The following is a 72,089-nucleotide window of genomic DNA, read 5'->3' on the forward strand; positions in this document are numbered from 1 at the left end:
CAGTAAAAAAGAAGCTGAAACGCATTGATGTTCACATCCAAGGTGAAGATTTTAAGCTTCGTGGACTAGTTCCATTCCATGCATCCGTCATCAAGCCAAAGCCTTCTGTGGGCAAAATTTCATACATCAGGGTCCCTGCAGCACACCAGTCCAAGGAGGTGGAGAGTCACGTGGTCTTCCCAAAGCCAGCGTCTCCCTACATTGCAGCCCGGAAGAGAGCTCAACGTAGATGGGTAACTGCGAGGAGGATACGGAAACGCAGGCGACGGCGAAAACGCAAGGTTTGAATACAATACCATAGTTTTTGTTTAAGTGTTCAGTACTCTTCCATAAATTATCTCCAAAAAAAAATCCTTTAAAGTACAGTCAATAATATCTGAGATGAGCATGGGTAGGTTTTAATGTGAGTTGGAAGAAATTTAAAAATCATTGCAGTGACAAAGTATGCTTGTGATTGTTGTTGATAATCAGTTTTACATTAAATATGCAAGTCAAACCAAATTAGCACTTTATGTTGCCGATTAAATATTTTCCAAAAAAAGCAGAAGAACCAATTTGAAATCTGTGCTAATTATCTTAATAAAGCCATGACAGTTATGTGTATGATTCTGTTATATTGCAATACAGTTTGTTTTGTGAAAAGAACTGTCGTTACCTTGTGGCAATAACAAACATATACCATGCTATGAGTTTTTTCACACACAGCTTGGGTGTCAGATATTTCAGACCACATACATGTGTGCATCTCGACTGGGCTTCTGTCAACTGCCAGCTGATCAAACATGTAGTACTGCGGAGTCTTCCAATATGGTATATGTAAACGAAAAATTGCAGGGGTAAAAAAAAATAATGGGGGAAAAGCCAAACGGAGCAGACCATGCAAGAAAGAACAATGTGGTCCTTGCCAAATTTGTGGGAAAATAAGCACAAGATGGACTCACTTGTCAACATTAAAAAATGACACACTTAAGCAGTTTGTACTTCAAGTATTGCCACATCTGTCATTACATGATTGTAATGCTTGTCATTAAGTTTATGGTGCTGCAGTATTTGATGTTTGTCAATCTACATGAACTTGCCAATACATTTGCTCATTTTGATATTTTAAGATGTGCCATTGGGGAAAGTGTCTTTCTAAGGTGCCTTTTATTCTGATACATTCAAGTATTTTGTAACGCAATGCACTTTCTTGCAATTAAACTTTTCCAAAAATATACAACTGAACTTCTATCGATGGTGCCTTACACGATGCAAGTATTATTTTTTACTTTTATTATGCCAAAACATCATATTATATATGTGTGAATCTTTATATGTGTAAATCTTTATATTTTTATGGTAAATGTCAAGTTTAATTTAAACTACCTCAATGTTGATGTGTTTTAGGCAGTTTTTCAGCTTGCATAACATAAACAGAGTAAATAAAACATGTTTAAGTTTCATGTATTCAGCGTCTGTTTGGAATGTTGCAATTACTTTTTTGTTACTAGGGAAAGTATCTGAAAATAATTTCAATCACAAACTACCCTACATTGCACAATTCTAGCCACCCAGTAAATCAAGTAATGGTGTATCATTTTCAATTAAATTCAATTCAAGAAAATTTATTTCCATTTATCGCAAAATAAAAAATTAAAAAACATTCTGTAAAAAGTATCGCTTTCCATTTAATTCAATTCAAGAACATTTATTTCCGTTTATAGCCAAAAAAAAATATTAAAAAGATCATTCTGTGAAAATGAATTGAAAAGCTCCATGTCATAACTAATATTGTAACATTTTATTTGGATTGAAACCAACAAGAATATTGGAACGAAATTTATTGTACCATATAGCATAAAGCACACCAAAATCTGTGTCCGAAATCTGGGCCACGCCAGCTTGTTTACAAGTACATCCGGGTATCATGTATTGCATATGCAATACTCGCCATCCACCAATCACAAGCCTAGAAATCCATGTGCAAAGATGGCGGTTGTACCGTTTCAGTCTGCCGGTAGTTTGTGGCGAAAACCTTGCGCCCTGACCCAGCTACATGTAGACAAAATTGCGAGTATAAAGGTACATTTTCATGTAGAATATGAAGTAACCTGTTTGTCTAGTGAAAATTTGGGCTGTGGGCACACACAAAAAAGAGAGATTTTAACGTATTTTCTATTGCGATTATTTCCTTTTTTTAACCAAAATTCGTCCCATGAAAAGCTGGTGCCGGTTTTTACAATTCACTGAAGTTGTTGCCCGACAGTGTCTTCAGAGTGAATAAAATTATTTCATCTTTTTAACTAGACTTTACAGGGATTAATTAACCAAACTAAAAACTCAGAATCTTTGAAACGAAAAGGCGCGAGGAAATTGAAATAATATAGGCACAGACGCAATTCTTGATTTCAAAAAAAAAAAAACACACTTTATTTTATATAAAAATGTCAAGACTTAAGGAAACTTGCTGAAGTTATTAAAGCAAACAAAAAACCAAGATCTGACCATATTCAGAAACTTAAAACCCAATACTAAAACCAAAATAATTTGAAACTAAAAACCAATACTAAATCCAGATACAAAGTGAACGCCTAAAACCAACACAGTGTGAATTAATGGACCTTAAAAGTACACCTCAACGAAATATGATATTGTAAACAAAAATTTAACAAAGAGAAATATAATGAGAAACATGATATAACATTTCCACTGAAACGATCCCCCCGCCACCCCCCGCACCCCCAACACCCCCCAAAAAAGGAACGGGGAAAAAATTAACATACATTTCTTTAACTTATATGCAGATTAGCTACTGCAATTATGTAACATAATATATTATATAAATATTGAATGCTTCGAGTGGTGTAATAAAACTAGCCGCCCGAGGTGATCCATGGACATTCTATTTTCCCGAGGCGAAGCCGAGGGAAAATAGAATGCTCCATGGATCACCGAGGGAGGCTAGTTTTACTTCACCATGAGATAAAGCATTCAATATTTGTTTTATAACACTTCACCAAAGATTCTGCTTGATATTAATGTTTTTAATTATTTAAATCTGAACACAGTTGAAATAAACTTCAATTTCAGTACAAACTTGGTGGAAAATGTATTTCTCTCTTCCAAATACCCCTTCGCGAAATGTTTGAACCCAACTCTGTGGAACGCTCTCTTTGGAACAAAACGCGCTACGTGCAACGCGCACAGCAGCATGCATTTACACACAAATACTGTGCCGTGGAAATAGTACTTTGGTTGCTAATGGTATAGTACTTTGGTTGCTACGGGTATAGTACTTTTGGCCGTGCACAGAAAGATAGCAAAAATAGAAAGTATCATGTGACTTGCTCTCCGCCAATCAAGACACAGAATCTGTGGGTGAGGTGTTTTAAAAGGTTTTATATAATATCTCTGCATGATTTCGTCCAAACTTATCAATTGAGGGGTCTACACCAACTAATTTTTCGATTTAATAACGTGACTTTTTTTCTTCTAAAGGTGACAAAACTGTTTCTCGGATGATGATGCCTCCCAATCAGGGAAGGAATTCGTCCACTGCCTACCGCAAGACGTTTGATGCTCCAATCATGCCAGCTGTCAACAAGAAGAATGTCGGGAACGATGACGATCATTTTTACACGGCAAGGGCGAACTACGTGTGGGAATTCGCGTCTATGGCAGGAGCAGAGGTGCTGGCCATGGACAATAAGGACAAGATAAAGGTCGGTCGTACAACGCTTGCTGTGGACCGAAGGACGAGGAATAAGCGGCTTTTCCCCGAAGTACTTGCTGACGCCCTGCAGGTACTTGCGTCTCAGAACAACAGCGAGCCCAACTACGACAACAGACGAGCACGGCAGGGAACACTACGCGTAAGTCTAAGTCTTTAAAACGTCGGTGAAGGGCAAAACCTTATTTGAGTCTGAATACCAGTTTACCAGTTTGCGGAAATATCACATGCATGGCAGGCCCCTATTTACGGATCAGAAGTTTTTACGCAGACATGCTAATAAAATGCTGAAATAATTAAAAGTGGTTTGAAGTCTCTGAAAAAAATCCATGAAAATTTATCCCTGCAAAATATATTCCATACTATACTACAGTGTAATATATTTCAATAAAACTGTTGCTTTTAAGTAGCCCTTTAGTAAATATCAATAAAGAATAAAACACCGTTATTTTCTCTCCAGGCATCCAGTGATCGGGCCGGCTTTCCTGATCAACAGAAGTCCACACGACGAGGTGACCATCGAAACCCACATCGGGGACGTGCTCGAGATGGTACATGGCATGGTAGCTGTTGGTAAGACCATCCTCGTTCTCATCGTCGATGGAGGATGCGACTACATTGTACAACATCAATCATCCCGTCAAAGAGATCTTGTATGGTCGACTCTTCAGAGACGCCAATCTTGATGGGCTCGTAGTCACGCCTTACTGTCCTGGACACTCATCCCTGAATCCCATCAAGCGGCTCTGGGGACAGGTTACCAAAGCACTGTCATCTGTGTACCTTTTTGATACACTACCAGGTAAGGCCCCATCCTCGCGTGCATCAGTTTTCCTGCCCCCCCCCCCCCCCCCCCCCCCCCCGGTTTGGTTTGTAGCACTTGCAACCCGTATGATAATATACACATTACACACAAACTATTATTGCATTATTTCGCAGTTTCGAAAAAATAGGCATATTGCGTTTTTTACGCAACCGTCCGTTGCACGGTGAAATCATTTGTGCCATTGTATTGTAGATGGGCCCAAACCACACCGTTATTTTTTTCGCTTTTTGCCTTGGGGCCCATTTTATGCACATGCATCTGCACAAGTGTACATGTATAGTGACCTGGTCAGGCCTGGATAGCGCTTTGACCTCGCCCTCGCGCACGCACGGCGGCGATTTTGATGCTCCCAACAAAAAAAAAACCGCACGGAGCACAGCATTACAAAATTTTCGGAAGCGATTTGTATCACCATTTATTGTGCTCACAGTGTTATTTTACTCACGTTCATATTTTGTTCATATATTTTATTTCATTTGATGACTTTGTACTTCTACTTGGCCAAAGGGAGCTTTAAAATGGCGTCCTGTGGCTTCATCCCCCACGGCCCGAAGCGTTATCCAGTTAGTATGTCTATGCCGTCTCGAAAAAAGATACGCGAACAAAAGTAAAATAAACATGTACACTTTGGGCAGACAATTGTCGTAACTTTTGTGTGTGTTTTTTGTTAACATAAACCGTCTTTTTCCTTTTTGATTATTTATTTTGCTACCAAAGCCAACTACCAGACGACCAGAAGCGTCAAAAGGAGCACCGTGTGTTCAACTTGGCCATGACTCGCCTTGAACGCTACCTGTCCGGTGTTAAATACTGTCAACAGCCGTTGGCAGTATCCCACGTCGAAAGTGGCACTGGGCGGGGCATTTATGGCGATTACCATGAGGTGAAAGACGTCATCAATGCCTCTTCAAAGAAGCTCCGGGAGAACCCAAGACTCCACCGGGAGAACATATTTCTTCACGAACACATGGACAAACGGAAGGGACAACTCATTCTTTCCAAATGCAAGAATCTGAGTTGCGCACACTGCTCATCGCGCCCATGCACCGCCAAGGATGAGGTGATGCAGCTTCTAAGTTCTATGGGATTTCCCAACACCGGAGCCGTCACCTTCTCTACCTGGCCACTTCGTGACCTTCCGTGAAGCCCTTGGAAGACCCTGTGGGCTTCCTGATGACCACATGCCCTCCGTCCGTGACAGCCCTTTTGGCCGCTGCGAGCAACCTGGCTGCCGGTTTATCTTCACGTCAGAGAAGGGACGGAGTGATCATCGCCTAAAAATCCACCCCTAGTAAAAAACGCAATAACCCCAAGTTATACATGTCCATTACTCCAACTTCAACTCCGTCCGCGCATCAAATAACAGTAACTTTGATATTTTTTTTGTATTTTCGTCATTGCATTTATTATTTAAACATGATATAGACCTCGTCAGTTAGATCTTTGCAGCAACATCATATAATATTCCTTGCCCGCTATCTGTTGCCATTCTTGTGATTGTAGAAAGCTATTGCAGACCCATTATATTAATGATATATTTGTTTAATACCAGATTAAAAGCCCGGAACACGTCTGCTGTCTTTGTTAAAAAGAGGACAACCAGGAACATTACTTTTTTTTGCCAACTTTATGCATACATGTATATTATATCGATTACTTGCCGAGGAAATAAATATACAAAAGAAATGTGTATCTTTGAAGGAGAATACAACCTTTGAGATTTAAATGGTCTTGCCAGTCCAGTATGTTGTCAGTCCCATATTTCTCCGACTGCAACTTGATCCAGTCATTAATATTCAAACGTCAGCTACTATTTTTATAAAATTTACTAATGTTTGGGCTTTAGAGATATTAACTTTTTTTGTGATTCCTAGTTGTTTTGGGATGGGCGCTAAAAGAAGGATACAGAATGGGTTTAATTTAGGCTCACATACAATGTACAAAAATGTACATGAACAGGTACTAGTCCGTCCATAGTTCCCTGTTGAAGACTTCCAAAGTACGAACGCAACGCCTTTGATATCTAGCCATTAATGTTTTCTTTACAAATCAACTATTTTCTGTCAAACATTTATGAATTATACACCACAATAAATATAATGGTATCAGCCTACCCTTCTGCAAACATCCAAAATGATGTTGATGAAATAGAATTACTTTATTTCAGTCCATGGGATTTTCGCAAGTTCCAGAAGAACCTATGATACATGCGCAAAGCGTCAAACAGTAACATCGACATTTTGACTCAGCTGCCTGCGCTATCGCATTTGCAATTTGATGTTGGTAATCTACGCTTAAACCAATAACGGGTACCAGCCAAAAAAAAAGAACAGCGGTAAATCTCGATCTGTACGTACGGTCCGGCTACATCATGCAATAACGTTTCACGTACATAATGTGTAGGCAGCAAATGCAGTCATGTATGCTAGTACGTACGTACGTGTGTTTCGAATAATATATATTTGTATGATGACTGGAACATACACCGCTGTATGTCATGTATACCAGCGTGGCACAGAGTGCGGGTACTGTACAGGCACGCAGCCGGCCACGGTCTGCACTGCCGGCTGGCTGGCCACGCAAGCTTGCAAAATGGCGATATCATGTCAGCTTTCGTCATGTCACTTTTGTCTTTCCTGTATTGCCTGTGTCTCGTTTTATTTTTGTTTCTCTGTTGTTATTGTGGTTAGTAAGGGCTGTTTCTCACAAGCCTCAGCTTACTCTAAAGGCCTTTTCACACTGTCCAAAATCTCCGGGTTGGAACCGGTTCCAACCCCGAGATTTTTTTCAACCCTTTTCCCACTTCTAAAATTTCAACCCGGTTCCGACCCGGGTAGCGTGCTCTAGCCGGATCGAAATCAACCCTGGGAGGGACCAGGGTTGAAAATCTCAACCCGGATCGAAATTGCATTTTTCGGCGTGAACCGTGTCGAAAATGATAGTGTGAACCGCTCCGGGTTGACTCACTCACGGCCGATCCGTGTTGAGTTGAGGCCGACATTTTACCGAAAATCTGACACGCCGTGCATAATATTTCCCTCCACCACTATCACCGTCACAAACACCGATCCCGAAACAATCGCTCCCTAATTATCATCCAATAATGGTGTATGGAGCATCCCTTACCGAGTCTGGGCTTGTGTTAGGTCCGTATTAAAGCCTCGTGTGCGCAGCAGCCGCGTGCGTCGCAATGCATTATGGGATTGAGAAAATCATCGCAGCGCCCTGTGCCGAATGCGATCCGTGTCGAGAATTTGTAGTGTGAATTCACAGGGGCCGTAGCCGGATTGAACGTTACACGGTTCACATAGCGGCCGTTCCCGTAAAGGACAGTGTGAACGTCGCGTCTGTCCGATCCGTGTCGAAAAATACTCGGGCTGAACCGGGTTGGATCCGGGTAGGTTTCAACACGGTTCGAAACGGAGATAGTGTGAAAAGGCCTTAACAGCCCCATACTTGTATTTTCTCCTATACATAATCCAAACTTATATATTAATCACCGACTCTGCTTCCAATGCATGCTTTGCTAAATAAAGGCCTCCAAGGCCAAGTCCACCATACCAGGCCTGCAGGACCAAGTCCCCCAAAATCCACCGAAATGGGGGATGGATTTTGATGGATGATTGATGGGGCCGTTTGGTGTAGGATACTGTGATTCAATCCGGAAAGAATGTTGCAACCTGACGTTGCTTTTTCCTTCATATATCATCTCATATATCGGACTGAGAAACATTTCCAATTTTGTTAGGAAATACTTTTAAAAAATTCTTGACTCTCCATAGACTTTATACACAACCGCCCAAGTAGCATCAGGTTGCAACATTCTTTCCTTCAATCCCTCAGGAAATCAAATTGAAAGATGGCAAAGCTCTTCATTTACCTTAAGTATAAAAGAATTGACCTATCGCAGTAGAATCGCATTATATTCGCGTCAACGCAGCTTGTGAAATATTGTCGAATTACATGATATACAAATGGACGCGGAACGCGCAACGTAACATCTGAGACAAACAAAAATTAGTGTACAAAAATTCCATAGGGTTGTCTAAGGGGCGTGGCTAACTCATCAAAACATCAAAAGTCAAGTAGCTATTGCCTTAATGCAAAAACTGAGCATGGACGAACACTTGCAAAGACAAGATAAAGCTAGATAGTTCTAGATATTGGAATCCTGGCTGTGAAGCTGCTGTCTGTTTTGATCAGGACTTGTCTTTCCAAGTAGATAAAAATTGGGTTTGATGTCCTGTTGCCATGGTGCTAAACTCGGTGTGAGGTATATACAATGTATATGATGAAGACAAAAGCAGTGGAAGCAGTGATTGCGTCAGAATGGCCATTGAAAGAAGGCTGATCCATAAAAAAAAAATAGAACTAGACTTACCAGCTTTGAAGGAAGGAAATTTAGCAGGGGATTGGGCTGAGTTACATGCACCAAACCTGATCTGAGTCATGGGCTGGGAAGGCTGCTACATCAGAACAGGACTTGACTAGCATACATGCACATGTAGCGAGGGACTTGTATTCAGCAACATATGAAGGCCTGTGCTTCAAACTCAGTCTGATCTGAAATCAGAAATATATTAAACTAAACCAATTAAAATAAAGATAAACAACACACAAAGATACAGTTGCACATAAATAACAGTGTGTACATGAGGTACACACCATTACAAGTTCAAGCCTGAGAGTCATGGATTTTCATTACAGCGTAACATTTTGTCTTTGCCTATTTAAGAAGTCTTGTCTGTGTTGCACCACAACTATGCCATGTACGGTCCCAATTTCATCCTGCCCGACGTCATGATGTAATAGCTGCCACTCAATATGGTTCATAATATCTCTGCATGGTTAGACATCTAGCAACACGTCAACACACCTGTAGTTTAAGGGTGCAATACACACTTCAAACAAATTGCTCCCAAAAGGAGATTTTGGGGAGCTGTTACCATATTTGGCATTTGGTATCCCAATAGGCCTGTGAATTTAGAACAAAGCATTCATAGGCTCACTTGTTCAGACCAGAGAACAAACATCAATTAAAATTCTGAACCACATTCTAGATGGAAATAGTGATTACAGCGATAGTGATCTTACCGATTCTGAATTGGCTGATGGTGATGGTGAAGTCTGTGTTAACAGAGATGAAGATGATGCATGCAGACGATGATGCAAGCAACGATGACTAAAGTAGAGATCACTGGTGTAGTTGGGACAAACATCCATCCCATTCAAACACGCACGCAGCTTGCCTGCAAACAAATCACATACATAGATTAAGATTTTCAAAGGAGATTATTTTTTCGTCTGTAGTGCCTTGCTAGAACAAACGTTTACCTCAAATATCACAGTAAGTGAAATCCCACGAAGCTCTAAGCATTCCCGCTTGTTAGCTTTTGAGTTATCAGCTTGTTACAAAGCCAGATAAAATGTTTACTTTGTCGCGATTAACCAAGTGTATAGTGACCCCTTTCAAAACGTTCTCAAATTGTAATAAGAAAACAATTTTCTTACATGTTGGATATCTGGCTAGGTTGTACATAATAAAGTTTTGTGAGAATTTTGCAAAAAGAGTTTTAGAAGAACTTTTTTTTATGTTCATTTGTTGATTTGGCAAATACCGCACAGATGCCAATTGAACAAAGCACAACAGCTGTCGATGTCCTGCTCAGCATAAATAATCAAGTTTTGATTGGCTGATCAGCACAAGCACATAATAACCACAACACAGCCATGACAGTATAGCAGCACTGGACTTTTTTTCTGAAGAAGCCACCAAAATCATCAATATTTTTCATATTTAGTAACTTTTTTTCTGTTTCAAGTCGGTCATTAGCTTTGTGAATGACTACCGCATGTATGAGGTACCGGTATGTTTAATGGAATCTGGGTTGGGATTCTACAGGGAAAAGGGACCACTTTTGTCATGTTTGCGGAGTCTGTTTTTTAGGGACTCTCACAATCTCACATTTACAACGTAGTTTTGTCTCCAGCATTACATGTCCAATTCCTGATGATCATGTCACTCAGCTGGAGTTACTCAAGCTGGAACAGGGTCCACCTCATACCCCTTTCATGGTTGATCAAACAGTTCTTAGACTAAAAACTGCTCCATGGCGACCAATCCAGGGTGACCAATCAAAGTGCCCTGTGATTGGTCTGTCTGATGCCAGTCAATTTTCTTCTGAATTCAAAATGGCAGCCTCTAACAAGGCGTTTGTGACAAGGATGTTTCCCGAATTGAAGTTGGAATTTCTCTTTTCTTCCCAAAGGTCTGTGAACCTAACCACAACCATTTGTATTTTCAATTCCCACTAAAGCCTACAGGGGCGCGTCAGGCAGTTTGAAGACTGTTTTGGGATGAAATCTGAAGATTTTGATAGGGGTTTTTACAAGTGAAAATGGTGAAAAGAGGTTATTGATACTGCCATGTAATTTATAATCCTAGGACCCTACTATGACCTGACCATCTCCAAATGTTAAAAACGGCGATTCGTAGAGTCCTAGTTACTCGGACTACCGTAGTTCCAGCGCTCCACTCAGTAGAGCTACATGTAGTCCAAGTAACTTGGACCCAACTTATCGCCTTAACATTCGGACATGGTCTGGCGATAGTGGGGTCTAAGCTAATCCTTATATGCCGAGCAACACAATTCTGTCATTGACCCAAGAACCCAACATTGCCCAACAAAAACATCAGATTTCACCCTCAAAACGGCCTCCAAATGACTAGATACGCCACCTGAGGTACAAGTAGACATCGATAATTAAGATGGTTGTACTGAAGTTTACTTACGATCCGGATGAAAAGTGAAATTTCCCGTTCAATTCTGAGAGCTCCCCTCGCGATCATGAGCACGTTAAATTTCCGATTCGCATTAATGTTTTAACGACGCAATGTGGTCTTCTTGCCCAGCGTACATTCGATGGTTCCCGTATCCCGAGTGCGATTCCGTTACCGAGCGCGCGCGATGCATCGATTATGATAGTGAGTAGACTGGATCATGTTTGTAAATACGAGTGCATTTCGAACGGTAAAAGTCAAAGGCTCAAGGCTAAAAAGTCATAACAGCTCAGGTCGCTAAAAAGATTTCTTTTAAAGGCTATCGCAGAAAAAGTCAAAGGGGGGGGGGGCCGATTAAAAGGGCGATAAGTTGGGACAAAGTTACTCGGACTTAGCTCTACTGATTGGAGCATTGAACTACGGTACCCTCCGTACAAACGCTTCACCGATTTGGCATACTTTGGAGACAGGTACACGGTCGACATGACGGTATGCATTTTGTGCATGCCCTCGCGAGGAAAAAAGGGCCCAAAAAATCTGATAAAGAAAATACAAATTTTTAAGTCCAAACCAACCCTGTTGCCAGCTACGCGGCTACAAAGTGGGAGTCCCCTTGATATGCATGAGAACGAAGCAACACAAAAGGAATGGGAGTTGCTTAGCTCTACTGAGTGGAGCGTTGAACTAAGGTAACCTCCGTACAAACGCTCCACCGATTTGGCATACTTTGGTGACAGGTACACGGTCGACATGACGGTATGCATTTTGTGCATGCCCTTGCGAGGAAAAAAGGCCCCCCCAAAAAATGATTAAGAGAATACAAATGAGTAAGACAGTAACCCTGGATAAATCCACACATTCATGACATTCCATAAGACCCCTTAAATTGTTCCAAACAACCGGTAATTTTGAAAAAAAAAATAAAAAATAGTCTGAACTTACCGCTCACAATTACTTGTAAATGTGTCTGCCGAGTTGTACAGTCCATTTCACTGACATGACTGATGCATAATTCATCGCGCGCGTGTGTGACGTCACCATTGAAGAAAACAAGTTGCGCTTACTCAACGACTGTTTCATGTAGTCATATGTGCCCCGCGCCGTCTGACTGTGTGGGCTTTTGGCACGGGACACATATGACTACATAAAACAGTCGTTGATTAAGCGCAACTTGTTTTTCTTCCATCGAGCAACGATGGTGACGTCACGTCAGACGCCCTCATTCGGCAAGTCGGAGCAAGGTCTGAGCTTCACGGCAAACACATTGAGCTGTAAGTTTTCTGACTATTTTGCTGTTTTTTTTCTTCAAAATGTCCGCTGTTTGGGAACAATTTAAGGGGTCTTATGGAATGTCATGAATGTGTGGATCTATCCAGGGTTACTGTCTTTCTCATTTGTACCGGGTTTTTTTTGGCGTCTTTTTGTCCTCGGTGGGTATGTACACTATCATGCTACTGTGAAGCCGTCATTAAAGTATGCCAAATCGGTGGAGCGTTTGTACGGAGGGTATCGTAGTTCAACGCTCCACTCAGTAGAGCTAACTCGGACTAAGGCCCAAAAAAAAAAAAGTCTCCGGTTTCTGGTATGCGCGCGCGTCGCGGTAGCCATGCACGTCAGCAAAATGAAAAAGGTTTTTTTCAATGAAAGATGATGTCTCAAAACCGCCAAACTGACTGGTTTGACTGGAATCCTGCTGCTGCACAATTTTATCGTGTTTTTAGATTGGGTTATGGTCGAGAATAAGCTGCATGTGGCCTCTCTGGACTCCCATATATTTGCACTAAGTTTAGTAAAATCAGGTAAAAAAAAAAAAAAAGCCGCGTTGCCGCACCACTTTTTGGGCAAGCTCCATACCAGAAACCGGAGACTTTTTTTTTTGGCCTAAGCTACTTGTAAGTTGTAGGGAAAAAATGTTGCAACCTGACGCCACTTTTTTCTTTATATATCATCTCAATGAAGGTCATTCATTCCAAAAATGATGATGAGACATGAATCTGGGACTGAGAAATATTTCCACTTTTGTTAAGAAATACAAAATTTTCTAGACTCTTCATAGACTTTGTACACAATCGCGGAAGTGGCATCAGGTTGCAACATTTTTTTCTTAATTACAAAGTATTTTAGGATAAACTGTAGACATACAACTGATTATACCTTCAGTTTCAGGGATTTTAATAGAAAGCTGTAACTAGTTTAAGACTTTTGATTACCCCATATTCCGACATCACGAAGAATCATTCAATTTAAAGCATGGCCCACTCGTCAACCGTCACTCAGCATGGTCAGCACGCCGTCTTGTGCTCCGAATGTAACACGTGTATCTCAACATGCACGTGCAGTTCGGTTCTTCAGACAGCTCCATGTCAATGTGCGAACTGGTTTAGTCGACCTTTACAAAAGTGACACTATCAAGTATTTAGACAACCATACAAGAATGTAACTCATAAGCAAAACTCATGTCTGCATCTTTAAATTTCCAGCTCAATTTAAGTTAGAAAACAAAAATTTTCATGGACGATCGACGATTTGTTATTTGCTGAATTTGCAACTATTTTGTTTATGGTCGATCTAAAACTTTCAATAGCGCCACCACTTGACCGGGGGGGGCTGGTCTGTGGAAAATTGCGGCTCGGGCTGCACATGCACATCCTAGGACTTATAGGGGCCACCTGGGGGCTGCACACATTTCCAAAGGGTGTAATTGCGTATAATTATGGAAGTCTTTTCATTATTATTGCGAAAATGACAAGTAGCAGTTGAAAAGGTGCGCACATTAGAAGGCAGCAGGAATTAAGTCGAAGGGAAGGCGTTAAGCCCTGCCCCTCTCCACGCACGCATGTTTCTTGAGGTGTGTGTGTGTGTGGGGGGGGGGTCTTCAACATTTACAGGTACTTTACAGGTCCTCCTCTGATATTAGGCCTTTGCATAGGCCTCTCTCATCAGATCTTCATAACTCTGGTTAAATTTGTATTTGTGCATGTAAGTGGGGGTCGGCGCTTCAAAGTCAAACTTGAATGGTTGAGATGCCCAGAGCTTGTCTAATCGAGCCTCAAAAGACTTGACACTAGATGATGTAACAACAAAGTTGAGGAGTCTATTCCATACGTCTACTGATCAGTGCACGAAGGAGAATTTCCTTACATCTAACCGGGTTCTAATCTTGGCTACTTTGTATTGATGACCCCTTATGCAGTTAGTGTTGGGTTGGATGAAGTTTGTTACATCTGAGTCGTATTTCCCTGTGAGTATAGTTTGAATATATCTCGATCAGGTCCCCTCTTGACCGTCTGTATTCTAATAATGAAAATTATGATTTTCCCGCAGGAAAATTGGGCCGAATACATTAAAAAAAAATAGCAAAATACCAATTGCTTCTAAGCAGAGGCAACGAGCAAAAGTGAAAGATATAGTAGGCCTGCCAAAATGTGTTCTCTACAAAACAATTTCACCGTCCTTTGGTAATAGCTGGCATCCATGCGAGATAAATTGTTTGAACCTTAACTAAGGCCAAAAAAAAAGTATCCGGTTTCTGGTATGGAGCTTGTCCAAAAAGTGGTGCGGCGACGCGGCTTTCTTTCTTTTTTTACCCGACTTTTTTGCTTCAAATTTGCTTCAAATGTCGGCTGATGACTGCAAATGGTGCCCGACTAAACTTAGTGCAAATATATGGGAGTCCAGAAAGGCCACATAAAGCTTATTCTCAATCGTAACCCCATCTAAAAACACGTTGAAATTGCGCAGCAGCAGAATTCCAGTCAAACCAGTGAGTTTGGCGGTTTTGTGACATCATCTTTCATTGAAAAAAAAACTTTTTTCATTTTGCCGACGCGCATGACTACGGTGACGCGCGCGCATACCAGAAACCGGAGACTTTTTTTTTTGGCCTGGTGGATGCAGTACTAAAGGGAATGTACAACATTTGCTTTTGCTGCAATTTTCAGCAATAAATGGATTTCGAGGATAAATAGGGCCTACGTTATAAAAAAAAATATTGTAAAACTGACTTGCTTCACGTTTTGGGTTCGGAAAACCCATCATGTTCTTGTAGTCTGGTTCCCTACCCCACTTAAGATGAAACGGTAACAATTTATAGACTTTGGGGAATTGTAAGGTCAGATAATTAGTCTAGCAGGCTTGTACTCATTCACAGGTGTGTATTGGAAATGCAAAAAAAATAAAATTTGAAAAAGTAGGAGCAGTTTTTGAGAGAAAAAGGTCAATTTTCTCCAACGCTGGTCGGCCGACCAGCGCTGGAAAAATACAAGTTTTCTTGAAAATTTCAACACACCAGGAGCCACGATTGTACAGGATGCTTTGGACAGCTGGCCACTCTCTAACAATCCAGTAAGGTATTTCGTGATAATTTGATCATTTCGTATACTTTCAAATGTATCTTAACAGATATTCTAACCCAAACAATTGGGTAAAGCACAACACAGTTTTGGGTAATTGCAGTTTTCACCCTTGATTGGGTAAAATTAACCAAGTCTATTTTTCAGTGTGCATAAATCGTTAATACCTGCCGTGTAATATGTTTTCCCCATATTTGGATATATACATATATGTATTTTATTTAGTTGACAATGTTATTTTGGTGATTCTACTTACACATTCTCACTTCAGTAACATTTTCTAAAGCATTATAGGCCTAGGTGACTGCATCATTTTGAGGACATAATAGGCCTGTACGATCCGTAATGGCTACCATACTCAAAACATGCGCGCGCATTTACCTTTTCTCCCGATATATTCAAGAAGTTTTGCCAAACCCAAGGGCGGATCCAGGGGGGGGGGGCCAAAGGGGGCCATGGCCCCCCCCCCCCCCCAAACGAAACCAATTTTTTTTTTTTTTATGTGACATCGCAAAAAAGGCAGGCAATGAGTACACCACCATCTTTTCCTCAAAAAACATTGGTTAAAGTGGTCAGAAATTGCCTCAGATCGCACCACAGAGCATCTAGAATCCAAATTTTTTTCGGGGCCCTTAAGCGGGCCCCGAACCCCACGCCGTAATTTTTGGACCCACTTTTTTGGAGGACCAAAATTTTTTGGGGCCCCCCCCCCAAAATTGTGTTCTGGATTCGCCCTTGGCCAAACCTCAGTATAATGAGCTTCAAATTCACCAGGTTGCTTACTGGCACAATTACCCTATTAAAACCTTATGGAATATCATGTGAACAATGGTAACGTTGTGATATTTAGCCCAGCAAACAAACACGGGGAAAGCGAGGTGTCTGTAATAAGTGAAGGGTTGCCGTTCCAGCCTTGAAACCCTGAACTTCAATTGCACAAACGAGAGAAACTCCTTTCAGTTTGTAGTGACATATCGCCCTCCATGCCCTCCTTTTAGGCTCCTTAGCTATAATTAAGACTTCAGACTTTTTGGTTCAGTTTGAGAAATTCCTTGATGAACGCCGGTCCATCGATCGTGCCATGGGGACTTCAACTTTACATGTTGATACTACGGACAAAGGTGACGTAAAGCAGTTTCTCTTGACTCTCTCTCCAGCTATGCCTCTGGGTTTCACCATGGAACACATTACTGGCCCCACTACACAATTACAAACATGGCTACGGTACACTCCTGATTTATTGATCTCTCGTTTCGATGATGACATAGGCCTAGTTCAAGAATGGCATGTTCCTTTCTCTACCCATCACATTATCAAGTGCATATTAATAAGAAACCGCCTCCCGGCCATGAAGGTAAAAACGTCTCGTGATCAGGAAAGATCAACCGAGAGTTGTTCCAGAATCTTCAGGTTGAGCGTCTCAGACTGATCATCCGAAACTTCTGTCTGAAACAACGAGTCCATCACTACACCCGTAGTGCTTAATGAGATCTGCCCAGTGTCACCAGTTTGCACAGTCAAGTATGACTCAAGGGCGGATCCAGAACGCAATTTTGGGGGGCCCAAAAAAAATTGGTCCCCCAAAAAGTGGTTAAAGAAAGATTACGGCGTGGGGTTCGGGCCCGCTTAAGGGCCCCGAAAATTTTTGGGATTCTAGATGCTCTGTGGTGCATTCTGAGGCAATTTCTGACCACTTTAACCAATGTTTTTTTTAGGAAAAGATGGTGGTGTACTCATTGCCTGCCTTTATTGCGATGTCACACACACACACACACCAATTGGTTTCGTGTTTTGTTTTTTTTTTGGGGGGGGGGGCATGGCCCCCTTTGCCCCCCCCCCGGATCCGCCCTTGGTATGACTGCACCATAAAGAAAGACGAACCCGTGGACGAGCGCAAATTTGGCGCAAAGGTCGTTTGGACACAGCTCTGACTATGATGCGTTTGACGACGCATTTCTCAATGTACAAAAAAAAGCGTATACTCGGAATTCTCCAGCGCCCGTTCCAATGACATGTAGGAATACGGGGTCTTCTGAACTTGGCACCGGCCCGTCCAAAGGTTGTGACTGAAACTGATCTGCACTTGTTTTTGTCCTTCGTTGATAAAGTTGAGCCAATTAGGCCCCCCAAAAAAGTCTCCGGTTTCTGGTATGGAGCTTGCCCAAAAAGTGGTGCGGCGACGCGGCTTTTTTTTTTTACCTGATTTTTTGGCTTCCAACGTGTGCTGATGACTGCAAATGGTGCCCGACTAAACTTAGTGCAAATATATGGGAGTCCAGAGAGGCCACATACAGCTTATTCTCGACCATAACTTAATCTAAAACACGTTAAAATTGTGCAGCAGCAGGATTCCAGTCAAACCAGTCAGTTTGGCGGTTTTGAGACATCATCTTTCATTGAATTTTTTTTTTTTCATTTTGCCGACGCGCATGGCTACGGCGACGCGCGCGCATAGCAGAAACCGGAGCCTTTTTTTTGTGGCCTTAGATTGATAAAGTTGAGCCAATTAGATTGAAGGTTGCACCTGAAAGTTCACCATTATGATGTAGGAGCAGCGGCACGGCAGGGGCGGCGGAACCGGGGGGGGGAGGGTTGGCACTTGCACCCCAGATTTTCCAAGGTCAACAAAAGTGCCTCTTTCGTGGTTATAAAAATGTGTGCCCCCTCGAGATGACAACAAAGCTGCCCCTCAAACGCACACATGAAAGCAAATAAAATTATGATCCGTCCAGCGCTAAATTGTCTCCTCTCTTGTAATGGAAAACTTCCCCTAAAAACACTAATGTCCTAGCCTGTCGCATTAACAAGATTGTGCACCTTCTCGAGATGGAAAACCACCCCTCGAAAAAGCACAAAATTGTGCCCCTCTCGAGATAAAAAATCGGGCCATCAAAAACAAATAATGCCATATTTTCAATGGGGAGCGCCAATAAAATCCTAAAATCATTCACACTATATTAACTAATGCACCCTTGTCATGGCTATTTCTTTAGGGGGAGACCGTTCGCACACCACCAACTTTTCCTTTAAAATAATGACCAAGCGCTAGGGGCGGAGGAACGCTTTCCAGAACACAATTTTTCTTCGGGGGGGGGGGGGGACAAATTTGGTCCACCAAAAAGTGGGTCCACAAAATGCGTGGGGTTGGGACGGTTCGGGGCCTGCTAGTTACAGGCCTTTAGGAATCCGAAAATGGCTCCGTGGTGGGATCTCAGGCAATGTCGACGTCTGACCACTTTAACCCTTTTTTTACAGAAAAGATGGTGATGTACGTAGTGGCCCCGTGATCCGCCCTTGGTCCTTTGGCACACCACAATGCATCCTCCGCCCCTCTGGGTCTGCCCATGAATACAGAGAGACCATCTGTTTTTCTAGCGAGATGGGCACTGCTGCTTTTGATGGCCAGCTCAGTGACCATGTTATTCGCGTGATGAGGAGCACTATATTTAAAGGCCAGTTTCCCATGCGAGGGGCACAATTTTAATGTTCCGAGCGGGGCACTAATAAAATAGAGCTTCGATGAGCTGTTTTACATCACGAGAAGTTATCTCGAGATGAGAACGATTGTTTTGATATCCCGAATTTCCATTATTGCGAGAGGGGCTCTTGTGTTTTGAGGGGTATAGTTTTGCATTATATAAGAGAGGAGATAAATAGTTTTGTTTGACTTCTTGGATTTTTTCACCAGAAATATTCTTGGAGAAAAACATATAATGTTAAAAATATTGTAAAAAAAAAAAAAACAACAACAACAACAACCAAACATGCGTGCGTAGTAGTGGGCCTAATCCCAGCTTTCTAATTGGTTCACCTATTCAATTAGTGCTAACTTTGAACCTGTCATTCAGTTTTTCAAAAAATAACAAGACTTTGCCTACCCCCGCCCGTTCGTACCCCCGCCCTGCAAACAGCAGGGCGGCGGGTACGTGCGAAGACTTCTGCAGGGCGCCACAGACCACCAGGCCGCGTCATGGACTGCGCTTGGTCAAGTGAGGGCGCTATTGAAAGCCAGACGTAAACAAACTTTGCAAACTTGGCAAACTCAGCAACAAGTTTGACATGGCAGTCCATACAAAAATGCAACTTTTTCAAGTGTTTGTGTTCTGAAATTGAGTCGAAAAACATGCAAACAGTTTATTGTGCTTATGAATGATATTCTGGTGGATATTTTTGTCAAAATAATTAGCAGTGTCACTTTCAACGTCCAAGTTTGCCCACGGACATTCTCACAACACGCAGGTGGTCGTGCAGTTGATCGAGTATGGAGCTGTCATGCGTGTTTATACAGAAAAAACGAACTGCACGTGCACACGTGTTTCACCCATGCCATGTATAGTAGTGGTGCACAAGACAGCCGCGCGGCTGTGGGATATCGGCTGACGGTTGACGACTGGGCCATCGTTCTTCGTGAAGTCCGGAATGTGGGGCAATCAAGTCTTCGAAAGATTTGCTTCATATTGAAAATCTTTCAAACTGAAGGTATAATTTGCAAAAGTATTTGTCACTTTTAAATGGGAGATCTTGTTGTAGTGCAGGGCCCCTGTTTTGTTTTGATCAAATTAGACAGAGTCAAAATGCTTTTTATTGTTCAAATGAATTTAATGTTGTGAATGTGTAGCTTGAAATATTGTTAGTAGCAAGAGCTCCCCAGCTGTCATGTCCAAAATGCGTATTGCATTTACAGCTGGAGGCACAACCACGTTTAGCTTGAGTAGTTATTAATACGATGGAATTTTGCGTCGGGGTGATGTAAATCAAATTAGGTTTTGCCTTTCACCGACGTATTAGCCCCACAAGTGTGGCCGTCGGTATGCTGCGCTGAACCTCTGGCCACACACCGTGGTACCGCGCGCTACTGAGGACGAAGTTTTCATAAAATTCAGGGCAGTTTCTTACATTCTCAGTTTCTTACTTTCTTATGGTTGTATTCTATGATGTCTCACCTATCACTTCTGGGATGCTTAGGTCTAATGATGTTCCATTTTCCGAGATATTCTTCAATCTTTCTGGAGCCCATATGCACTCGTGAAACGTCTGGTGGTGGCAGCCATTTTGAATGTGACAAGAGATGACCTCAAGCTGTGACGTCGCGTTTATGCAAATTGCTTGTCGAGCGCGCGAGGGCGCGAGTTGCAAATGCGACGGCTGTTTCCTGTGCCGTAGATCCTGAATAGAGATCAGTGCACGTGGCCCCCTGACGATAAATGCATGGTACAGGAAACAGCCGTCGCATTTGCAACTCGCGCGACAAGCAATTTGCATACACGCGACGTCACAGCTTGAGGCCATCTCTTGTCCCAACAGGAAATTTAAAATTTAAATTAGTTGTTCGTTTTGTTATTCGGCGCAGCACGCACAAGCCTTGGAACGACGCACAGGCGCGCGCGATTTCTATAATTCGTCGGATCTGTGCGCGACATCGCGTAAAGCTGCAATTCAAAACAATTCGAAACATGATTTAGCAACTTTTGATTTTAAATTGAGATCCTAGAATGCTGTTTTTCTCGGAATATGAAGCTGAAGCTGAGCTGAAACTTCATCAAGTAAGTTGTTCAGTATCCTTCATTAGATTTTGAACACTTTTGTTGCTTCAAAGGAACAAAATGCACTAATTACAAATGATGGACTATAGCTTTAATATGACCTGAAAAGTACCAAAAGTTGGGCACAATTGCAGAATACTCCACCTTTCGATCTATCATGCACCTCGTAGCCGGCTACAGAGTCACGGTTAATTGCCCTCAATAAAACTTCTCAGTATGTTCTATGCGTCATGCTCCGCTGCACTCCCACGCTGTACCCATGTAGCCAGTTACAGGGTAGTTGGTTCAGACTTTAATTTTTTCAGCAACTCCTAGCTCTACTGAGTGGAGCGCTGAATGACTGTTTTATGTAGTCATAACTCAAATGTGCCCCGTGCCGTCTGACAGTGTGGGTTTTTGGCTCGGGACACATATATCAGTACATGAAACAGTCATTGATTAAGCGCGACTTCTTCAATAGTGACGTCACAAACGCGCGCGATGAATTATGCATCAGTCATGTCAGTGAAATTGACTGTACAACTCGGCAGACACATTTAATTGTGAGCGGTAAGTTCAGACTATTTTGTTCTTTTTTTTCAAAATTACCGGTTGTTTAAGGGGTCTTATGGAATGTCATGAATGTGTGGATCTATCCAGGGTTACTGTCTTTCTCATTTGTATTCTTTTTATCATTTTTTTGGGGCCTTTTTTCCTCGCAAGGGCATGCACAAAATGCATACCATCATGACGACCGTGTACATGTACCTGTCACCAAAGTATACCAAATCGGTGGAGCGTTTGTACGGAGGTTACCTTAGTTCAACGCTCCACTCAGTAGAGCTAAGCAACTCCCATTCCTTTTGTGTTGCTTCGTTCTCATGCATATCAAGGGGACTCCCACTTGGTAGCCGCGTAGCTGGCAACAGGGCTGGTTTGGACTTAAAATTTTTCAGCAAATCCCATTACTTTTGTGTTGCTTCGTTCTCAGGGGACCCCCACTCAGTATCCGTGTAGCTGGCAATCAGTCAGTTGCTGTGTCACGTGTAGCTGCTCTATTTTCTCATCCACACAACTGATAGCAACACGAGGCCAGGGAACGATGGCCGTAAAAAGGGCTTCAGAAAATTTGCAATTTTCATGGCAAACCATAACCGATCCAAACAAACAAAGTTGTTTTAGGTAGTTAAAGACCTACTTCATACATCTAACAAGGTATTTTTTTCTCCAAAAAAGGATTTCAATGCATTTTGACAATATTATTTCACGGACAAATCGACTAAAAATTAGGTCATGAAATTTCCGTGTTTTTTTTTTGAGAATGACGAAAGTCTCCCAAATGTTGAGGTAATCAAATGAAAGAGTGAACTTTCATCTACAAAAAATCTCGTGAATGTGATGTCGTTAATATTTTAAGAATTCGATGCACACCTAATGTTTCCAACAACTTCCATTTTTCACAATGCGAAAAGATCATCGCCATTGTAAAGCATAGAGCGAGGAACCCAAACACGGTGTGACCTTGTGACCCATACGCCCACTGATTGGTCGAGCTCGCGCTCGACTCCCCGCAGTGTTCTAGCCAGGCATCAAATAGCGCTAGCACCTGCTACGCTTTCGGAAATAAGCGCTACGCTTAAATCGCGCCGCTACGCTATAAATTTTGGTTGCGAAAAAAAAATATCTGCCGTTTGTTCGTATACAAGCGCAGCGACTTTGAGCATTGCGCACTGACCGTACGACACAGCGAAAAATAAACAACGATCCCACCGCACGTACCCCGTACGATACCCCTACCGTGATGCTGCGCCACATGCATTCGCTATGATAGCAATAAGCACGTGCTGTTTTGTGCTGCGTAGATACAGCGCTCCGTACGGACGTACGTGTCACCAATTACATGTCACGTACAGAGCGCTCTGTGGACCACACCGTTTTGCGGTATCGGGTGTGCTTTCCTAAGGTCAATATTTACAAGCATTTCAACTGTTTTAAAATTATAAATAATGCTTTTTATCAAGTCCGAAACATGTTACTGTTTGAAAATAAGTTCTTCAACGTCGGAACATAATTTTGGTAAAGGATTTATTCGAGAAACGATGTCCAAAGAAAGGTTAAGCACCCCTACGATATCAATGGATCCGTCCATAAAGATAGCCGCACGTGAAGAATTCTTCTCGAAGAATGTCGCTGGCGAAAATTTGGATTTTTGACTACACTACTCGTTGCTGATGATAACAGTTCAATAAGTTTGGTAGTAAAAACGGATCTGTTTGTTCTTAGGACAAAACCAATCAGCAAGTATTGCAACAAAGCAAGTTTTTTAGCGCTCCACGAATGCGTTGCTTTCTCAAATGCTGAGGGAAAATTTGGTCGCGTAGTTCGCCGGCGTAGCCGGTGTGGGCTGGCCCGCGCCCGCACGCCGGGCCGGCCGGGGCCGGCAGCGGCCGGGATAGGAAGCAATTCCCGGTGATTATTTCTCATCGTCATTATCTACAATTATATTTTTTAACATAACAAAAATGAGATTTCTCCTTCACATTGTGTTGTAGCATATTGGAATTGCAATCGCCGACGACTTTTTCTGTCTGAGACCTCCATGGTTATTACAATTTCTCTCCCTGCCGATCGGATGGTGTTATTTACAAATTTAAAATCGGAACTAGGCCCACTGCTACTACGGCAGTGCTATTCAACACAAGGCTTCTTGAAATATGAAATGTTCATGGGATTTGTTCTCGCACTTAATATTGACAAAGTAAATCCCAATTTTTTATAAAACATTGACTGAGGAACTACTTAAAATGGTTAAACATCAGAAAGCATCGATCTTGGAACAATTTATACATTGTAAACATTAATCTAAAATTTGAAAACAGAAGAAACTTTACAGGAGCAAGTGTATCAATCATTGAAACAAATAAAACAAAATTTCTTATAATTTTAAACACTTCTGCTAAAAAAAAATCAGGGGAAAGTGGCAGGGAATCGCCTCAGATTGCACCACAGAGCATCTAGAGTCCAAAATTTTTCGGGGCCCTTAGGCGGGCCCCGGACCCCACACCGTAAGGGCTTCGCGCTCCGCGCTCGCATTAGTCATCGAACCAAAATTACCCCTACGCTATAATTTCACCCTGGCTAGAACCCTGCGCTCGAGTATGGCCTGCTTAATATTCATAAGTCATTCATTGCGCGAATAGCGCATGCCATTCACAATGTTTTCAGGCCAACGTACATGTGTACGTTTACACGTGTACATTGTGATTGCATATCATGAACTCTTGCAAAAGCCTTCATTTTTCAACCCGCGATTTGGACCAAACATTAGAAGTCTCCTGCACGGGTTTCACATGAAAATGAAGCGTATACTTTCCTCTATCCACTGAGCCTTGCCATTTGTTTCGGCCTTTTTCAAGAATCGAATGTACACCTAAAAAACTATCGGCCCTCGGTTTTGTTGATAATAAATATGATTTTGTTTGACAGGCCATAACAACACTTTGTATTTGTCAAAAGCAGTTATTTTTGTTATCACAATAAAGCACACGATTTCAACTTTTAACTTATTTAGCCTTATTTAGGCACTTTTTGTGGTTTTTCTGTAGTCTCGAATAAATCTCGTAAAATCTCTTATACGCTTTTGGGCCAATGCTTGCTTGACCTTGGGACGAGAAACTGAGGTCAAACAGGGCTGTGTGCATGACACGGCTGGTAGAAATGTTTCTTTTCCAGTGATTCCCACTGCGTAGCCAGAGATTTTAGGGGTGTATTGCCGAGTGGGGGGGGGGGGGGTACATGTATTCATCAAAGTACTCCAAAAGTTGTAAATCTGATGAAAAAACACTATTTAAGGAGTGCAAAAATTCTTTAATACTTAAAAAAAAGAAATCAATATCATGGCCCAATCCATAGACTTTGTGCAAGAGGCTGAGTGGTCGCCCAGTATGGAATTCTTTCCTTCACGGGTAACGTTGGAGAGAGAACTACGTTGTAAAAATGAGATCTTAAGAAGAGACACTAAATAAAACAGCCTCTAAAAAATGGACCATATTTTTACAAGCTGCACAGAAAAATGATGATCAACATGTCATCTTTAGTTTACTTTTCATTTTTTGGTGGGTTGACCATTGACTTTTCGAGATATTCTCACCCAAAGAAGATGACCCCTATTTTCCCCAAAGCGGAAAAGTAGCCATCTTGAAAAATGATCCCTCCACAACATGGCAAAATAGCACAACTTTCGAGCCCAATAGCATCCAAAATGCTCAGAATTGTCCGGGCCAGAGGTTCATTACCATATCTCTTCAATTCCCAATTTTACGGCGCTCAGAACTCTCTAATATAGAATATTTTGAGGGTATAATAACTTTTATTCAAATGCATGCATGCATCACGTGGTGACAATAAAAACATGTGAGCACGATGTATGTGGGTACTACCACACTGCTTTCAGCTGCCACTAGTGGGCTCAATTTTTGTCCGGTGCGTTGCCGTAGAAAGTAAACAACTGCTGAAATACATGTGTTCTTAAAAAAAGTGATCGCAAATTTTAGAAAATCAACGTCTGCCATCATGGAGAAAAAAAATCACACAAAAGCGGTGGATGCTAAAAAATGGAAGTCTTCAAAACCATTGCAGTGCTTGCCTAGTGAAAGTGCCGGTTCAAGAACGAAACAAAAGTAAATGGGAACAACTATTTCAAAAATATGTACTGCCTTATTAAGTAAGATGAACCCATCTTCCTGACCATGAAACACGGACTTCCCAAATCCCAATCCAAGGAACAAATTCTATAATGCAGGTTTGTCAAGAACGTGCGAGTTTAAACATACCTTGCGTACATGTGTAAATAATTTATGCGTGTCTAATGTGTGCTTATTATTTGATGATTACTGCTAATTTGTGTGTTGGTTCTTTTCTATAACACTGATTACAGAACAGATGGTGTTTGAAGCACAATTATTCATACGTTGCTGCATAGAAGTGCCTGTGCCTGTCCAGGTCCTCCTCTGATGAAGCAGCGTTCCCCTCAGGTTTGGTGCATGTTACTCGGCCGTATCCCTTGTCAACCTGCCTATTAATGTTCCTCCTTTCAAAGCAGGTAAGCCTTGTTTTGAACTTCTGTGGAAAGGGTAATCTTCCAATTGAATCTTTCTCATTGTCAATGAAAAATAAGCCTGCTATTTAAATTCAAGGTAGAAGATATGCATGTATGCGCCGCAGATATTTAACTGTTGTCATAGTTGTGACTACAGTACATGTAATTATTATACCTCGTACAGTGTTCTCCAACTTTGAAAATTAAAGGTTGGCGCTGGGGTCGGCGGGGACTCCTGCGAGCGCGGAGTGCGAAGCCCTTACGGCGTGGGGTCCGTGGCCCGCTTAAGGGCCCCGGGAAAATTTTGGATTCTAGATGCTCTGTGGTGCAATCTGAGGCGATTCTCCAGGCCAGTTCCCCCGATTTTTTTAGCATTCAAAAATGTCCTTTTCAACCTAAAGCAGACTTCTCTCAGATCAAATGACACCTTTTTGTAATTTTGAAAAACAAAATGGGATACAAATTACGGTTTTTTTTACGCGGGTGGTGCCGGTGCCGTGCGATCGTCATCTTTATTTTCATGTTGCGTTTTGTCGTTGTCACCGTCATTTTCCCCCCAAATTTCCCTCTATTTATGACCTACCTGTATGTTCTTAAATGTCGCCAACTAGTTTGGTAAGTCAAATAAATTAAAAGTGGATTTGTTCTCTTAGGGAACCGGGCCCATACACGATCGCCATTTATAACTTTTGACAATCGGCATGATCGGAACACCATGTGCACGCGTGTTTTGGCCTCGAGCTCGTTTGCCTCGTACAAAAACATCAATGTGTATTATATTGTGTACCGCGCGTGCAAGCACTGAGAAAAAGAAAGTCGGTTGGCTGCACGTAAGATCTGCCGTACGTACTCCTGCTGGTGTGTGTATGTACTAATACAGATATATATTTTTGGGGCGGGGTTGTCGCTACTTGAAGTATCGGCACACTCCGGAACTGGGGATTCAGTTGTCAGTGTGTGTACATCGCGCGTACCTAGTAAGTACGTACATGTACAGTGCATGGGGAATCGCTGGTGTTTGCACGGCCGACCGTGCGTGTGATTGATTCAGCGAGATTTTAAGACAACCCCGATCGGGCTGGGATGACATCGAAATACATTGTTAATGTGTGGAAAAACAACTGAAATCAATTATTTTAGTTGTAAATGTACACTGTAGAGTCAAAAAACTTAAACCTGGCGGCAGGATTTTAAAGCTTGGCGGGGACTTCTTAAACATGGCGGGCGCCGCAGAAAGCATGGCGGGGCGCCAGGTTTGTTCTACATGTTGGAGAACACTGCTCGTACATATTCATGACCGAGAGCCGAACTCTCACTGGTCAATTCACCATCGCATGCCAGATGTTTTTTTGGCTGTTTACCAAGCGCGCACGACGATTCACGCACAGGGTTAGTAGATAATCAAAACCTCCAACAATAAAATCTAACTGTAAATACGACAAAAGTGTGTATTTAAAAGGTTATCAAAAAGTTAAATGTAATCATCATCAGTTCCATGTCTACTTATCTTCATGATACAAAATTGAGACAAGCATTTTCAGAACGATGTCTTCTCATCAGCATGATAAAAAATTTAGCAATGTCAGATAATGTCTATGAGTATGATCCAAAAAGAAAAGAAAAATTTGAGAAAGATTTGCTCGATGGCTTACTGCCGTGTTCATTTATTTAGCATGAAAACACCAAAGTAAAGAAAATTTGAAACAGCAAATACCCAAAAGTCTAGCAACCTTTTGTGCTGAGACAGTTCTAACATTGAAGATTCTCAGCGTCTGAGAGCAGAGAGCGCACATGTTTATAATGGGTTACCTGATTGTGATTCATATCCCTTCAAGTGCTATTACCCCTTCAAGTGCTATCACTTTGTATTACTGGAAATCAAAATAACAGAAAATAACAAGTCTAACTTACCTTCATTTGGATGAGATGCTTCGGAGCCATCGTCGCTTGACTGGTCTGTGTCGTCATCTGTAAATAATGTACATGTACATGAGATGAAGAGCATTAATATGTACCCTCAACACGAACAGTGGCAAAATTTAGGACTTCCAAAATGAATATTGCCGGGGCTTTTAACTGAAACATTTTGAAATAAATTATGGGACAATGAGATGATGCAGCTAAAGAATAACATCAAATACCTGAAGCAGACAATTAGGATTTGCAATAGTGATTAGATATTATCAAAGAACATAACCAAGGGAATTCAGTATTTTTGTTTTCACTGTTGTTAATCGAAGGCAAGTGATTAGCCCTCCCAACCTCAACCCGGGTATCTGCATTCTGCATAAATGGCATATTTATCCCTACCGGAATTTATTCGTCATCAATGGTCAGCTCATCCAGAGACTTGCCCTGCTGTGTTGGTAGGGTGCCCTTCTCCAATGATATGAACAGTTTGGATAGCTTTGCTACATGCAACACAGTATCTGGAATTTGGCAATACTCCCAGTGCACCCTCAGGTCATGGCCCATGTATGAAGCTAAGAGATCCAGTTGCTATTCAGACAAACTCAGCATTTGTGAAGCTGTGGCTATGTGTTTACGCAGTTTTGTTGATCTTATGGATTGCAAATCGGCAGCTCCACCAAGAGCAGCATGCTTTCATAGGCAATCTAACCCTCTGATATAGCCCAAACTCTCATAGCTGGAGCGAGCGAACAAGTAAGTATTGTCGGCGGCTACTCCTACATATTCCCTCTTTTCCAGCAGTACTGCCAACTGTTCCATCATTGCTGGCGTCACGATCACAGGCACTGTTCTTCCTTTTTTCCCCACGATTTCGATCACTTCCATTATGTTACAGAGCCCCTTTTCTACCATGCTCAGTACGCACATGTCAGTTTGGATAGCCTTGTGTTTCTTCTTGTAATCGGCCACCTTCATTTTGGACACCTCCCCCTGACGCCTTCTGTTGAACATTATCACCTGGCAAAGTGTTGTTTCGTTGAGCAGGTTCCATGCATCATGGTCACAGTTGACGTCCTCATCACCTTGTAATAGTCTCAGCTGCTGCTCACCTGTAGCACGCACTTTGTGACACTCGAACATTATCTGCATTTGTTGGGAGAACCTCAGGGATGTTGCGTTTTGAATTATTCAATGTCCTGAGAGCGTGATTGAAACCTGTACTTCCCACGTGTACTCACACAGCTGCTGGAACTTCTCAGCCTGCTCCTTCTCCTTGTTTTCTTCTTCCAATGCGTCTGCCGTCATTATCATGGCAGTCTTCTTCAATGAGTGACCCAGTTTCAGGCTCAGTGAAGGCACCAAGAACGTATGCCTCTCGTCATCAAAGCCAGCCACACCATGTACAGCAGATACATTATCTGTCATTTTGGTAGGACAGATGAAATCTTCCAGAGATGCATTGCGATTTCCAGTGTTTTTTTCGGGGGTGAAGGAGCAATCGACCAAGTTCTCTGAGTTTTGTCCGAAGGTAATTATGTTGCTCTTGGTTATGGCCATGTTTCATGTATTCTCTCTGACCAAGTTGTAATATCAGGTCATCAGCCTTGACTACAAGTGAAACGACATCGTTCTTCATTGAGCAAAGTACGTTCTTCAATCCGTACATGTATGAAGCAGCTGCTGATGATGAGGTCACTTTTGGCTATGATACGTCCGGAACGCTTAGATGTATTTGTACTAGTTAATTGCCCTTCCCCTAGACCGAGTGGACACCTGTGTCTCCACAAGTCCTTTCTAACATAACAAGCTGATTCACCCGATCATAGATCGGGTAGGGCGTATTTGTGTTGGGGTTGAAAATGTGGAGAGTTAAATGTAAATTATGGGTATTTAGTTGAGAAGACATGCAGTTATAGAAAAGCAATTTCTGTGGCGCTGTCTGATATTCCCCGCTTTAAAATGTTGGGGTGGGGGGTCCCCCGTCCCCCATCGATTGACGCCCATGATAATTATGTACCATGGCATGTATAACTGTCTGTAAATGTTCTCGTTGGTCTGTTAAATTGGCATTTTGTGAAGCAGTCACATTATTTTGTGGAAAAACTGAGTTGAAAGACTTACCGTATAGTGTAGACTTTCGATTGGTCAGACCGCGCAAGGCATACTAATGTGTAGTCATTCTGAGTATTCGTTGCACTCAGCGCAGGGGCGGCAAGCGAAGCATATGAAAGAATAGGGACACTTGGTGGCCACGCACCATGGAGAAAAAAATATTTTACCAAGGTCACCCCATACCACCATTTGGTGAACACTTTTGCAGAACGGCCGAGTAGAACACGTAAACGGAACTCCTACGTTGAAGCCGTTGACCTTGCACAGTCTAGACACGCAGAAAAGCCAGCACAGGGGGCGGCCAGGCAGTCAACGCGAAAGCGCACACCACGGCAAATTCCTGAAGTGTCCGACCCGGCGGAAGACATCCTCCGCATTTTTCCACGGACGTGGAGCGATTCTGGCGCTGCGGGAGCCCGCGGTCTCGGATCCTTTCATGAGCAAACATTGTCTCGGAGGCCGAGTTAAACTCTCTCTTATATACATGTATTATAGATTCCCGTAACAAAGTGGACAGGGACCATAACTGTGAGGGTTTACATCAACTTCAGTGGATCGGTATGCAACAATCAGAACTCCTTTCTCATTCCTGAGCACCTCACAATTATGAAGATGGTTTCCCAGGTTGCGCAGTTTTGTGAGCTGGTTCCTTCTGGCTACAGAGGACTTGCTCTTCAACTGCAGAACATCAGGTTCTGTCGCTATTCGTGATTTTCTCGAAAATGAGGATTTCAGTAGGCCCCCATTTTGAAATTCCATCCACACATGTATACTTAAGGGTGTTGTGCCTTTGGTTTAAGTTTTCTAGGACTGCCATTTTTCTGCTATCTTACTGTGTGATTTCCATTCTTACTGTGTGGTTCCATCTGGATTGAGCATTTGGCAGTGAAAATGACATCATGAAAGGTCTCGTTTTGAGCCAATGCAGCTTGGCAAAAATTGAGCCTTGTCTGCCTATTAGGAGTTTGAATGAGTTGACAATACTTTGTCCCTGTCTTAACCGACTGCAGTTTCCTTCTAACCTGTTTTACCGTAGAGAGGGTTACAATTAAAAATGAAATTTTGTACACATTATCTCTGTTTTGGGCCAAATAAAGTGTATGACTGGATTGCTAAGGCATTTCTGTACTGATTAGTCATAAATAGAGCAAGATGTACGCTGTAGTTTTTGAGTTCTAACCAAAAAGTATTATGGGGACTTTCTTTTTAATGCTTCGATTGGTGAAGTAAAAGTAGCCTCCTGAGGAAAATAGCATGCTTCATGGAGCACCAAAAGCGACTGGTTTTTACTTCACCAGGAGATATAAGTAAAGCATTCAAAATTTGTTTTATAACACTTCACCCACAGATTCGGCCTAGTTTGAATATTTTAAAATATTTAAATCTGAACACAGTTATTTAAAATAAACTTCTTTTTCAATACAAAATTGGTGGGAAACATAGTTTTCTCTTCCAAACCTCCCCTTCACAAAATGTTTGAACCCAACTCTGTGGCGCGCTCTCTTTGGAACGATATGTACGCGCAATGCTCAATGCACACACCAGCATGCATTTGCACACAAATACTGGGACAGTACTTTGGTTGCTAATGGTATCGTACTTTGGCTGGTACGGGTACTTGTGGTTGTGCACTGAAAGATAGCAAAATTAGAAAGTACCATGTGACTCGATCTTGGCCATGTGACACAGAATCTGTGGGTGAGGTGTTATAACAACAAATGTAGCAAGAAAGACATGAAGAGTTCAGATGCAAAAACAGACAATCCAAATTGGTCATTGTCTGTAAAAGATGGTTTTTTTTGCTTTGCTCTCCAGGTTAAACCTATCAATTCCATATAGGGTGCTTCTGAATCCATCCAAGTTAAGTAAATATAGGACAAAATTTCAAAAATCTAAATTTATTCAAAAACATTGAAAACATGTTTTTTTAAATTCTGTTTGGTGGCAAAAACAGACAAATCCACTACGCAGGTTTTTTTTCAAAACCAGACAAATCCAAAATTTGTTTTAAAGTACATAAACATGTTAAAAATGGCAAGTATTATGACTGTTATTAAAGATTCAAGATAAATGAGTATTAATCAATCTACAAAGTTGGACCAACAATCATGCATACGACTGGATTGTCTTGGCCAAGATTCTCAACCAGCCTACATCGAGATTCCACCCTTCTCTTTTTCGGATTCGCTTCGGAAAAAAGGATGATTGTCAATCATACATTGAACAAAACCGCTAATCATGCCAGGACTTTGCTTGGCACTAAAACAAATAAATTTCATATCATAGAACAATCCAGGTATTGACTAGTGGTTTTTTGTTCAGACTTCGGTTATTTTTCAGACCAGGAGGAATGAATGGGAATCACTGACTTCATGATTTGCGGGTGTGGACTCTGTTGCAATCCATTCAAACAAGAACATGTTTGGCCTAATGTCATCAACATTGTTGTGCTGTACTTTGCTGGGCCAGAGTGTGCGCATGTTTATGATGTAAATCGAGGACACACACGTGCATCATCAGTGAATCGAGGTCAAAAACCAAATCGAGTTGGAAAACGTGTACAAAACCAATGAGAGCTTTTGCGAAAAAGTTGAAGTACAAACAAAGGAAAAGGGAAGAGGAACAAAAGAAAATCCTTGATTATTTTACACCATAAACAAACGTGTGTGTGGGCTGTATACTCCCCAGGGAGCTGAGATAGTGTTTGGAATGTTTCGTGGGCCCAATGACCAGAGTAATAATATGAAGCGCTTTGATACTGTTGGTGATAAAGCGCTATGTAAGCATCGATTATTATTATTACTACTATTACTGTAATAGGGCGACAGGTTTTGCGAACTCCATCCACAATAGGGCGATATACCTTATTGAGGCGACAAAATAACCGTCGCCCTTTTATGAAAACGACCCTTAGGACAAGGAATTTTGCTGTCGCTAACCATCTAGATCGATTCCTCATAGTCCAATTAGTATAAATACTAAATTTCGTGGAAAAAACATAAGGTAAACTTGGGTTAGGTGACAGTTTAGGTTTGTGCACAAGTCTATGGGAAAGTCACCCTATTGGGGCGAAAAGAGTAAATATTATTATTATTATTATTATTATTATTATTAGAATATTTATACCGCATTTCAAACATTATAAAGACAGTGGAAAAGATTCAATATTTTGTTCACAATCCCAGTACTGAATCGAATGGATCGGTTTGATTACATTTCACTGGATCGGCAAAGTTTGTTTCAAGCAGTATACAAATGATAGTTTGCTTGCTACCAGAGAAACAATTTGCTTTAGACCTAATGAACATCAAATTAATAAGGGTTTGCCCTTCCTGGCAAATATTATTAAAATCCTTAAATTCCGATAATTAACACTGTGTTCTCAGTGCTTTCGAGTGCAGTGATGAAAAAATCACATGGCCATCACAAAAACCCAATGACCATCAAATTTAAAATGGCTGTCTGATTACATTTGAGTCTCAGCAAGCAAACTATCATTCTGAGTTATTGACTGCTCAGTCCTCATCACTGCTCTCCTCAAGGCTCTGTTTGCCAATGTCATGCTGACCCACATCAGCGAAGGCATTGTTACAGAAGTTGCGGACAGTGTCAGGAGCACCAATCTCATCAATAAGTTTGAGGACGTCACGTTTCTTGGCAGGCTTCACGCAGTTGACCATGAGAGTGACAGCTGGCTTGAACTCTCCCCATGTCCTGCCCTTCTTGAGAATAACGTGCTCACAGAAGTCACCGCCATACACCTGCTTGAAGCCGACTTGATCCGAATTAATGCGTAGGACCTTGGCGTTACTGATCTTGAAGGATCGCTTGGACTTGCAATGGGCTTTTACTGCTGCCTTGAAATCGCAACACTTCCAGTCTGTACCGTACACGTGTACATGTACGTTACCATGTTTGGCTAGAATGGCAACGTAATCATCAGGAAGGAGAATCGTATTCTGTTTCCTGATGTCCTGCTCGATCCTCCCGAATGCCCGATCCGCTGGCAGAAAACTGTGGCCGCGGACAGGAAATGTGTATTCGATGCTCAGCTGCGGAAAGTTCTGTTTTCGCATAGCAGCCAGCATCGCCAAAAAATTGATGTTCTTGTTTTGGCCAAAGCAGGAGTCTGAAAAAAGCACAACCTTTGATACCTTTTCAACTCATCCCCCACAACAGAAATGAAAAAGTGGTTTAAGGCTGAAGCCACCATGTTGCTGTCCTTGCGGTTCTGGCTTTCTAGCCAGACGTACAGATGAATGTCATCTTTTCCCTGTGGATTTCCTCGGCCCGCAGTGATGAACGACACCAAAAAAATAGAGGTAGAGCTGCCGCGAACAGAAGGTTTGTCCGAATGGGGACTTAGGCAGTACTAGATTCTCCATGATGTCAACACAAATGGTGAATGAATCCTCAACATTGTTTAAACTGTCATAGAATCTTCTCGCGCGACGCCTGTGAAGAATGTACATGGCCGTACAATCTCGTTTCTTTTCATCCGTGATGGATTGATCCTTCAGTTGTAGCTTGAACTTCAAGCATGCACTGCAGATGTCCACAGCGGGATGACCAAAGGCCAAGTTGAAATCATACACAAAAACAATGTAGTATAGTGCGTATGATACTTGTTCATGATTCTGATCCTTGAACAGCTGGTGCATCCTCAGTTGACAAGTATTTCCGGCCAGGTGTACCTCGGCGAGCATAATGACTAGCACGACAGGTGAACGTTGTGATGTGGTCTTGAATTGCACACTTCCTGGCAAGGTTCCTCTCCACATTTCGGGCACCTCCACGATTTTCAGGCCTCAAAATTCCATTATCGAACCAATATTTGGCAATGTTCGGCAACCGATCTTTCTTGACACCTGAAACAATCAAATGAAAGGGCTAATAAGAAAAAAAAATATGACAAGATTGGGGCATATAATAAAAAAACACCAAGATGTGTGCTATCATTCCATTTGCAGTCTACTACCCAACATGGGGATAACCCATGAATTTTTGCGGGGGGGGGGGGGGGGGGGGGGGGGGCTCACACAAACGTGCGAGCTTCAGCGCGGGAGAAGGCTCCAGCAGATTCTTTTTTTACTTATTTTAAGTTCATGACATACATTCTGAGCAACTCGCAAAGTCAATATAGAACAGTAAAATAGTTTTGAACAGCGCCCCCATCGACAAATGGTACCATCCTCCCCCCCCCCAATTTTTCGCAGGCCAAGTGTCCGGAGAAATAAAACATGTCAACATTTCAGCACGGATGTGCAAGTGCCCTTTTCAAAACAAAATTCCCCCCCCCCCCCCAATCAAAATGACCCTAATATGGCCTACGCCACTGACTGGGGCCATTTCTATTTTTTTTTTTTAATATATATGAGATTTGTGACAAAGGGTACTATACTGGGTACTGATTTATAACATAGTTTACCGAAAATGCTCATGAATGAGGCCTTGCACAATGGCACTTTCTCCTTGTTTACAGTCAAAGTGAAGTACTTTACTGAAACTTCCCTGGCATTCCTCCTGTCAACATCATCTACCTTGAGTCGCCTCTCACACATTTATTGATATCCATGTGAGAAAGCAGGGTGGCATCCTGTTTAACTTTGTCTATAGTCGAGTAAAGCTGATTATGTGCATAGGTTAGATCTTCATTGGAGAGGGAAGTTGCCATGCACACGTTACGTACATTATGTGCACACGAAATGCTAGCGATTTTTCCATCACCACTATGACGCGATTTTTTTGCAATGGAGCGCACAGAATTGCGTGAATTGTTCCTCTTTTTACGCCCAATTGGCGAAAGCACCACTGCCTCATCCATATCATCAAAGTCCTCCATTATTATAGCCGAATTTTCGATGAAATATGCGGATATTTTAGCGCGAAGCGAGAGTGAACACGGGCGCCGCCATCATGGATCACCTGACTAAATTATGGTGCGCTGATTGGCTGAATGGAATTGTCAGCTTTTGCGAAAAATGTAGACTGGCGCATGTCGGTTTCTGAAACCAAACATGGAATTGCAATGCATTTTACATAGGGCATGTCGGCATTTGCAACGAAACAGATTGGATGATCAGATAGAGGGCGCCACGGACTTTATAATGGTAGTCATGGTTTATTTTCAGAACGAATGGCGTTTGTCGGTTTTTGCGCATGAACTCTTCACATGTTCATGTACAAAGAGACTGAATCTTGCAAAAGTAATAATACTGCTTCACTCCACAACAAAAAAAGTATTAGAATAATACCCGGGGATTAAAATACCATACAAAACTGCTGGAGCAAAGTACAGTAACCAATGTTCCCACGCTGACTCTTTTAAGTACTCTGACTTGGACAATGATCTTGGAAGCCCAGACATGTAACTTGTTGAACAGTCAATAAATCCCTCACCTAATGCGTCGACAATGTGTAGTCGGTGGTAGTACCCTCCGGCAGCTCAATCGAAGAGGCAATTAAATCTGTTTGCCCGGAAAGACGCCATCTTCATTAACTTAATATTGTGGATTTCTCGGTATGTTTTGAAGCGGCCAATTGCGTTTGCTTGTTGATTTCCGCCAGGAGCCAGTGCTTCACATGCTGTCCTTGCTAATCGCTGGGTAGCAGAACTTCCTGGCTGGTATCTGTAAGAGCCATCGGTATTTTGTAGATCAGGGTTTGCCTCAGCACCAAGACGCCCAAATTTAGGGGCCCATACAGTTTCTTCCAGTTGTTTGAGGCCTTTGTCGCAGTATGTTGCCATACCTATCAATATATGCAAATTACAATAGAAGTGGTTCATTGTTAGAATTTGCGCTTGTATTTCCTCCCCAAGTTCATCCCATCCATTCATCATTGCTGGTACCACCTCACTTCTGTAAGCTTCCAGTTTGGCGTTGAAGGACTTTTGTGTAGCTGCTTGGTCTCCCATTGTATTCTTTATTTTAGACAACAGTTTTACTTCTTCTTTCTTACATTCTTCACTAGTTTCCTCAGACTCCTGAGTTACAATCACCAATTTCTCCAAGTTGAACAAAAGGGCCCTAAGCTGAGTGTCAGCATCCCCTTTACCTACTTCTGTGATGCCCATGGTTCTGGTTTTGCCTGGCCCGACTGTCACTTCAAAGTCTACAACTTTAACGCCATCTCTGGTGGTTCCATCACTGTGTATTGTTGCATTGACGCACTCTTTCATTTCGTTGGCTACTTGTATTGTAGAGATGACATTGGCCTCTGATGGTATTGTCTTCCTGAAAGTAGCTTTTGGCAAATCACTCTCTGAGATGTCATAATGCGCAATGGTTCGGAGAACAGCAACAGTAACTTTTGATAGTTTTTTTTGACGATACACCAAGGCTTGCCAAGCGCATGTAGCAATCATGGACATCATCCGAATATGCACACGTCTTTCCACTTCGACCCCCTTCCTTCAGTACTGGCTTATTCTTTTCTCTTAGGTGATCAATTTCCAGTTCTTTCTCAAAATGTTTTATTTGCAGAGTTGCAAAATCTTGCTTAAGTTGCAGATATTTGTCGTTCAACTTATTGTAATCTTCTAAAGTGATGACCTCTGACAGCTTGTCATGAAGACTTTTAGACTTATTTACAAAGTACCGTCTGGATAGGCAAGATCTAGTTTGGTCATCCAATTTCTTTTCCAACCTTTTCTTTGTCTTTGTCAGCTCTCCTTGAAGTCTGGCTTTGCCGTCCTTCTGTTGTTTTTCTAGCTTCTGTATGGTATTCATCATTGTTGATTCTCTCCTCTCAACATTCCGGGGTTTATATCGACTTTCGCTATTATCAAGTTCCCGCTTTCTTTTCTTCAGTTCTTTCTTGACTTTATTAGTGGCAGCTGTCTGTTTTGTTTGACTGCGAATAATAGCAGATTGTGCGTTTCTGTCTTTACAGGCCTTAGTTAACTGCTTAGTTGTGTTTTCCAATTCTTTGTGTTTAGCGTTTACCTCCAGTTGAAGTTTCCTGTTTTTCTGTTTGGTTCTCATCAGGTCTGCCTTGTATTGTTGGAGCATTTTGTTATCACCTGTAGCTACACACACATTTGTTTTAGAGGGGACAAACAATGTCTGTGTCATTTCTATCAGAATCTCTTTTTTCTTCTTGTGGTCGGCATCTTGCTTTTTCCTTTTTATGGCTTGTATTGTTGAGAGAATGGATTTGTTATTGACTGAAGAGATTTGCTTGTGACCAAGTAGATTTCCTAACCAGGAGAGTAGGTCTTTTCCAGATCGACCCTGCTTGCTTCTGTACAGCTCTAACTCGTACACCATCATCTCGGTAATATCTTTTGGTGGAACTTGCTCTTTTTCCAAACAATTTGTGTATACAGCAGCTGCCTCACATTCATCCCCTATGATGGTTGCATCCTTCGGGTATAATTGATGAGCCACTGTGTGAATCATTGATGCAACATCATTGTCATTCTGGCAAGCATCACAAAGTTGCTTTGCTGTATTTGTAAGTGATGTCAATCTGGTTGGTATTATGGCTGCTGGATCAAGGATGTGTAGACACTCAGGTAAGGCATGCGTAATAGTCCATCCACGAGTACGAATACCAGCATCAAGGATATACACCCATGCGTAAGTAATTTGGAAATCGCTTCCAAGTGAATCTGGATTAAGAAAAAAAATACAAGAACTCACAAGTAGAACAATTGTTTTTATTGTTGAATAATTTAATTTCAATAAAGATTAAAAGATGACTTGTGTCATTGTGGGATGCAAAGATATTGAAAAAAACTAAGTGACAATATAAAATGTTATTTTGTTTTGGAAGGTTTTCACAATCACATAATAATACTAATTATGACTTGCATTTCACTTTATTTTGGCATCAGTGGTTGGCATGTTTTCGTTCACCCTAGACCTAGGCTAGTGTAGTAGCCTAAAGCCTACTTTTATTTAAAAAAAAATATATAAAAAACCTGTCAAAACAAGTTTTTAAATGTAATAATTGGGATTTAACTTTTTGGACTCAGCCAATAGGTAAAATAGGGGTGACGACCTTGCAAAAGAAAAAAAACACAAGTAGACAATATGGAAAATATGCAGAAAATGTGCAACACTATTATAAATTGTAATATTATGGAACAAATTTCCTAAAACTAAATATTTTCTGATGGAAAGTGCAGACAATATCAATAATATTTCATTAGTTTTACAATGCACATTCGTTTTTCACACCTATACTAAAAATGGTATCGCCCAAAAAAAAGCGGATGACGAGCTGTGTGTAACACTAAAATCGTGGTTGAGACGAGTGAAAGTGTACCATGCCGAACCATGAACTTGAAGGGCAAAATGTACAACATTTGATGTTTTTGTCATGCTTTATATTTATAAATCTGGTATTATTATCCTATCACAATACTTTAGGAAGTTTGATAATGAGAAATAAGCCATCCAAACAAATATTGGGAGAGCTTTTCATACTTTCCATTTTCGCATCGGGATTCCCAGACCCAGTGAATTCATACTAACGTTCAGTACATGACGATTTTAATCACTTTAAATTACACTTTTCTCCTGATATTTGTATAAAATAAGACTGAATAATTACCTGGTCGTAGATTTCTCAATAAGAGACACTCGGTTTCCTTTTGCGATGTCCCCGCAGCTCTATAAATTGAATCTAGTAACACGAATTTGCGCAAATCATCGCGCACGAAATGAGACGCCATTTCTGTCACAACGCACAACGTTGCCAGGCTCACTGCATATAGTTCGTTCACCCTGTTTTCCGACCAGTTGCAAAGCGTTGTGAGAAATTGATCCAAATAGAAATTATTTAATGAAAACTTGCTCTTTAAAATGATACCAAAATCATAATATCTGAATTAATTATTATTTACTTTATTTACGAATGAATATTTGTTTTATTTGTAACATATGAACAAAAAGTCGGATTGTAATTATTGAAAGACCTAGTGACCCCTTGAATTATTATCTGGAAACGCAGCAGAGCCAGGAAGTATAGCGCCCTCTCGCACTGAGTCGGCCGGGCGCTTGAAAACAGGCTTTACAATATTTTGTTCGGCGGATCGGAGTTGTCTGTGGAGCCTGAGCGTATACTGTTGCACAGTGAATCGCGGAAGCATGGAAATCACGCATTTTATACAAAACTTGCGACTCTCTGTACAGAGATCTAATACACCCAGATAAACCATCCTTTGAAGTCATTTAGGTTAGTATTTGAGGAACTGAAATCCAAAAGGAAATTATTCTGGGACGACATTTTCATACGTAATGTTTTGTTTTAAGTTGGTACTAATTCAACGCGAAGCTATTCGGACCATACGATACACATGCATGACTGTATAGAACACTCGTTGTGACCTCCCTATTATAACAAACGTTGAATAAATGTCCTTCTTCTTTTTCATAATCAACATCTCAATGATGAAGTCAACATAAACTTAAAATACTTGCAGACGTTTTTGGAAGGTTAAAACTTTCACTTCACAATATGTTTAATCAAGTGAAACTACATGTCAACAAGCATTAAAAAAACCCTGGAAAGTCATTCCCAAACATGCCCAAAAGTATACCATTTGAACTTGCATATGTCCAGTGTTTAGATGATGTGGTTATTTAAATCATATCAATATATTATCCCTGACAAATATGACATCAAAGGTACTCTTCGAATCCCTCAGCCTTGCACAAAAATAAGCACGCGCGCACACGTACGTACACACACACAACGCCGAATGATCGAGAAGAGACAGCGCCGTGTGCAGTGCCATACACACGGCATTGCCCACGTGTACGACGCGGTACATTGTCTTCCGTGAAGAGTCGCCATTGTTGTTCGATGCGTTTTATGAGGCACTTCACAGGCTCAAGTAATTTAGGAATTTGGTAAAACTTTTCGATCAAAAACTTGTATCAAACTTAATAATAAGTGTATATTCTAGTTACTTAAGGCAACAAAAGGTGAGTTTAACATGTTTTTAGCCTGAAATACTCATCTCAAATAACATTCCTTACCACATTTACGTAAAGTCAAACTTCGGCAGCATGGCCCAGCTCATAGCGCGTCCCTGGCGCGATGTGACGTCTTAAGTAACAGCATTGGAGCCTTCTCCACCGATGTAGTGTTTCAGACATCGATTTTGATCGGCCAATTTTCAAATATCCGTGCACCCGCGATCACACTTTTTGACCAACCATCGCTTATGTTTCATATAGAGCCAAACGCAGAGACTCTTTCAAGGCGTAGACGTCACCAACGGCTGCCGTTGGCCAATCACAAGCGCGCACGATCTCTGTGAGGGCGCTCGTTTCCCCCCCCCCCCCATATGGGCGATCGTAAAACCTGTGTCTCAAGCAGCATAATGGTCTGAAACATGATTGGCATCAATTGGTAGCCAGTCACACCAGAAGTAGCATAATAACCAACAGGGGCATGAAGGGATGTGAACAAGCTCCTCACCATGAGGACAAGGACATGTGTGGCGAGAGGTGGATCATCATTGCCTGCACATTTCATTTTCAAGGGAGCTGATGGCATTGCTGAGGTCGCCCACATCAAGGAAACCAACAATACGCCCGTTTTGAGTATTAAACACAAGGTCTGACTTGACCTTCATCTCGTCGAAAGCTATGATAACATTGTGCTGGTGTTCTGGTAGACTCTTGAGGTTCATGTCTGTCATGATCCTTTAGACCATATAAGGGTTGATACCAGTGGTTGGAGTGCCAAAATGACTATATGGATGGAGGGTGCTAGGGTGGGGAAGGTGTATAAACCCACTTTCACACATGAGGTTATATGCTGAAGCTGATTTGTTTTGAAGGGCTATACACCACCTAATAATAGCAGGGTGCAACCGCATGCCTTTTCCACTCAGACAGCTCTTCTTCTGTTGCTCCTAAAGAAGAAAGCCAGGGGAGCCTTCTTTAAGAATTTCACCAAATGTGCCCTCCTTCTTCAGCAGGGAATTCTTAACCTGGTTTTCTTGGTCTGGTGGCAGTTCTTCGCTCTCCTTGACGAATATGGTGTTGACCTTCATAGCCTTCCTTTTTAGCACATTTTTTTCTTTAATGAGCATGTTGGCTTTTTTGATGAGGTCAGCCTGACTAAGTACGTCATTCCGGACTTTAGATTTGGTGGATGGATTTGATGATGTTCGATTGAAAAAAGATCACTCCGGTGGCATTTACAAGCTGTACATCGGCTTTCTTGCTTGCATACAAGAAGATAGCCCCATAAATGTTTTCGTGAAATTTCCAGATACATTTGCACACGTTTGCGTATCAAAATTTCAACATAAAATTTAACAAAAATTAGACATCTGAAAAAGGCAGCACTTTCCGATTAGCCTATATAGAGGGTGAGAATGCTTCTAAAGCAAAAAAAACCTACAAAGTAAGCCTCAATGTGAAAATCAAAATTTGGCAAAGTCGACACGTTTTTGTACATGTGGATGTGTGGCCTATGTTTACAGAGGCAGTCCAGTAAATAGGCCACATTTATGGGGCTAACAAGAAGAGAGCAAGGTTTGTGCCTGATTGTTTCGGTTGGGTATGTTTGGTAGGTATCGCTACCGGTGATTGTAATTGGGATTTCCCCATGCATGCCAACCGTGGAGGCAACCAGATCTCCGAACTCCGTGTTGCCCGTGCAAACACTATGACTTATGACGTCTGATGCCTGCATAAGTTTAGACGGGACATCTTGGAGCGGAGAAACGTTAACTTTGGCTTCAGTATTCGAAACAAGAACCTTCCATGTGTAGTCTTCAAACAGCTGGACAATAACTATTGGACGCCCCAAGTCACTCATCTGCATACAGTGCTGATCGCAAGTAAGTACCCATAAATTGTCGAGCGAGTAAGAGCGAGTACGTGCGTGTTGAGAGCGCCCGAACTCGCCCTATCTCGCTCGCACTCGACTCGTACTCGCACGAAGATCGCACGAAGAGCGCTCGAAGAGCGCACGAAGAGCGCTCGAGGAGCGCTCGAAGAGCGCACGAAGGCCGCACGAAGGCCGCACGAAAGAATACTTAATTTTCAGCAGCACCTCGCAAGTCACCCAAGACCCCTCGATATTGTTCACTGACCCGTGAAAGGAACGTCCAGAGCCCGATTTGGAACGTGTACAACTTGGGCAGACGGGGCGCTTGAACCATTGAACTCGCGCTGACAATGGAGCTGTTAAAGGTAACTCATGTCTATTCAAAGCACATGCTTTGTATACTTCGCCGAGGGTTCAGCGAAGGCAGTTTCTTTCTTAAAACGTCGCCACCAATTGTTCCTGGAACATGAAATGCAATGTTATATATAGGTTGTCAACCGGCCCTAAAATAAAAAAACCCATGTGTGCTTGACCTTTGTATTTAGAACTAGCTAGTCTGTAATGAAGGGAAGCCGTAAGTTGTGAATATTTAGTGGGCTGTTAAAAACGCAAGGTATTCAGTCCAAATTCGTCAGTTGTCAAAATTATGTATGTTTGATAAAGAAAGACTTTGGAATAAACTTCAATCGAACCTCAACATTGATTGGCCTAAGAAATAAGCAGAAGTACAATGAAAGTTCCACCTCGAGAATGGTTGATATATACATGTAATGGGTATGGGTCTGCTTACAAATTATTGACGCCAGAACATTTTTGCTTATACTTTTCCGCGATGCAACGCAATATGGTTACGTCATGGCTGTGACGTCAGAAACATGTTCCAGGTTATCATTATTTTATTATTATTATTATTATTACTTTTATTATTTCTGATATTTGACCAGGGTCGCTTATTCAGTGATCGAAGCCCTGACGTTCTTAAAATAAATGTTTGAAACATAAATTAATGGAAAATATAAAACTATCAAAATAAACCTAAATAAGAAACTCAGTTTAAAGAGAATTACACAAAACTGAGAAGACGATAACATTATATAATATTAAAATACAATAAAAATTAAAGTTAATGTACAAAGTAAAGCACTAAATCTAACAAAAAATAAAAGAGCACATAAGACAAATAAAATATATACTGAGTACATATAAAATAGTTAAACATTATAAGACTGAGTGGAAAGGTAAACGGCAGTGGTAAAACACTCCAGAAAAAAAATGACACGTAAAAACATTAAAATACGGCCATTCATAACTTTTAATGTTTTAAAATTTCGATTTTTTTCCCCTCTAAATTGTGAGGTGGGTGGGTCAAGATAAATAATGGTAATTCGAAAAGTCACTTTTCATAAAAAAAAACTAGAAAATAAAGCTTGATCTTTCGACTTGCCTAAACTACGCGCCAGCCTTCCGATGCGCGTTTCTTGTCAACTTCTCTCCTATTATTATTACTAGAATGTCCGTACAGTACAGTACCCGGCACGGACATGTACATGTACAAATGTACACATGATGTCCATGTACACACACCCACATCCACATGTATCGTATAATATGTGTGCCAGCCAACTGTGTGAAACGCCACGTGGCTGTGGGATGAGCAGGTGATTTTTTTCAGGCGTTCGTAGCGATTTAATAGGACCTGGCAAAGTTAGCAGGGTACCAGTGTGCTCGTTCTGCTAAATCGCGGGCGTCGATTACCAGTCACTACACCCACTTGGAAACACGACTATTGCACTGCACGCAATGTTATGTACATGTACATTGTACATGTACATGTACGTGTAATGCACGCGGCAACTGCATTCCCTCGACTTTCAACATGGCAGCCCCAATGGATGCCGTCTTGTCAACATGTGAAATGACGCCAGATCTTCATAGCTTTTGGTTGGGGCATGCAAAATGTAGTGATGAGAAACCCGCGTTCGCCGTATGAACGCTTCGTATGTGCGTTTAGTTTGCTGTGCAAAAGCCCCAAAGAAAGAGCTTTCGCCGCCGACGAAGTTAATCATTGAGCTATCAATCAGCTTGTCGGTGAAAAATGTGGAAGTCAAATAAACTATTAACTATCTATGGACCCAAAAATGTTCACAATGGGTCAGGTTGTGTTTGCATACCATGTCCACTTTTTAAATAAAAGTAAAACCGGTACTAAGGTTGACTTACAATGTTTGCAAAAAGTGAACTTTCCCATTCAATTACAAAAGCTCGATCGCCTCGTGTTCATGGACACGGCCTTCGGACTCGTTTGAATAGCAAAGCGCAGTAACGTTGCTGCGGTCGTGCCCAGGGCGCTATGATGGAAATTTCCAATAGCTGAGATCGAGTGCTGCTAAATCATTGTCATGTTATGCGTGTTGCTTCACGTGATGCATATCTTCAATGGTTCTCTTCACAATGTCATGATTTTATGAGCGGATAATAGTTGAAACTGCCTTCGATTTCGTACCGCGCAAACGAGAATCAGTGACACCACAGCGTTGTTATGATTCCAACGAGTCGGATTTTGTTATGTGTCGGCGAGGCCACTTTAAATTGAATCAGTTTTCATTTTACTGGACAGAACCAAACCTTTTTTTTCTTCGAAACTCCACAAACTGTGTTGTGGGGCTGTGAGCTCGAATTCCCGCATGGGTTGCCAGACTGCATGCATGATGCAGTGGCCACGGCGATGACCGTTGCATGGTCGACAGCGTGTGTGGACTTGTAACAGATCTCTTCCCACGAGTATCGGATTACAACATGGCCTGACATGTTGTTGTACACAGTTGAATGGAAGATCTTGGTTTCTTGCCTTCCACGAGATGAAAGAAGTATAGAATCCTCTATATTTCTAAAACATTAAGCATTCTGTACTGTCAATCGACCTCCCGGGGTGCATTTCTTGATGTTCAAGGCAAGTCACATGCGTTTTGTAAATAACGAACCCGTAAAGAAACTGGTCAACTCGTACCCGATCAACACATACCGCCTAATTTACACCACGAGGATACCTCCCTGAAATTAATCATGTGTACATAAAGTCAACTTGTAGAATACAGGTCCACTCTTACGCGAGCCAACTCGTACGCGGGACGACTCGTACGCTTACCGACTCGTATGCCAACCAACTCGTACGCGAGCTAACTCGTACGTAATCGAACTCGGGCGCCTTAGTACATTGTACACTTAACTTATAGACTGGCGTAGTAAATGTACTTTGTTGCCTTGGGGTTACATAAATAGACCCAGGAAAAATTTTGGGTCGGTCGGACGGCATACATGTACATGTACTTGTAGTTGTTTTCTGAAGGGGAATATCTTGTGTTAGTAAAGTGATCCCAATAACAGTCGAACCTCAGTTTGTTAATAAAGAAGTCCTGGGGACTTTGCAGATTACCTTGTTACATAACAGGAACCTTTATTATCAGGATTGAAAACCTGAGGTTTAACAAGGTCGTTAGGACTTTACGAAATACATATGTACCTGTTACATGTACCGTAATTTTCGGAATATAAGCCGCGCGGCGTATAAGCCGCGGCACGCAAAAATCTGCAAATTAAGATTTGAAGTCGGCGTATAAGCCGCACCGGCGTTTAAGCCGCACCGACCGCTGCGGTTTCAATTTTGTAAGGCCTCCAAATTCTAGTCAAAATGCTCTGAACCAGTTCCATTTACACTACAGAAGCTATTAAAAGGGCCACAAAAGTTATATCAAATCATTTACAATCGATACTTTTACAAACAAATATGGGAATTGATGAGAAATAAACACCGGGAACTGCTGTCGGCTGCCCCGTCATAACCCGGCAGCCTGCGCCACGCACGCCGGTGAATGACAATATTTTCCCACAGCACGTGAGAGAGTATGAAACCCACCGTGTGTTGTCTGACTGGAGCGCTACAAATCTTGCTTTGTGGCAACAGATGCTGATTTGTTTTGTCCTAAGAATAAACAGGTCCGTTTTTACCTCAAAACTTATCAAATTGTTGCGATTACTAACGAGCAGTTGCGATAAAAATTCAAGTTTCGATCGTAACTTTCTTCGGAAATAGTCAAAACGAAGCGGACATTTTGATAGACGAATCCATTAATTTTGTAAGGGGTGATTTAGTCCCTCTTTTGAGTTTTTCATCGTTTCTTGAATATATTTCAAGAAAACAAAGTATATTGTGACGTTGAAAAACTAATAAATACATTTTTCGAACGCCATAAACATTTTAGTCGTCTTTTTTTTTTTTTTTTAACAGCGGAAATATTGGTAATTATTGTTCCCAAGAAAGAACACCCCTTTATTACCACAAATGGTGTGGTCCGCTGGGGGAAAGCATGCTGCGTATCGCTGCTGCACTGTACCGGACCAGTATCACGTACGGCTGGTCGCAAGTGTCGAAGACAGCTTTCATCACCGTACTTTTTACCGCTCGGTACCTTTTCGTGAGATGTGGGTTCGGTTTGTTAATGACTTTCTTAATTTATAATTCATTTCAGCAACACATCTCTTCTTGTACCAGTACATTAAATACACATGTGAATCTTATTTTTATTCTTCAAGGCTCGGCGTATAAGCCGCCCTGTGTATAAGCCGCAGTAAACATTTTCATGGGCAAATTCAACGTACAAGCCGCGGCTTATATTCCGAAAATTACGGTATAATGTAATGGTCTAGTATTATCCATAATAGAAAACAAAGATTTGGGACCTAAAAGTTTCCTTGTTAAACCATGGAGTGTTACAGGGCTATAAAAGGATCCTACCATTTGCATGATTAAAGCAGGATGTTGAAATAACCAAGATCTTATTATCGGTGTTCAACTGCGCTCAACTCATGTACAAAAGACGAGAATACGAGAGATTTAAGTGGAAATTCTTTAATTTATTTCTGCATTCTCCTGAAAATTGTGTTACCAAAATGTCAATAAGGTAAAGATGTACAGTTATATCCTCTTAACAATTTAAATTTGAGGTTCAGTTGACAAACTTGTTAAGAAAAAAAAAATTCTCAATAAACAAACTTGGTATTAGCCAGCTTAAATCAACAGTATTGAAAACAAAGAAAAACAAAGACTTGGGACTTAAACTTTTCCTTGACTTAAGCAGGATGTTGTATTAACAGTGCTGTTTTTATCAGTGTTCGACTGAAGCAACTCTAAACTACAATGATCTTCATTCTTATATACATGATGATGAAACTTAAATTGGAAATATCATGTCAATACTGTGACATGTACATTGTATCTGGCAAAATATCCAGAACTGTTGGAATAATAACAGAAACATACAAAAGCTCATAAGACAGATAAAAAAATATTCTGAGTTCATATAAAATACTTAAAGAGTAAGACTAATTAGTAAATTCATTAGGTAGTAGTAAAAAAAGCCTGCAAAACAATAGCATATACAAACAATGAAATACTAAAATATGACATTTCACTAAATGTAAGCAACAATGTTGCTTAAATCTCGAGCAAATACAAATCTTACTAATTACTACATGTACTACTTAAATCTCTAGCAAATACAAATTTAACTAATCACTACATACTTTTGTTGCTTCTATTTAGTCTTCTACATTCTTCGTCGATTGCCCGTGTGCAGATAGTTTTCCAGAAGTTTGGGAACTTGCCGGGCACAACTTCAGGATGTTTCAAGACCTCTTGTCTCACCATCGTCAGTCGGCTTGGGTCTAATGGACGTTTGCCCTTGACCCCCCTACAATTTCCCCCCTTCATCTCCTCCTCCGTAAACAGTTTCCGTACAAGAGACAGAGCATAATTTGGGATTGAGGTAGAATTGTCTCTTGCATTTGAAACTGTTGACGGTGAAAGAGATGCTGAGGGGAGTGCAGAGGGGTTTACAGGCAGGATTGGGGGCCTGGGGCTCAATAGCTGGGTTGGGGGCCTCACCGGCTGGGTTGGGGGCCTCACAGTCTGGGTGGGGGGGCTCACCGGCAGGGTTGGGGGCCTCAATGGCTGGGTTGGGGGCCTCAATGGCTGGGTTGGGGGCCTCAATGGCTGGGTTGGGGGCCTCCACGGCTGGGAAGGGGTGGTCAGTGTAGGCAGGACAGGGGGTCTGATGTTGGATGGCTGGGTAGCAGGGATCGGCGGCTGGGCAGGGGAGCTCAATGGCTGGGTAGGGCTAGTCACTGTTGGGGCAGGGGGGCTTGCTTGACGTGCAGTTTGGTTATATGGCAAAGTAGGGGGAAAAGTTTGCAGGGACCTCCAGTCCTGCAACCACTCCCAGATGTCGTTGAGCTGACTAGCCATCTTTGTCATCTTCTCTTCATGCCTCTGTCCCCTGTGCATGGCCAGTGGTGTGCTTGACGGCAGTGCTGGCGACCAAGGAATGGGTTCCTGTTCACACACAAAGTTAAAAAATTTTATTGAGTACATTTAATATGATACATGCCTGTTCCTATACATGCATGTCATATACATGTAATATACAACATGTATTATATGGTATAAAGCTAAAGAATTATAGATTTTTTGCCAGACAGAAATAAATCAACGTTTTCGGACTTAACATGTTTCGTTTTTCTTGTATACAGACAGGATTCGTTCGTTTATAAATTTCAAAAATTAGTCATTAATTTCTTCGATGTTTGATTTGTGGTACGGCCAGCAACACTTATTGTTTTACATAGCTCCATATGTCTGCAGGTTGTTGAGCTTAAACAAGTTAACGGTCAACTGCCAATACCAAGTAATTATACATGTAGATGTATACCATCTTTAAAAAGAAAAAAAATCCTAAACTTGTTAACTGTCCACAGTAGAAAATACAAATGTCTTTTTTTTCGAGTTTCTTATCGATCTGACATTAAAACATGTTTTGAAAACCTACTTTTAAAGAGTACCTGTACATCCCTATAACCTGAATATTGTGTTCGAATTCAGTACAGGATGTATGTCGGTTTCCCAAAGGGGCCATCAAAAAACAAGCATGTTCAATGTTCAAAAAGACTGCGACAATGAACCATCCACAGAAAGATGTTTCATTCGAAATATGAAGAAGGAACAAGGAAGAAAGCGTTGTTAATGGTACTCACTGGATCCGGCATTGGGCGGCTGAATGTACCTCCCACAGAATCAAAAGCCAAATCTGGAATCTGAATCAAAAAGTTAAAATGTTAAATAGCAACATTGTCTTTTTAATCCAGAAACACAAAGCTACATCAGCCAAAAGAAAAAAAAGTATCAATGTCATAAAAAAAATGCCACCCGTTCGTGTTACAACTGCTCTACCAATGTCCTTAAAAGTAGAGAAAAAATAGTGTTTCACGAATAGTGTCTCCTAAGTGGTGATACCGGAAAATAATCATCCAAACAACATTATTTTATTTCTACTGGTAATAAGAAACCATTTTGTAGATGTTACATCATGCAGTGACTGTTCAACAACAACAAAATGGAGTAAATGTACGCATTTTTGCAGATCCATGAACTTCATGAAGTGTCAAAAGTTTACACAAAACTGATAAAAGGCTTTGACTGTGAATGCATCTAATATCTTTCCTTTTTTGCATTAACCATGTATATTATAATTTAGACATAACATAATCCCGTCTCATATTGTACACTCGGAGAAAATGCCTACTGAATGAATCTTAAAATACTTACATCGTCCAGGATGCGGCTACTGTCAGTTGATAGGAAGCTAACGTCCGGGAAAAAGGGTATCTACAGCCGGAAGAAAGGGGGGGGGGGAAATAAGTAAAATGAGTGAACAAATAAACCCTGATAATAAGAATGCTGTTAATGCAACATCCTGGTTATAAGGAGGTAATGCTAGGTCCAAAATCTGTTTGACTTTTCCGCAACTTTGCGCTTAAATGTAATGGGGAAAAAAAAAGAAACGATTTTGGACCAACTGTTTTCTTTGTTAATGTTATCACCAGGATAGTGTCTATACAGTGCTCTTCATATCAAGGTTCGACTGTACTTAAATCGTAATAAACTGTTGCATATGAAATCGTGACTCTTTTATTTACTTTTTAATTTCTTTTCATCTCATCTGTATATCTCATTCTTTGAAATGTTCTTTGTTGTGTGGTGTCCTGCCAGGTTCAATTGCTTTATTCTCCCCACAGAGTCGGCAAATTCTTTGAATCAACTGGACACTTTCTGCCATCTTTATTTACATCATGAAGATTTTTCTATGAACTCCATAATAAAGGAACCACAACCCAAGCATTCACCACTTCATGCGACAAGTCACTTTGAAGAGTTGGAGTATAGAGTCTGGTGATTTATCCTTCCGGATGTTTGGACAACTGCACGATACAGAACAGATACAAATGGGTATAAAATACAATAAAACAAAGTAATGTTACATTATTGACACGATAAACCAATGGACAGACCGATGAAAATTAAACTAAGACAATGTTGCCCTAAATCTTACGATAAAACCATAAAACAGCTTTACGAGCTTGAAGCTTTCATAACTGTACGCAGTTGTTTATAAATGATCATAATTAAGAAATAATACTCTGTTAATTTTGTCTGTAAATGGGCTGAGTTGACTCGAAATCCGTTGTATTCCATATTATTTTGTTTTCAAATACAAGTTGAAATGATAAAAAAACAACATATAATCAATAAACTTCAGACAGAAAAAATCATTAATGTCATTCATTGCAAAATGTAAAAGTCACTAAGTCAGTAACCACCAAAACTCACACTTTAGTTCTTAAAGGGAATATACATCATTTGCTTTTGCTGTAATTTTCAGAAATGGATGGAATTGGGGGGTTGGAAATATATAGCAAATATAGTTACACTGACTTTTTTGAGGTTTTGGGTTCGAAAATGCTATAAAAACCAAGAAAAACAATCATTTTCCTGTAGTCTGGTTCCCTGACTCCATAAAAGAAGAAACAGAGCAGTTTACATACATTGGGGAATTGTAAGGTCAGGGAACCAGTCTTGCTGGCTTGTACCCGTTCATAGGTGTGTAATCAATTGCAAACAAGTGCGATGGTCAATTAAGGCCAGTATTTGAAAAAAAGCCAGTTTTTTCCAACGCTGGTCGGCTTTTCAAATTTCTTATTAGTACTGGCTTCTGAATTCAAATATTGCTCCACCTGTTCACTTGTTTGAAATAGCCCAGTATCAACTATATCATTTGTTAGATTTTCTTGCTTATTAAGAGCACGTTGTCGAGACTCTGCCATAGTTTTTGCCGAGGCGTCCTGTTTAGATTTCCAGTATTCGTGGATTTTGTCTTTCCTCTCTTTAGCTATTGTTTTTGCCTTACCTCTTTGTGATTTAACTAAATTTACAAGATCTTCTAGTTTGGCGACAGTTTTACTATCCACAAACTCCCCGGTTTTATTGAAGGTGTACAATACCTGCGCCTCATTCGCGGCAGCGCTAGCATTTGGTCTCTTTTTGGTCAAAAAATCAAAATATCCAAAAACGCGCTCTGGCAGTTTATTATGGAGAGGTGCAGATATTGCAGCCTGTCTCTTGTCTTCATCATCTTTCATAACATAAAATTTATAGTCAATGCATACTCGTTTAAACAATTGTAATAAAGAGAGCAAAGTGTGTTGCAGCATGGAGAATACAATTTCATCATATGGTCCTGGACTTAACACCGCGTCATAAACTTCGTCCTTTTCAATGTATTCATCATCAAAAAAGTTGATGCGACCATAAGCAAAATCTGCTAATCTATCTGAATCCTGTGTCACTTTTGTCAAAAATTCAACAAGACCTGTATACGTTTGACATAAGTCCAAAATATGGCCATCCTTTTCGGTCACTCGCCACAATGGAGAACTGATGGACTTATTAACAATGCCCAAAACCTTACACCCTGCAACGTACAAAGATTGTTGAGCATCTGCTAATAAGGCCTTCAGTAAACCATTGGTGGTTCCATGTACATCACTTAAAAACTCTCTAATATGGTTAATGAGATAGTAAACCCTACCACCAAACATAAAAACAACATTGAAGCGATTTCCTCGGAAGGGAAGAAAGAAGGTCTTTGTCAACAAGTTGGTGCCATTTTTATAGATTTTCCAGTGGCGATGACATCCACTCTTTTCATCACCACCATGAGACAGCGCTTTACACGCATTCTGTACAAGTCTTATTGACCCACTTGCAGTGTAAACATGTATCCCAGCTTCAGCTGCGGCACCTACTTTCTCCCCTTCAAGAAAATCGCTTTCAAATGACTTAAATGTAGCTGAAACGGCATCTGCCATTGACGTCAGCAAATGCAGGCCACAGAAAAAATTGTACATTTCAGTCAGCTTTGTTTTGGCTTCATCACTGAAATTACTCCAATTATCTGTATACGAAGACAGACATTCCTCTCGGTATGTCTTTAGGGTTTTGTTGAAAAGTGTCTCTGTAGCTGCGCGATCTGACATTGTGTTGCGAATTTGGCAAAGGACCCGATGGCCGACATCATTACCGGCTTTTGCCTTATGACAAATGTCGGTAATATCTGCAAGTGTTTCTTTCAGAGCATCAAGGGTATGCTGGGCGGATTTGGATGCCATCTGTCTTAAACCTAGAAGATAGGCTTCGCCGTCCTGATCAGTGATTGCGTAGGTCATATATATTTCAGCATTCTTTGGTGTCTCATCAGTTTGTATGGTGGTGTCCTTATTTGAAGTTTTCCCAGCAATCGGTGCAACCTGAATCTGCGAAACTAATGTTCGATCTTTGTTCATGTTGCGAACGGTGGTCTCGCTTGGGAGCCTGTCATAAGATATCCCACACATTTTTAAAACTGTGGTTATGACATCACTTATATTTGCAAATGATACTTGCTTTGATATTAAGTTCCATACACATTTATGAATTAGCGGTTTAAATGAAAATTCTCGTCGTCATAGAATTGGATTGTTTTCCTTCTAGCTTCGTGGAGAGCTCCAGTCAGTTGAGTCATCAGATTGTCCACCTTGTCATTCAGGCTGAGCACCTTTTCACGAAGTTGTTCATTTTGGCTCTCCAGATCAGCCACGTACATGTATGAATTATGCCAGTTAGTGTTCTTGTCATGATCTATCTTGGCCACTTTAGCTTCTGACACAAACTCGGATAACAAGTCACGCTTGCTCTTGTTTGACTTTTCTAGTCGGTTTTCTAATTTACAGGTTTCTTTTTCTAATGCACTCACTTGTTCCCGTTCTGAGAAAATTTTGTTCCAGTGGTCTGATTCTCGTCTCTGGGTCAACCCCTGTGTGTGAGGAGATGGTCGCATACGTAACACCTCAACCTGTTTCTTCAAGTGTTCGGTTTCCTTTAAAAGTTTTTCATTTTCCATCCGCAGCTTATCCATTTCAGCTTTATGAACGCTAACATCAAATATTGAGAGCGGGGAAACGGTTCCACTTTTTGTTGAGTCCTTGGCTTTAGGTGGTTGTGTAGTTGGTAGGCGGTAATCGGTTTCTTTCCATCGGTTCATGTCGTCTTCATAGCCAGCTTTGGATTTGTTTTTGTTCATTTTTGTGAACGTCTGCTTTACCTTGATCCAGCTATCCCGGATCTGACGTTGAGCTTTCTTATCATCAAATGACCACGATGGAATAAGCACCTGTACTGTTTCCTTTTGGACAACTTAGATGAATGAAATAGACCGGAGACAAACTGTGTACTTTTGCAGAGGGTTCAACATGTATACTTTGTATATCTGGCCAAAAACATGAAAACGATAAAATTACAGCTTATATTCAAATTATTTCCCTCAATAAAATACGCAAACAGAAATAACATGGAACGATCTTGTAACCTTTTGTAAAATGTCATGCACTAAACTTGAACACATGTATGAAAAAGTAATGAATATTAATTTGTTGCAAATACAAATAATGTCAAAGGGGCGGTGCAGTGCAGGATCGCCGGTCTGGTTGGCTCGAACTGCGCGATTTTCGTCTATTCCTAAGTACAGTTTCCACTTGCAAGTGTAACCAGTTTTAGATTCATTCAGGGAAAATGCTTTCATGCCCCATTTCACAGGTTTTTTGGGCATGAACTGAACAAAACTAAGTCGTCCCTTGAACTTCAGCATGCTCTCATCAGAAGACAGATGTTGATGGGGTTTGTAGACATAGGAATTTGAGAAGTATCAAAACGAAGAAGGGTTGAAGTTTTCTTAGTTTTGACCTTGTTCTATCATCGGGCTGGGAGGCATCGTTGTCAGAGAGGTGAAAGTATCACAGAATGGTGGAGAACCGATTACGGGACAAAATTGACGAGTAGAAATTGTTCCAAAATATCTTAAGAGATGACCAGTGCAATCGATACTGGGGCATTCGGCTTATACCCATGGCAAGGATGATGGCAATGAAGGCTTGCATCTCGGGAATATCAACAGGGTTTCTTTCCCATTCTGCCAACTGCTCAGGCTTGTTTTGGAGACTTTGGGAAGCTTAACGGTTGGTTTCATTTGTCAAAAGTTCCCAGATGGCTGCATGAAAAAACAGCAGAAATACCTGCACCGCAGAGAGGCCGCTGAAATCGTCGGTGGGACCAGGATTGCCGGTGAATTGTTGTGGTCTTGGAACATGGTCGGACTTCTTCTCCCATTCAACTCTGAAGTCTGGTTTTCTTTCCTTTTTCTTACGACGACCCACTGCCCCACCAGGGCCATCGCGAGCACGACCATGGCCACTTCCACCACGAACACGCACTCCAAGCATTCCCCGAGAAGCGGTCCCTAGCCCAGGCGGCCCACGACTGCTAGCGCCGGTTAGAGTGCCAGACCAGGCTGATTATCGTCATCAGAATGGCCAGAATCTGATAAAACTTCGCTCGATTCTTGCTCAGATTCTTCCTCATAAGAATCTGAATCATTCTCCGAATCACTGTCGGCACATATTTCCTCCAGAATACGGGCATTTTTGTCATCCATGTCTGTATTAGGCGCAGGAAATCTGGAGCAATTCTTCGCGAAAGTTGGTGACATGGTCAAAGTTCAATTATTGAAAAGCTTATGAAAGGGACTTTCCAACTGTCTAAAAACCAACAACAGAGGGCGGTAAACGAAAGTACTGGTCTCAATCGAAAGCACCCCTTGTGCTCGTCGACAAAAGTCGCCCATGGGAACGAAGGGGAGTCACCGCGCTGTCAACAAAAGTCGCCAATGGGATTGAAAGGGTTAACAGGCAGGCTCTGGCAGTGGCTTTTGCAAATGCTTGGGCACTTTGGAAAGGGGGCTCGCTCCAGGTCAAGTTGAGGCAGACTCTCTTCCTTTTTTTCAACAGCCAGTACTTGGCGACCCGTCTCCTTGTGGCCTGTCTTTTCTTTACCAAGATGATTTCTTGCAGGTTTTTGAAATGGTTGACAATGGCCTCCTGGTGCTTGCATGCAACGCCAGTGCATCCTTCGTGGCACGTGCAAAACACCTTGTCAATTTCAAGGAGCGATGATTCGCAACTGCTAGAAGTTTCCTTTGATAGAAGCTCTCCATGCGAGACAACACAAAGTCGACCAGCTGGGGGACATTGAATGTTTTTGCTCTCTGCAGAATTGAATCCTTCAAGATCCGCTTGCTGCCTCAGCGTAGTTGTTTGTGTTGTTGCCTCTGATCGTTAGATTCACCTGAAAGCCAGAGCCCAGACCTCACGTCTTTCAAACAAGCTGGTCAAGTATTCTGTGTAGTTGAAATGAGTGAGGCTATAAGCCGTGCACTCTGTGTGGCAATTGAAAACCGTATTTAGCTCATCTTCGCTAGATACCCATCCAAATAACCAGTCTTCAATTTGGCTTTCCTGCCTAAAGCAAATGGGAATCCACTCCTTCTTAGCATCGGCACATTTGTTGTCGCTCTGCATGCTACCGGTACATGTATGCTAGCTGCAGCCAGCCTATACGGTAGCTAGACTAGGCTATATAGTGGCTCTAGGGCTCACCAGCAAGCAATTTTTGCTTTACTTTTGCCGCGAAATCATTGTGACTTCAAAAAGACATAGAATTTGTATCTTTTTTCAATACTGATTTAATATGGGATGACTGGTAAAGCAGTTGTCCCATACTATTACCTTTTACCTATGAGAAAACTATGGTTTTCATGATGCAAAGAGCTGCGTCAAACTGCACCTTCCTGATTACATGTACACAGCGAAGGCTTATGACAAGCAATTATTGCTTTCTGGGGCAAAATATGTATTCCCCCCCAGGGCTCTGGGTCAGCAAAGGCTCTGGTGAAAGCCTTTTCAACTGCACTGATGTTTGGGGCATAAACCATCAGCTGGCATGGGCAAACCAGGTCTGGCAATGATTCTTCTGGATGCCATGATTTGCAGCCCAAAGCCATCTTTACGCAGCTTGCAGAACATGGAAGGTGCATAGTGGAAGGGTGGCATCAAGAAAGGCTGTGTGAAGTGACTTTCTCTCGAAGAGACAGTCATCATCATACAGCTTACTATCTTTTGCAAAGTGGTTTCCAGATAGAGGCACACGCACCTACCCCGTCAAGATATAGCTTCTGTACTTCATTTCGACTTCCAGGGGAGAAGAGCGAGCATAACTCTAGTCCACACCCTCATGGATGAGGAACATGGAAGGTCCAGTGGGTACGACCCACCCCTCTGTTAAAGCATACGTGCTTCATTCCTTTATTTGAAAAAGAAATTCCAAGGGAAAACAATCAAAATTCAGTCTTCACTGTGGAGAGAGTTGCCATATTAGCAAAACGGTACAGATACATGGTACCTTTTCTTAAATTTCAACTGAAAATGTTAAGTGCCCCCCATTGTTGACAACCTCTTAGACATCTAACCTAGAAATTATGTTGCCCTTCATGTAGAAGATGCACTCTTTTGAAGCAGGCCACTTCCAGTAGTTCTTGGCATGTTCCATCACTGAGACCTGAAACTCCACATCTCCTACAGCAACTACTTCCTACTCATCCTTGCTCTCATCCTGAGGTGAGTTGGCAAATGATACCTGTACATCGTTAGCATCAGCATCCTCATCAGCATCTCTGCTCATGCAATGAAATCAATCTAAACTTCCTTGCAAATGTCACCTATACCAATCCTGCTTCCATGGGTTTGTCTTGTCGATTTCAGGGATTGATGATTTGCAACCGCTGGAATTTTCCTTTGATAGAAGCTCTCCATGCGAGACAACACAAAGTCGACCAGCTGGGAAACATTGAATGCTTTTGTTCTCTGCAGAATTGAATCCTTCAGGATCCGCATTTCTGCCTCAGCATAGTTGTTTTTCTGTTGTTGCCTCTGATCATTAGATGCACTAAGGCCAGAGCCCGGTCCTCACATCTTTCAAACAAGCTGGTCAAGTATTCTGTGTAGTTGGAATACCTGACTGGGTAGAAAAAATATGAACAAAAGCTTTCTTAATCTGAGTCTACATAAAGACCTAGAATTTGTATCTTTTTTCAACACTGATTTTAATAGTATGGGATGACTTCCCACATTATTACCTATAACCTATGAGCAAACCGCGGTTTTCACCATACAAAGAGCTGCGTCAAACTGCACCTTGCTGATCACATGTACACAGCGAAACTTTTTGACAAGCATTTGTTGCTTTCTGGGGAAAAAAATGTATACCCAAAAAATTAGCTTGGCATGGGCAAACCGGCTCTGGCAATGATCCTTCTCGATGCAATGACTAGCTGCCCAGAGCCATCTCTACACAGCTTGCAGAACATGGAAGGTGCAAAGTGGAAGGATGGCATCAGGATAGGCTGTGTGAAGTGACTTTCTCTCGGAGAGACAATCATCATGATAGAGGCACACAAACATTTCAAGACTTTTTGGTCATTTTAAAACAAAGCCTACATGCACGACAAACTTTACAGGATTTTCAGGATAAATTCAAGATGTCTGCTATGTTACCTTTATAGCACAAATGCAGAAAAGCTGAACAGCAGACAGAGTACAAAAAAGCTGGACAGCGAAGTGCAGCACAGGTTTGAAGCTGGTGCAGAGGGGAGAAAGCTGGCGCATGTAATGTACATTGTGTACAATGAACATGTATGAACAATGTGCTTATATACCGTACAGTTTATGGCACAAATAGGCCTAATTGGTCATAATAAGACACATCCAGAATGTTTGAGGTAACACCATGTAAATTCTCTCATGGGTTACACTGTGTGGTTCTGAGAAAAGAGATGGTTTAACTCAACGTTTCAAACAGTTGCTGTTCATCATCAGGAGACACCTGATGGTCTACTGATGATGAACAGGGCAACTGTTGGAAAGTTGAGTTAAGAAGACAATTTTTCTGAGAATCATGAAGTAACGCAAAAGAGATGATTAACAAATGTCTTGCACATTGTTTTTACCACTTAACAAATTTGAAAGTGTCATTTAACCCAGTCTCACCTGCTGACGGCTCTAGCAACAGCTTGAGGAAAGGGCTGTATCATGATTATCAGGACAATCATCAAAACACTTAATTGATGCCTCTTTTGTTGATATCTTCCTGTGAAGGTTGCACACTTAAAACACCTCCAATCATGTAATAAATAAAACGTGAGGTGAAATACAATTTCATAATCTCCCTCTGTGTATCATGAACATGTGTATCAATGGACGTTCATCATCTACCGGTACCGCTGGTGTTCCAATAAAGGTACATTTTTGTGATTTTGTGGCATCATACTTGTTATCATTTTGCAAGTGTCCTACCAAATAGCATGCCAGCAAATACGTAGATGACAGTAGATGTTGGCTTTCAGCTGGAAGCTACATGTAGTTAGAGAACTCAACAACCAGGTGTGATATCAGGGTTCATATCACCTGGTCCTAACAGTCCTGATTCCAAAAAAGGATGTTTTGTGACAAAGTCTAAAGCTATGCCTTGAATTTTGAGCAGTATATTAAAAACAGCTCACAATTCTACCCTGAGAATTGAAATTAAACTCGGACAATTTAAAAGAAGCACATGGGTTTGAAAGGATAGCAGTGCCACAAGAAGTTGATGTGCCATAGCTGGCTAAAATTTCCCCTCTCCACTCCGTTTTCCAAAGTTGGAGATCTGCGGGGCAAGAAATATGACACTCCTGTATGAAACAAACATCATAATTAAGACAAAAGTTAAAAAGTCGTTGGCATTTGTTAAAATCATGCATACCATTAACATTTAAGGTTAAAATGGAGATCATTGTGTTAAAAAAATCAAAACCTCGAGTAATGCCATTAGAAATATAAAAAGTTATATAAAGGGATTCCTTGAAGAGAAACTGCCAGTTTCCGCAGTGCTTTATCCGGGTGTTTCTGAGCAATATGCCGGCTCCACCTGCTTGGAATACAAGCTGTGTACATACACCAAGGGCACTTAACCTGAGAAAGGCAGTGTCCTTATGGATGCTAGAGGTGTGTCTATTACTAGAAATAACCATGTTTGAGATTTAAATGGGCACAAGGAAACTCTACATCTTGGTGGCTCACTGATTTCCGGAAGTTTCAGCGAGCCAAGGTGTTTTTGAACTTTTTCTAATTTTGCAGGGTTCACACCTGACGCAACGTCATCTTCTGTCGAGTCTTGCCCCTGATCAGATCAGAGGATGAGGAAGAGGAGGAGGAAGAAAAACCAGAATGAGAGGAAGATGAACCATCAGATTTATGTACCTGTTCCGCTGGTGGGGAAGTGTCCAAAGAGGACAAACTGTCCAGGTCTGAGCCGAACAAGTCAGCGGTTGATGGTGTGGACCTTTCACTAGATGGGGCGTCCGGAAGAATCTGTACCTTGAAACAGCATTCTTCATTCTCTTTCCTAGTATAGTTGTGGCGGATCTCCATATGGTTCATGTCTTAAATACTCTCCTCTTCAGGAACATCTTCACTGCTTTCTTATTCATCATCTGTTTCACCATACTCCTTCTACAACATATCCAACAGCTTGTCATTGAGTACGTCCAACTGCTGTTTCAAAGTTCTTCTGTCACTCTGTAAAAGCGACACCGTCTTCGTTTGCTGTTTTTTTGTCATGTGTTTATTGGGCATGAATGAAGGAGCAGAAATGGCCTGGTACACCTTCAATTTTATTTTGCTGTTCTTGGCCATGATGTCACTACTCTGAGCCTGGCAGAAATCAGAAGTCTGCACTTTTTATGTCTGTCATTTGTCACCAAGACAACATCCTCTCTTTACAGCGCTTTTGTCATTAACTTGCTTGGGATGCTTCATCGTACATGTAGTACTCCAAAATGTAATATTTTGTCTGCTGAAATTTTTAAAAATTTTCCCACCCCTCTGTTTGCTCTGGATTATCCCCTTGATCAGTGCAGCTTGGCAAGGTGTCTTGTCATCCTTGAATGAGGCCTTGAAAACCTCAAAGACTTCTGTAAATTCCTCTGAGGTCCACCTGTGCCAGTTCAGGGTTGGTTTTTGCTGCACCCATTTCTTCTGCTTTCTGTGCAAGGCTGCAAAACACAATTAAAATTTAGATCATTATTAGACATATAGAATGTTTGATGTAGCACCTTGTAAATTATCTTGTTGGTTAGCCTACCAGTATGTGGTAATGAGAATAAACGATGGTTTAACTCAACGTTTCAAACAGTTGCTGTTTGTCATCAGGAGACACCTGATGGTCTGCTGATGATGAACGGGGCAACAGTTTGAAACGTTGAGTTAAGCAGACAATTTTTCTGAGAACCATGATGTAACTCAAAAGAGATAATTAACTAACATCTTGTACATATCAATTAACCCACTCCCACTTGCTGACGGCTGTAGCAGCGGCTTGAGGAAAGGCTATAAGCCTGGGGACACTTCATTAACAAATGCTTCATGCAAAAAAGCCGCCTCACCGATCTGAAATCCCAAACGATGAAGGTAGTATCATCTTCATATTGCAAAATCCTGTACTCTAAGCCGTTGGCCCTAATAATAGTTTGAGCAAAGGCTCAATAAAAAAGGACGTATAAAAGAGGGAAGAGGGGGCAACCTTGCCTTACTAAAAAGGGATCAGAAAGAGATCATTGGTTAAAACAGAAATAGATATGTCTGCGTACAACAGCTCTATCCAGAGCAGAAACAGTCAAGGACTTTAAAAAGAAATTGCTAGTTGACCCTAAAACATTGGACAAAGAATTTAAAACGGAAATTGTAAATCAACCTCCACAGGCTCGTCTGTAAATACGTTGAGATAAAAATCTCAATATACTTTTGAGATTTCCTTTTAAGCGGGAAAAAATGTCCCCTCCGGGACTATAGGTGGAATAAATACTTTTCTTCCTAGCCTGGGAGGTCTCGAGTTTATAGAAGTATTTGGATGACTTCTTCCCTTCCTCGACCTCCTGAACCTGCGAGCGGGTCTGACCCTACTCTGCTTCAAAGTCATCCAGTTTAGGGAGATCATTTCTAATCTCCTCTTGCAAGGCAAATACCTCAGGGTTAGCGTGCCCGGCATTTAGTTCAGAGATGACAGAGCGCAGGGCAACCAAAAGTGACTCCCTGGGCTTTGGTCTATTTCTTGCCAACCGGCAAGAATAAGTAATGATAAAGCGCGTAATAATAAAGGACTTGACCTCCCACCAGAAGAGTTTGTTGTCGTACCCCTCCTTGAGAGTCCACTTCCACGTAAGGCTCTCTGAAATCCCTTCAAAAGCCAGCGTCAGTACCGTACATAGTTAACAGAAGTGATAGTTGTGGATCTACCTCCCATGGCGTGTTGTATGTTGAAAATATAATCTGTTAATTAAGGTGTTCATTACCTTCAGTTTGGAATCTGATTAATGAAAAGTCTGAGGAATAAAAAAATAAAATGTGCATAATCAATTAATTTAATCATGTATGGGGTCAGACTTCACCACGTAAACCTTAAAAAGAAAGTTAATGAAACATTCAGCATGTCTTTTTGTACTGTAATTTTACTAGCTCACTGGAGGCCCACACATAATCTCCTGGTCGAAGGGAGCCTTTAGGTTTTGCGAGACATAGGGCCAGGGGAGGCTCTTGCTCAGCTTTGAGTATGTTGTACATATACAAGCTATCCCCAAAATTAACTACAACATCGTATTCAGTTACGACATCTAGGAGATCAATGAATGCCCTTATTTCAGGTGAAATTGTATTAGATGACACGGAACAACATTTTTCAAAACACAGGGGAAGTCAGCCTTCTATCAAAGCAGGACTCACAATACCCAATGCATGGTCCTTGTTGAAAGTAATTGGTTCTTGTTTGCAAGTTTTATCAAAGTGGACACCAGATTGTCCAACAATGAGCCAAAAACCAAGCCCTTGGACTTGGACAAATGAATGCGAGACCCGTTCCCACGTGAAAAGACATCAGTGATGCCAAAAAGCCGCCTTACCGATTTGAAATCCCAAACAATGCAGGTAGTATCCTCTTCATACTGCAGAACGTTGGACTCGAGGTCTCTGGCCCCAGGGATTGTCAAACTGTTGGGATGGGTATCTTTTAATAATAGTTTGAGCAAAGGCTCAATAAAATGGAGAGGGGACAACCTGCCTTACTGAAAAGGGATCCAAAAGAGATCATTGATTAAAACAGCAATATATATGTCTGTGTATAACAGTTCCACCCAGTTGCCAGAAATTAGTCCCAAAACCAAAACAGTCAAGGACCTTAAAAAGAAAGTCCCAATTGATCCTGTCAAGGCCTTCTGCTGGACCAGGAAATTAACCAGGCACTCAAGGTTCTTCCCATTCCAAAATGCCACCAGATCCCTTAGGAGACTGATATTAGAGGACTTTCTCTTGATGGCACAAGTCTGAAACTGCCTGATAATATTCGGCAACACTATACCAAGGCAGAGACACAAGTCTTTGGACAAGATCTTATAATCAACTTTTTGAAGGGAGATAGGGTGATTGATTCTTGGATCAGATGGATTAACCTCCCTTCTGTAAAAGAGTGACAATCCTCTATTGCAGAAAATGGACAAGGGAAGATACCCAGAAGGTTGAGAATTCATGAAGAATTCCTTGGGCAGGTCATAGTGCTGCATTGAGCTCAGACAGCTCAAGTGGACTGTCCAATTCAATACCGCTCTCTTCATCTGAAACATTAGACAAAGAATAAACAAATGTAGATTGTAAATCAACCTCCACAGGCTCGTCTGTAACTAACTTGAGATAAAAATCTGGATAAACTTTCGAGATTTCGTCTGAAGAGGAGACATTATCCCAGGAACTATAAATGAAAGATTTTTTTTCCCAAAGCCTGGGAGGTCTGCAGCTGATAGAAGTACTTGGACGACTGCTCCCCTTCGTCAAGGTTCCGAACCCTCAAGCGGATCCAAGCCTACTCAGCTTCAAAGTCATCCAGTTTAGCGAGATATCAGGGAAATTAAACTTCAAAATAACACAGTCATGGTCACTAAAGAAGCATGGCGAATGCCCGCAAAACACAATACCCACCAAACCGGGGGCTTGAACCGGCAAGGCTGTGCATCCCCCAAAGACTTTGTGCAGAGGACAGAATTAGTTTTGACGTGCTTACAGGCTTATGCACTTTCATCTCAGACTCTGATGTTTTTTGGGATTTCTCTCTGAAAAGGGCAATCAGAATCTTAATAAGGAGTGTGAGTCCTCTTCATCAGCATCTTCTTCCCTCCTATGGTGTAAATGCAAGGGCTGTGTCGAGTGCAGCTGACTGGCACTCAATGTAAAGAAGTCTTGAGATAAAAATTTCGATAAAATTTCGAGACCTCATCTGTAGAGGAAACAAATATTTTTTTTCCCAAGGCTGGGAGGTCTCTAGTTGGTAGAAGTACTTGGGCGGCTGATCTCCTTCTTGAAGGTTCTGAACCCGTGAGCGGATCCAAGCCTTCTCTGCTTCCAAGTCATCTAACTTCTTCATGCTGGGCACAAACATCAGGGTTAGAGTGTGCAGTATTTAGATCAGAGCCAACAGAGTGCAGCCAAAAGTGACTCCCTGTGCTTTCGTCTTATTCTTGCCAACCGGCAAGCAAAAGTAATAATAAAGCACTTAATGTGGGACTTGAAATCCTCCCACCAGAGGAGTTTCTTGTCAAACATGTAAACCCTCTTTGAGAGTCCATCAGTCTGCATAAACCTCTCTGAAATCCTTTTGAAAGCGGTGGAACGATTACGAATATGGCCATGCACACAGCCATGTCCCAAACAAAAGAATGTGTAGGGAGCAATGGGCTGGCTAGCACAACACTGCAATGAAAAATCAACACCAAAAACCTCCAAAATACAAAAAAACTAAACCAACTTGGTCTATAAACTGAGCTAAAAAGAACTATAGATACGAGAATTGTTGTTGAATTTGCACTAGAAATATCAGACACTTCCAAGACAACTCGGAGCTCCTGAGAGACGTGGTGATCTAAGCCAAAAGGCCAAGAAGCCTTTACAATATTAAAACAATATCATGGACAAGAATTAAGCGTATAAATGTACTCTGCCTATTCTTCTTCTTAATTTTTTTCTTTGTTTGGTTTTCTGGTTTGAAACCAGGACTCCTGAGAGTGCCCAATGCAAACTCTCCTTCAACTTTCCCCCTCAGGTATGGTTGCATGGTACTTTTAAGTTTTATCTGTTGCCGGTCTTGAACTAAATTTTGGTGCTTGCAAAATTTTGACAGAACCGACCGATAAGATTCTGGTTGTGTAGCATACAATGACGCGTCTGCACTCCGCAAAGACAGTCCGCACCAGAAGCGTGCAAGAACACGCCACTTATCTTATAATAAGATACTGGCGACGTGAACACCCTGCATGGCGGCAATCCTGCTGTCTATATCAACCAGAGTACAAAAAGCTGGACAGCGAAGTGCAACACAGGTTTGAAGCTGGTGCACAGGGGAGAAAGCTGGCGCATGTAATGTACATTGTGTACAATGTACATGTATGAACAATGTGCTTATATACCGTACAGTTTATGGCACAAATAGGCCTAATTGGTCATAATAAGACACATCCAGAATGTTTGAGGTAACACCATGTAAATTATCTCATGGGTTACACTGCGTGGTTCTGAGAAAAGAGATGGTTTAACTCAAGGTTTCAAACAGTTGCTGTTCATCATCAGGAGACACCTGATGGTCTACTGATGATGAACAGGGCAACTGTTGGAAAGTTGAGTTAAGCAGACAATTTTTCTGAGAATCATGAAGTAACGCAAAAGAGATGATTAACAAATGTCTTGCACATTGTTTTTACCACTTAACAAATTTTAAAGTCTCATTTAACCCAGTCTCACCTGCTGACAGCTGTAGCAGCAGCTTGAGGAAAGGGCTGTATCATGATTATCAGGACAATCATCAAAACACTGGATTGATGCCTCTTTTGTTGATATCTTCCTGTGAAGGTTGCACACTTAAAACACCTCCAATCATGTAGTAAATAAAACATGTGAGGTGAAATACAATTTCATAATCTCTCTCTGTGTATCATGGACATGCGTATCAATGGACGTTCATCATATTCCGGTACTGCTGGTTCTCCAATAAAGGTAAATTTTTGTGATTTTGTGGCATCATACTTGTTATCATTTTGCAAGTGTCTTACCAAATAGCATGAAAACGTAGATGTTGGCTTTCAGCTGGAAGCTACATATAGATAGAGAACTCAACAACCAGGTGGGATATCAGGGTTTATATCACCTGGTACCAACGGTCCTGATTCCAAAAAAAGGATGTTTTGTGACAAAGTCTAAAGCTATGCCTTGAATTTGTAGCAGTATATTAAAAACAGCTCACAATTCTACCCTGAGAATTAAGATTAAACTTGAACAATTTAAATGAACATTTGAAAGGATAGCAGTGCAACAAGAAGTTGATGTGCCATAGCTGGCTAAAATTTCCCCTCTCCACTCCGTTTTCCAAAGTTGGAGATCTGCGGGGCAAGAAATATGACACTCCTGTATGAAACAAACATCATAATTAAGACAAAAGTTAAAAAGTCGTTGGCATTTGTTAAAATCATGCATACCATTAACATTTAAGGTTAAAATGGAGATCATTGTGTTAAAAAAATCAAAACCTGGAGAAACGCCATTAGAAATATAAAAAGTTATATAAAGGGATTCCTTGAAGAGAAATCTGCCAGTTTCCGCAGTGCTTTATCCGGGTGTTTCTGAGCAATATGCCGGCTCCACCTGCTTGGAATACAAGCCGTGTACATACACCAAGGGCACTTAACCTGAGAAAGGCAGTGTCCTTATGGATGCTAGAGGTGTGTCTATTACTAGAAATGACCATGTTTGAGATTTAAATGGGCACAAGGAAACTCTACATCTTGGTGGCTCACTGATCCCCGGAAGTTTCAGCGAGCCAAGGTGTTTTTGAACTTTTTCTAATTTTGCAGGGTTCACACCTGACGCAACGTCATCTTCTGTCGAGTCTTGCCTCTGATCAGATCAGAGGATGAGGAAGAGGAGGAGGAAGAAAAACCAGAATGAGAGGAAGATGAACCATCAGATTTATATGTACCTGTTCCGCTGGTGGGGAAGCATCCAAAGAGGATAAACTGTCCAGGTCTGAGCCGAACAAGTCAGCGGTTGATGGTGTGGACCTTTCACTAGATGGGGCGTCCGGAAGAGATCTGTACCTTGAAACAGCATTCTTCATTCTCTTTCCTAGTATAGTTGTGGCGGATCTCCATATGGTTCATGTCTTAAATACTCTCCTCTTCAGGAACATCTTTACTGCTTTCGTATTCATCATCTGTTTCACCATACTCCTTCTACAACATATCCAACAGCTTGTCATTGAGTACGTTCAACTGCTGTTTCAAAGTTCTTCTGTCACTCTGTAAAAGTGACACTGTCTACGTTTGCTGTTTCTTTGTCATGTGTTTATTGGGCATGGATGAAGGAGCAGAAATGGCCTGGTACACCTTCAATTTTATTTTGCTGTTCTTGGCCATGATGTCACTACTCTGAGCCTGGCAGAAATCAGAAGTCTGCACTTTTTATGTCTGTCATCGGTCACCAAGACAACATCCTCTCTTTACAGCGCCTTTGTGATTACATGAACTTGCTTGGGATGCTTCATCGTACATGTAGTACTCCACAATGTATTATTTTGTCTGCTGACATTTTTAAAAATGTTCTGTTTGCTCTGGATTATCCCCTTGATCAGTGCAGCTTGGCAAGGTGTCTTGTCATCCTTGAATGAGGCCTTGAAAACCTCAAAGACTTCTGTAAATTCCTCTGAGGTCCACCTGTGCCTGTTCAGGGTTGGTTTTTGCTGCACCTGTTTTCTGTGCACGGCTGCAAAACACAATTAAAATTTAGATCATTATTAGACATGTAGAATGTTTGAAGTAACACCTTGTAAATTATCTTGTTGGTTAGCCTACCGGTATGTGGTTCTGAGAATAAGCGATGGTTTAACTCAACGTTTCAAACAGTTGCTGTTTGTCATCAGGAGACACCTGATGGTCTGCTGATGATGAACAGGGCAACAGTTTGAAACGTTGAGTTAAGCAGACAATTTTTCTGAGAACCATGATGTAACTCAAAAGAGATAATTTACAAACCTCTTGTACATTGTTATTTCCACTAAGCAAAAATCTGAAAGTATCAATTAACCCACTCCCACTTGCTGACGGCTGTAGCAGCGGCTTGAGGAAAGGCTATAAGCCTGGGGACACTTCATTAACAAATGCTTCATGCCAAAAAGCCACCTCACCGATCTGAAATCCTAAACAATGAAGGTAGTATCATCTTCATATTGCAAAATCCTGTACTCTAAGCCGTTGGCCCTAATAATAGTTTGAGCAAAGGCTCAATAGAGGGGGCAACCTTGCCTTACTAAAAAGGGATCAGAAAGAGATCATTGGTTAAAACAGAAATAGATATGTCTGCGTACAACAGCTCTATCCAGAGCGGAAACAGACAAGGACCTTAAAAAGAAATTGCTAGTTGACCCTGTCAAAAGCCTTCAGCTTGTCCAGGACATAAACCAAGCAGTCAAGGTTCTTCCCTTTCAGAAATGCTGCCAGATCCCTTAGGAGTCTGATAGTATCATGGATGGACCTCCCCTTAGTGTTACAAGTCTGAAACTGCCTGACATTTTCGGAGGCACAAGGCAATTGACAGGATTTTTCTAGTCTACATTGAGAAGGGAGATAGGGCACTTGTTTCTGGGATGAGACGGATCCCTCACTTTCTGTAAAAGAGTGATGATTCCCAAGCGCTTTAAAGAAAATGCGCAACGGAAGACACCCCAGAGGGGCGAAATCGATCAAATCCCATAAATTCACGCATAATTCTTGGGGCAGGCCATCCCCACCAAGAGTCTTACCATTGGCCATACTACAAAGCGATGCATTGAACTCAGACAGCTCAATTGGACTGCCCAAATTAATGCGGCCCTTTTTGTCTAAAACATTGGACAAAGAATCTAAAACGGAAATTATAAATCAACCTCCACAGGCTCGTCTGTAAATACGTTGAGATAAAAATCTCAATAAACTCTTGAGATTTCCTTTTATTAAGCAGGAAAAATGTCCCCTCTGGGATTATAGGTGGAATAAATACTTTTCTTCCTACATGTAGCCTGGGAGGTCTCGAGTTTATATAAGTACTTGGATGACTTCTTCCCTTCACTGAAGTCCTGAACCTGCGAGCAGGTCTGACCCTACTCTGCTTCAAAGTCATCCAGTTTAGTAGATCATTTTTAATCTCCTTTTGCAAGGCAAATACCTCAGGGTTAGAGTGCCCGGCATTAAGTTCAGAGACGACAGAGCGCAGGGCAACCAAAAGTGACTCCCTGGGCTTTCGTTTATTTCTTGCCAACAGGCAAGAATGAGTGATGATAAAGTGCTTAATGATAAAGGACTTGACCTCCCACCAGAAGAGTTTGTTGTCGTACCCCTCCTTGAGAGTCCACTACCACGCAAGGTTCCCTGAAATCCCGTCAAAAGCCAGCGTCAGTACATAGTTAACAGAAGTGATAGTTGTGGATCGGCCAAGTATCTACCGCCATGGCGTGTTGTATGTTGAAAATATAATCTATTAATTAAGGTGTTCATTACCTTCAGTTTGGAATCTGCTTAATGAAAAGTCTGAGGAATAAAAAAATAAAATGTACATAATCAATTAATTTAATCATGTATGGGGTCAGACTTCGCCACGTAAACCTTAAACAGAAAAGTTAATGAAACATTCAGCATGTCTTTTTGTACTGTAATTTTACTAGCTCACTGTAGGCCCACACATAATCTCCAGGTCGAAGGGAGCCTTTAGGTTTTGCGAGACATAGGGCCAGGGGAGGCTCTTGCTCAGCTTTGAGTATGTTGTACATACATGTATATATACAAGCTATCCCAAAAATTAACTACAACATCGTATTCAGTTATGACATCTGGGAGATGGGATGGGTATCTTTAATAATAGTTTGAGCAAAGGCTCAATAAAATGGAGAGGGGACAACCTGCCTTACTGAGAAGGGATCGAAAAGAGACCATTGATTAAAACAGCAATAGATATGTCTGTGTATAACAGTTGTACCTAGTGCCAGAAATTAGTCCCAAAACCAAAACAGTCAAGGACCTTAAAAAGAAAGTCCCAGTTGATCCTGTCAAGGCCTTCTCCTGGACCAGGAAATTAACCAGGCAGTCAAGGTTCTTCCCATTCCAAAATGCCACCAGATCCCTTAGGAGACTGATATTATCATGGATGGACCTCCTCTTGATGGCACAAGTCTGAAACTGCCTGATAATATTCGGCAACACTATACCAAGGCAGAGACACAAGGCTTTGTACAAGATCTTATAATCAACTTTTTGAAGGGAGATAGGGCGCTTGATCCTTGGATCAGGTGGATTAACCTCCCTTCCGTATAAGAGTGATAATCCCCTATTGCAGATAATGGACGAGGGAAAACCCCTAGCAGGTTGAGAATTCATGAAGAATTCCTTGGGCAGGTCATAGTGCCGCATTGAGCTCAGACAGCTCAAGTGAACTGTCCAAGTCAATACCGCTCTCTTCATCTGAAACATTAGACAAAGAATAAAACAATGTAGATTGTAAATCAACCTCCACGGCTCGTCTGTAACTAACTTGAGATAAAAATCTGGATAAACTTTCGAGATTTCGTCTGAAGAGGAAACTATATCCCAGGAACTATAATGAAAGATTGTTTTTTTCCAAAGCCTGGGAGGTCTGCAGCTGATAGAAGTACTTGGACGACTGCTCCCCTTCATCAAGGTTCCGCACCCTCAAGCGGATCCAAGCTTACTCAGCTTCAAAGTCATCCAGTTTAGCGAGATCTCAGGGAAATTAAACTTCAAAATAACACAGTCATGGTCACTAAAGAAGCATGGCGAATGCCCACAAAACACAATACCCTCCAAACCGGGGGCTTGAACCGGCTAGACTGTGCATCCCCCAAAGACGTTGTGCAGAGGACAGCATTAGTTTTGACGTGCTTACAGGCTTATGCACTTTCATCTCAGACTCGGATGTTTTTGGGGACTTCTCTCTGAAGGGGGCAATCAGAATCTGAATAAGGAGTGTGAGTCCTCTTCATCAGCATCTTCTTCCCTCTTATGGTGTAAATGCAGGGGCTGTGTCGAGTGCAGCTGTCTGGCACTCAATGTTAAGAAGTCTTGAGATAAAAATCTCGATAAAATTTCGAGATCTCATCTGTAGAGGAAACAAATATTTTATTCCAAGCCTGGGAGGTCTCTAGTTGGTAGAAGTACTTGGACGGCTTATCTCCTTCTTGAAGGTTCTGAACCCATGTGCGGATCCAAGCTTTCTCCGCTTCAAAGTCATCTAACTTCTTCGTGCTGGGCACAAACATCAGGGTTAGAGTGTGCAGTATTTAGATCAGAGCGCAGCCAAAAGTGACTCCCTGCACTTTCGTCTTATTCTTGCCAACCGGCAAGCAAAAGTAATTATAAAGCACTTAATGTGGGACTTGAAATCCTCCCACCAGAGGAGTTTCTTGTCAAACATGTAAACCCTCTTTGAGAGTCCACCAGTCTGCATAAACCTCTCTGAAATCCTTTTGAAAGACGTGGAACGATTACGAATATGGCCATG

The 72,089-nt window shown here is 41.5% G+C and overlaps 2 protein-coding genes and 1 pseudogene across 2 annotated transcripts; all 3 read right to left on the reverse strand.

The window, feature by feature from the left end:
• Positions 1 to 8,337: 8,337 nt before the first annotated feature.
• On the reverse strand, positions 8,338 to 13,618 carry LOC119727119. Its single transcript, XM_038198981.1, has 3 exons — positions 13,527 to 13,618; positions 9,630 to 9,784; positions 8,338 to 9,098 (listed from the first exon to the last, which is right to left on the reverse strand). The coding sequence occupies exons 1-3, from the start codon at positions 13,552 to 13,554 to the stop codon at positions 8,958 to 8,960; spliced, it is 324 nt and encodes a 107-aa protein (XP_038054909.1). The 5' UTR covers positions 13,555 to 13,618; the 3' UTR covers positions 8,338 to 8,957.
• Positions 13,619 to 28,604: 14,986 nt separating this feature from the next.
• Positions 28,605 to 29,339, reverse strand: LOC119727787 (annotated as a pseudogene).
• Positions 29,340 to 48,002: 18,663 nt separating this feature from the next.
• On the reverse strand, positions 48,003 to 55,814 carry LOC119727788 (formin-like protein 6). Its single transcript, XM_038199853.1, has 4 exons — positions 55,608 to 55,814; positions 50,770 to 50,829; positions 50,199 to 50,258; positions 48,003 to 49,500 (listed from the first exon to the last, which is right to left on the reverse strand). The coding sequence occupies exons 1-4, from the start codon at positions 55,812 to 55,814 to the stop codon at positions 48,685 to 48,687; spliced, it is 1,143 nt and encodes a 380-aa protein (XP_038055781.1). The 3' UTR covers positions 48,003 to 48,684.
• Between the last annotated feature and the right edge of the window lie 16,275 nt (positions 55,815 to 72,089).

The sequence above is a fragment of the Patiria miniata genome, unplaced genomic scaffold (assembly GCF_015706575.1).
Source record: "Patiria miniata isolate m_02_andy unplaced genomic scaffold, ASM1570657v1 HiC_scaffold_20, whole genome shotgun sequence".
Taxonomy (NCBI): Eukaryota; Metazoa; Echinodermata; class Asteroidea; order Valvatida; family Asterinidae; genus Patiria; species Patiria miniata.

Bases quoted from the DNA above. Each gene is read 5' to 3' on its own strand.
- LOC119727119 (XM_038198981.1), bottom strand. From the start codon at position 13,554: ATGATTCTTCGTGATGTCGGAATATGGG. The intron at 9,785-13,526 runs GTAATCAAAAGT...ATTTGTTTGCAG, and splicing joins TCGTGATGTCGGAATATGGG to GCAAGCTGCGTGCGTGTTTG. The intron at 9,099-9,629 runs GTAAGATCACTA...TTCTGATTTCAG, and splicing joins CATCAGCCAATTCAGAATCG to ATCAGACTGAGTTTGAAGCA.
- LOC119727788 (XM_038199853.1), bottom strand. From the start codon at position 55,814: ATGCTTGGAGTGCGTGTTCGTGGTGGAAGTGGCCATGGTCGTGCTCGC. The intron at 50,830-55,607 runs GTATTTCTGCTG...TTCCGGCTGTAG, and splicing joins GCGGCCTCTCTGCGGTGCAG to ATACCCTTTTTCCCGGACGT. The intron at 50,259-50,769 runs GTAAGTATTTTA...TTTTTGATTCAG, and splicing joins GTAGCCGCATCCTGGACGAT to ATTCCAGATTTGGCTTTTGA.